Below are 72,089 nucleotides of genomic sequence, written 5' to 3' on the forward strand. Positions count from 1 at the left end.
AGAAACTGAATGTATGGGTCTGTTTAATAAACATGCAATCAGGACCTTGGGACATACTGTGAGTGTAGCTGTGTTAGCTGAAAGAGCTAGGGAAGTGTGGAGGATGTTGTCTGTCTTGTCTTTTCTCTCTGTCTCCCTTATGTTGATAGGAACTATCAGAAGCTGACTGAGGCCAGGCGTGAGAGGGGGTCAGACATGAGGTGATGGCGCATGGACTCCAGCCAATGACCATGCATTTACATCATACATTAACAGCCTGACAGGGACAGAGGAGGATATCAGACTTCGTGGACTGATGCTTCTGTTGTGTGTTTGTCAGGGAACTAGTCTGGTTCGGAGCTCTGTAGACAATCTCTTTTTTTCCATATTTGATTACTGCTGTTAGAATAAAATCTGGATAATTGAATAGAAGCGTCTCCTGCATAATTAATCTAATGAACATGCAAGTGCATGGTTTGAGAACACTTGAAAAGCATTTCTTCTGTTCACTGAATATTTCTTAGTTGTAGTTGTTAGTTTCATGAATATCCCAGGATAAAGTGCGCCCACCTGAGCTCAGCTATCTCACTTTTTTTTATTTATATAGAAAATTTTCCTATTCCAAACCTGAAAAGACCTAACAAATGTGTGCTGTATTTATTTATCATATTATTAATGAACAACAAAAATATCAAAAATTAATAAGTTTTATTATTGTATAATAACACAAGAAACACAAATGTATTTTTTTTCCCCTTTTTTTCCCTATGTACAGTTGTACAAGAACAACAACCTACTGCATATGATAGAAAACAATAGTATACAGTATAAATAACAATATGGCCTGTGAAACAAATAACAACAGTTATTGGCTCTCTTCTAAAGCCTCGTAGAGCACCTTGTGGATATTAAACTTGACTCGCTCCCTCTTCTCTTCAGGCACCTTTTTCATTAAAGGCAAAAGCCCGATCAAAAACATCTCGTCTAAGTCCCTGGCTTCTGTGGGGGTGGGGGGGCTGAATCACCCTCCTCTCAAATGGGGTCATCACATCATATCTGACCCTCTTCCGTTCCGCGGTGGTGGGACAGCTGGCTGGACTGGGGGCTGGACTGGCTGCAGTGGTGGGACAGCTGGCTGCTCTTGGGGGTTAAGGGGCTGTTCAGCTGGCCCTGCGAGGTGGACTGCAGCAGGGGGGGGGCCTCCTAATATTTGAACTTGTGCCACGGTAGTCTAGAAATGGAGTTAGAAACTCCATTATTGTGGAGAACTTCCATGGCCTTTGCGTTGAGGCCCCAGCCCCACTTCTCTGTGTTTCCCTCTCTTTTTTTCTCTCTCTTTTAAAGGTGTCTCTGAGGCTCCTCCACCTCGATCTGCAGATGTCCTCTAGTGTAAACAAGATTTAAATAACATTAAGTTAACTACTGAACAGTGGTGCAAGTACACATTTCCTTTAGTGAATAATAGTGTACTAAACTTAACTTTTTAACAGTAAAGATGTGATTGTAAAGCATCCTATAGGCTATAATGTGGACCACACAAAGTTTGAATTGTGAAGATATAGTCTAAAATACAGCTAATGTTAGCATGTTTTTGGAGGGAAACAGAAGGAAATTGCGATTCTATTAAACTATTAATAATTCTATACACATTCAATTAAACCAACCCGAAACTCCGACAACTTCAGCAACTGCTCGCCATGCAGCATTTCTCAAATTGTTGTCTCTGTAGGTTGCCAGAGAGGCGTCGTACAAGACCGGGTAGCCGGACCAGAGCCGGCCCTCCCTATAAGCGAACTAAGCAGCTGCTTAGGGCCCCGCAGCCACTAGGGGGCCCCCAAACTTTGCTCAATCATTTGTCTAACCGTCTCTGTAACTCTTGACCCAACTGGCAACAATGACCGTGACACGCATACGTAAACGTAACGCAGACTGTGGCCGTTGTCCGGTAACGAGCGCGCACCACCCCTTCCCCCCTCTCCCCCCTGGCCCCCTCCCTCCCTCACTCACTGAGATCGCGATTTGCGAGGAGGTGATTAGCTTTTGAACAGCGACGATGTCCAAAAGGATATATCCGTCAGGTGCGGAAAATAGGAAAAAGAAGAAGGTCGAGGATGAAAAAAAACAAGGACAAGGTAAGGCAAATTAATGTTATGTTTACCAGATGTACGTTTAGCCGAAAAACATGTCGGTGCTTGTGTTAGCTCACTTAGCTGGCTAGCTGCTACATGTACCAGCCTGCTGCAGTTAACATGTCCTGGCTGATATTAAGGTCTGTTTACAGTGAAAAGATAACAGCTGTTTTCCTGTGAGGGGATAAAGGATCAATCACCCATTTATTAATGGCTGATTAGATATGCTGTTAGGCTATGTCATGTTGCCACATCCTCATTCCCCTGTGGCTGGTTCCAGTCATACAGTTGGTATGTTTCATGTTTGTTGCCACAATATGTTTATCTCTGTTGGAAAATTAAATTGTGTGTACACAAGTGGCTAAAAAAATTCTACTAATCTTCTCCACAGCTCCAATGGTTACTGCCAGAGATGGGGACTCGAGTTTGCGACTCGAACTCGAGTCGCACTTAAGTCGCACCCACAGAGACTTCAGACTTGACTTGGACTCGTGCCCTAAAGACTTCAGACTCGACTCGGACTCGTGTTTTGAGACTCGTGAACAATCTTTATTTTTTTTGGCTCGTGCCTCCCTCCTGACAGGACGACCGGCGATCTTTTTTTTTTTTGCCGTTAACACCACTAGCGGAGCAGCGCCACATGGCCGGTAACGTTATTCAGATGGAGGTTAGATCTTCATATTGAACTCCTACAGAGTGCAGCCAAACACCAGTGTCTAAAGAGAGAGGAACAGCAGAGCTCCTCTGACAGCGCAGTCAGCTGCTGCGGGTGAGTGACAGGCGACTGTGAACCGGCTTTTTTTTTTTTTTTTAATAGCGGCACCGTCCATAGCCTACATGTGAGGCACAATGTCCGTTTGTTGTCAGACCTTCCTTCACGGGGACTAGCTGCTGCATAACTGGCACATATCAGGCTATTGTAGGCTAAATCCTCCTGTTTATTTATGTTTTTGCTGCGAAATATGACTGAAGCCCCGTATGGAAGTCTGGACGTGTCGACACGCCCCCATGAGTTGACGGAGCTAATTAAAAAAAACATGCGGTTCCAGAAAGGTTTTGCTGCACATAAAGATGTGAGCTATAGGTACCATACCATACAGATCATATGACCTATAATTGACAGCCTAAATCATGTTCCATGTTGTTCATCTGGGTTTTCTGAATTCAACAAAGCAAAAAAAGAGAGAAAAGGCCAGTGCAGAGGGGCAGAGCAGCTTTGATTCTTTCTTGACTCAGAATACAGTTTCCTTTAAAGGAAAGCTTTCATTCTGTGTTTTCTTCATATTGCATTGCAATATCCTGTTTAAAGTGATCATATAATAAACAACTAATCAATACTGTATAGATAAAGGAGTGATAATAACCTACAGTAAATCTCTTAGATATAGCTGTGCAGTATCTTTAGTAGACCGGGTAGCAGCAGATGATAGAAGGGTCATTACAACCAGAAGAGACAGGAGACTTTTATTTTTTAGAGACTTGAGACTTGACTTGGACTCGTGACCAAAGACTTGAGACTTGATGAAGTCTCACCCCTCAAAGACTTGAGACTTGACTTGGACTCGTGACCAAAGACTTGAGACTTGACTTGGACTTGCAAAAAAAGACTTGTGGACATCTCTGGTTACTGCTGATGATGATGCTGACCAACCAACATCCTCTATCTTCTTCTCAACTGAAGTTTGTTTTAAGGGTTCTAGAATTTAGCTGTACAGATCATTTAAAGAAAATAAATCTGTTCAAACTGTAATCTTTTGTAGAATCTTTTATCTGTCTGCTACATCAAAAATAGTGATTTAATACTGCAGGTTTGGAGCCACCTATTGCCATTCACAATATTAACATTAACATTCAGACAAAAACAAAGTAGAAGAAAAAATGACAAGTGCAATTAGACAGCTTTAAGTGTTTCAGTGACTCTAATTAGTAATAAAATATCTGCTCGCCATCATGTTGATAGAGGTACAATAAAATATGCAAGGGTTGCATACGGTAGCTGGTTTTATGAATATTTGATGGTACATAAATACACTGTGAGGCAGGGCCCCCAATTTTATCCTGCTTAGGGCCCCCAGATGTACAGGGCCGGCCCTGAGCCGGACACTGCTGTCACAAGTCTCTCCTCCATGTTTACTATGCCCCCTCTCCCCCCATCCTCCCCTCCTACCCCCTCCTCCTCTGTACACACAATTCATTGGCTAGAAGTCCTGCGAAGTGGGTGGGACTTGGTTTTCGCTCCGCCGTTTCCAACATGGCGGCCGGGTCACAAACGATCTCATTTTACAGTTAAACAACACACTAAAGTATGTTTCTGAAAACATTTGAGGCGGGAAATGTGTAGTGCAGTAACAGAATCTGGATTTATATTTGATCAACACCGCCTAGTTTGATAGTTTGAACGAAGTTTCTGGAGCCGGCCGCATTGCGTTGGACGGACCTCATTTGCATAAAGTTCAATCCATCGAACTTTATGCAAATTCACATACAGGGCCGGCCCTGTACATCTGGGGGCCCTAAGCAGGATAAAATTGGGGGCCCTGCCTCACAGTGTATATAGCCTATGTACCATCAAATATTCATAAAACCAGCTACCGTATGCAACCCTTGCATATTTTATTGTACCTCTATCAACATGATGGCAAGCAGATAGTTCACATTACTAATTGGAGTGTAAACTCTTAAAGCTGTCTAATTGCACTTGTCATTTTTTCTTCTACTTTGTTTTTGTCTGAATGTTAATGTTAATATTGTGAATGGCAATAGGTGGCTCCAAACCGGCAGTATTAAATCACTACTTTTGATGTAGCAGAAAGATAAAGGATTCTACAAAAGATTACAGTTTGAACAGATTTATTTTCTTTAAATTATCTGTACAGCTAAATTCTAGAACCCTTAAAACAAAACTTCAGTTGAGAAGAAGATAGAGGATGTTGGTTGGTCAGCAGCATCATCAGCAGTAACCATTGGAGCTGTGGAGAAGATTAGTAGAATTTTTTTAGCCACTTGTGTACACACAATTTCATTTTCCAACAGAGATCAACATATTGTGGCAACAAACAAGAAACTTACCAACTGTATGACTGGAACCAGCCACAGGGGAATGAGGATGTGGCAACATGACATATCCAATCAGCCATTAATAAATGGGTGATTGATCCTTTATCCCCTCACAGGAAAACAGCTGTTATCTTTTCACTGTAAACAGACCTTAAAATCAGCCAGGACATGTGAACTGCAGCAGGCTGGTACATGTAGCAGCTTGCCAGCTAAGTGAGCTAACACAAGCACCGACATGTTTTTCGGCTAAACGTACATCTGGTAAACATAACATTAATTAGCCTTACCTTGTCCTTGTTTTTTTTTCATCCTCGACCTTCTTCTTTTTCCTATTTTCTGCACCTGACGGATATATCCTTTTGGACATCGTCACTGTCCAAAAGCTAATCACCTCCTCGCAAATCGCGATCTCAGTGAGTGAGGGAGGGAGGGGGTGGTGCGCGCTCGTTACCGGACAACGGCCACAGTCTGCGTTACGTTTACGTCAGAGCGATAGATATATCTGGTGTCACGGTCATTGTTGCCAGTTGGGTCAAGGGTTACACTTTGTCAGAGAGGGTTAGACAAATGATTGAGCAAAGTTTGGGGGCCCCCTAGTGGCTGCGGGGCCCTAAGCAGCTGCTTAGTTCGCTTATAGGGAGGGCCGGCTCTGTTCACATACGGCGACGGGGCCGTCAAATTGACGTGCTGTATCCATCTGCAACGCGTGGCCGGAGCTCCTGCTCCACATAGACATGAATGGAATCCGTTGACTGAACGTCGGTTGACGGAGTTGGTGTGTCTGTACCATTAGACGTCAGGGGAGCATTGCATTGTGGGATACAGTAGGCGATGTAGACTGGTCAGATGCATACTGGAGATATTTTCCGAATCAGTACGACATCCGGGAACTTTTCGCATACTGCAGATTTTGCTTTTGTTCGCATACTACATACTGCATACTACATTTTGGCCAAATCAGTACTACTAGCAGTATAGTATGCGGTTTCGAATACAGCCACTGATCTCGACAAGAACGTCTCAGAAATACGTAATTGAGGAAAGAGATGCGTGTTGATGATCCACAAATGCTGAATCACACCTCACAAACAGAATTTTCAGTTTTACAAATGGCTCTTTTGTACCTACAAATTGAAAAATATACATTTACAATTTGTAAAAACCAAAATACAAGTTACAAATTTTTAATTTGTATTTGTGGATAGCAAAACACGTGTGCAAACCAAGGAATATTTCCAACCCTCTGTGCGTCTGAGACAACTTGCTGCTGCTGGTCCCTGAAGGGGCGGAGTGGTGGCGACACCCACGTGACACGGATACAGGAAACGGACTCGTCGTGGAGCTTCTTGCTTCTCGCTGCTGTCTCACGGGGAGTGAGTGTGTGTCTGTGTGTGTCTGAGTGAACATGGCTAAAGTCCAGGTGCTGAGAGCGCTGGTGGAGCAGCGACTGAGTTCGGCCGTCGAAGAGATCTTTGTTCTGATTGAAAGAACCGTGGCGGAGTACGAGGAGGAGCTATGTCGGTCAGAGCAGGAGAAGCAGCGACAGAGGAAACAACTGGACGCTTTGTTAAACCCTCGGGTTTTGTTACAGAGAGCAGGTCAGTTATTAACGGAGAATCAGTTTGTCTCGGTTTGATGTAACGGGGAAACGTTGGTGGCGTTGACGACGGACCAACTGACCGTTATAAACGTTATAAGCCGTTAAAGAAAAACAACTCCAGTTGCAAAACGTGATTAGACGTTTAAGATACTAGTGGTTAAGATTTTTTATTTATTTATTGTGTAGTTTAGTTATATGGTTTCAGTTATTACATTTAAGATGTTAAAAAAGGAAACCAGATCGATGTAAATAAATCTGCGGTAAAGTATTCTGATATTCTGACGGTTGCTAGGGGACTGTCCGTGGTGCTGATCACCATGGAAACCGTTAGCACTTGCAGCAGTTTGGGAACTTGTTACTTGCAAACTTCATATGCAAACAGTTTCATTATCTTATTTACTGTACTGTTAAATGGTAACTTACAACAAAGAGGTTTTAAGATACAGTAAAAAGATTAATAACAAAAGGCAATAAATTATTAATAAATAATAAATTATACATCCATTCAAGCACTGATCTCCTTTTGTTGGTTGTTAGCTTAAGCTCAATAATGTATCAGTGTTACTATTTATTTATAGATTTAATTTCTTTCACGTTTTACAAAATAAATATACAGGGTAGAATGTGGATAACCATTTATCCAGAAGGTTTTCTCTGAGAAATGGGACGTTTTCAATAATATGAAACAATATGTTTCTGATGAGTGAACTGATAAACCATAAAACCAAACATGCATTATTAAAGGCCATAAAGTCAAACTGAGAACACTGCAGTCATGTTTGTGCTCTCAAAGTGTATTAGAAAAGCAGTCTCTTCTCAAATGATGTGAGTTGTTTTAAGTTGTGTGTAATGTTTGTATTTCAGAGTGTGTGAGGGCACAGGAAGTTCCCACAGAGCAGCAGGAGTGGAGCTCCAGTCAGGACCAGAGGGACTCTGAGCCTCCTCGTGTAAAAGAAGAGCTGTTGAACGATTGGACCACTCATGGAGGAGAGCAGCTTCAAGGACCAGAGGAGTTCAAATTCATTCCTTTACCTGTGAAAAGTGAACATGAAGATAATGAAGAGAAACCTCCGCTCTCACAGCTTCAACAGGGTCAGACTGAGGAGGACGGAGGAGCAGAGCCTCCAGCCAGCAGCTCCCCTAAACACATGGAAACAGACACTGATGGAGGACCAGAACCAGACAGAAACACATGTTCAGACAGACATTTACAACCAGATACTAATGACAAGACCTCAGAATCATCTGAGACTGAAGACAGTGAAGATGAGGAGAGGGAGAAAAAAGAACCTCAGTCTGGGTTGAACTCTGAAAATAATGGCTGTGATACTAACAGGAAACGACATAGCTGCTCTGAGTGTGGTAAAACATTTGGCATCAAGACAGAAGTGAAGAGGCACATGATAATTCACACAGGAGAGAAACCATTTAGCTGCTGAGTGTGAGAAAACATTTCGCATGAAGACGGACCTGACGAGACACATGAGAATTCACATTGGAGAGAAACCATTTAGCTGCTCTGAGTGTGGTAAAACATTTGGCATCAAGACAAACCTGATGAAACACACGATAATTCACACAGGAGAGAAACCATTTAGCTGCTCTGAGTGTGGTAAAACATTTGGCAGAAGTCACATCTGACAGGACACATGACAACTCACACAGGAGAGAAACCATTTAGCTGCTCTGAGTGTGATATGACATTTAGCATCAAGACAGGCCTGGCGAGACACATGAGAATTCACAGTGGAGAGAAACCATTTAGCTGCTCTGAGTGTGGTAAAACATTTTGCACAAAGCCACAGCTGACACAACACATGATAACTCACACAGGACAGAAACCATTCAGCTGCTCTGAGTGTGGTAAAACATTTTGCTCCAAGGTAGACCTGACGAGGCACATGAGAACTCACACAGGAGAGAAACCATTTAGCTGCTCTGAGTGTGATAAAACATTTTCCCAGAGGTCAAATCTGACAGGACACATGACAACTCACACAGGAGAGAAACCATTTAGCTGCTCTGAGTGTGATAAAACATTTGGCAGGAAGACAAACCTGACGAGGCACATGATAATTCACACAGGAGAGAAACCATTTAGCTGCTCTGAGTGTGGTAAAACATTTGGCATCAAGAAAAACCTGATTACACACATGAGAACTCACACGAGAAAGAGACCATTTAGCTGCTCTGATTGTGATAAAACATTTGCCCAGTAGTCACAATTGACAATACACATGATAACTCACACAGGACAGAAACCATTTAGCTGCTCTGAGTGTGATAAAACATTTGCCCAGAAGTCACATCTGACACAACACATGAGAAAACGGGGGGCAACCGCCATTCCGACATGCCGCCACTCCGACATTAGGCCCTAATTGTCGGAATGGCAACACTTTACCCTTTAATAAACGTCCCACCATTCCGACAATTTTTGTCTCCTAAGGTCGGAATGGCGGTATTTTTTTCTCTTTGAAACGTGTTGCCATTCCGACAAATCTTTTAAAAGCCTACCCCCCCCCCCCCCCCCCCCCCCCCCCCCCAAAAAAAAAAAAAAGAAAATAGGCCTAACACTATTTTGCACTAATGATATGCCGGCGCAAAATAGCAGTTTGCCCACGTTTGTCCAGTGCATCTCATTAAAGCACACAGATTGGTCAGACAATTCAAACGGCAGACGATTTCAAAGCCTCAGATTTTAAGCAGAGGGACTCCACAACCTCGTAAACCAACGAAGGAGGAGATAGGCCTTGAACGGGAAGCAGACCGTGCTTTCAATCACACACTCCGAACCCACTTGTTGCACTTAAGAAAATATAATTCAGGGGGGAAAAGGCTTACAAACATGGACCAAAACGGCTCCAAAATACGCACAAAAATCCAAAAGAAACGAAAATTAACTAAAAGATTAACTAAACAGGTCGGTGTTTTACGCATGCCTCTGTGCGTCTGGCACACGCGTCTTGGAGCTCTCCCACATTGGTTTGTGAATGAAAACTATATGTTCAGCTCCCCTTACATGTGAAATGTATTACTTATTATTATCTAACTATATGGACAGTGCCATGGATTTATCAGTGAATTGAACTGCTGATATTTTGTAGTGCTGAAAGACAGCGGAAGCGCTGTCCGCTGTCTCGGTGCTGGAGAGAGAGAGAGAGAGAGAGAGAGAGGGAGAGAGAGAGACTCTGTACGCAACGAAATGTCATTTTACATGTAAGCGGAGCTGAACAGGCAGATGCGTAAAACACATATTTTGACTACTTCATGCTGTTGCTATTTTTTTTTCAAGTTACCTTTCGTTTCCTTTGCATTTTTGTGCGTATTATGAAGCTGTTTGTAAGCCTTTTTACCAGGAGTAAATTCCCCAAAGTTGCAACAACTTGTAGTGATCCACTGGGTTTTGCCTGGCCAGCTGGGGTAGCTGATTTGCAGTTTTTTTTTCATTGTGTATTAGGTCAGGGAAATGATCAATTATCCTTGTGGTTTGCGCAAGGGGACGTGCGGACCTTTAATGAATGAATGAATGTTTCTTTTTTGCTGTAAGTTGTGTGCGTAATGCGTAAAAGTGCATTAGTGGGACCGAGGGTTTAAATGGGGAAGTGACGTGGTGAGAGGGGAGGAGAATGAGAGACACGGTCGGCGTTTGGACGGCTGGCGTGGCGGCAATTCCAAAGCGGCATAGTGGATTATTTTTCCTTTTGGACACTGCACGGCCGGGCCCGTTTTCAGCCAAGCGGGACGAGGAAGAGGACTGGTGGTCACCTGGCGGAGCCGCGGCGTCTCTCCCGTGTGGACAGTAGGACAAACAAACTCTCTCTCACTCACCCTCACCACGCGCAAACACACACACACACACACACACACACACGGACAGTGACAGTGGGAGGGAGTCTGTGATCAACAGAACACTTTCTGTTGATCTGTGTGTAATTGTTTATTATATACACACACCCTAACCACCGCTCGGAGTAACGCACATTTCCTTATGGAAATTAAAGCCTTGTCGGAATGGCGGGACGAAACTGTCGGAATGGCAGGACGTTTACATGTCGGAATGGTGGTATGTCGGAGTGGCAGCATGTAACCTGAGAAAACATGCCAAAGACAACACGTTCAGCTGCCAAGCGTCAACGCCAGTTTCAGATGGAAAGGACGTTTTGAGGCACACATGAGAGCCCATGGATGCAAGGACGCGTTCAGAAATGTTCGTAGACGACCAATAGGCAAACAGCATCAGAGGCGTCGTCTTGGCAGCGACAGTAAACCAGTCTGAAGAATTCAATGCTCTGCTGTTGTCAGGACATGGGTTAAAGTTCACTGTGGTAATACTAGTACTAACACAAATCTGTGAATTGGTTCTAGAAAACATTGTAGACCTTTTTGGGTGTGGTGTTCGTAAGTTTGGTCATTTTGTTAAATTGTTGCTAGGAAGTAAATATATATTGTTGAAATGATTAGAGTCTTGCCACAGATTTAATTAGTCTTAAGTTTTGTCCTCTTGCAGTTGAAAAGTCAGTTTCATTCCTTATTATCTCATTAAAGATACTACCACAGAGATATTTCGAGATCTTGCGTGAGTTTGCTGCTGAGTGAAACTGGTCACAAACAAGTTACTTCCTGATCAGTAATTCTAAAAAAATTAAAAGATTTTAATGTATCAAACTGTTTGCTGGATCTGTGGCTTGTTAATATTGGCCCAACGGTTATTCTGTTGAATATGTGGAGAGGGAATCTGTGATAATTTGTGATCGTGGTAAATAGACGCATCTCCCGCTGTGGTGAACCTTGTGTGACACAGATACAGGAAGTTACTATATGAAATGCAGGTGCCTTCTTTAGCTTTATATATATTTTTTATGCACCACCTTTCTCTACTGTCAAAGATACTCTTCTGTGACAAGATATCTACAAGCTGCACCAATGACGGCAGCGGCACAACAAAGCCAGTTTTGCTAACGTATACAAAACGGTGTATACGTGAGGGATAATCAACGAGTAGGTTCTCGACGGGAGGTAAAGAAACACACGATGATAATTTTAATGTCGTTCCTTTTATGATTTTAGTTGAGGATGCAAAGAGACTGTGGAAAAACCTGAGGGCTTTCAGAAGGTAACATTAGCAATGGTATTTATTAGTTTATACGTAGTTCATAGTCAAGCAGGGTGTCTACAGGTACTTAAATTTTCTTTCTTTTTTCTTTTTTTTAAGTTTTCAAATAGTCTTTCTCCTATGGTCTGTTGATTAGTACACATTATTTTTCATTCGTATCATGTGGGTAAATGTACTGTACATCATTTGTACATAATTGCCACGTTTACATGAGAGCTTTAATTCCGAATTAAAATCATTTAATTAAAGTAATTAAATTAAAAAATTAAAGTTAAATTAAAGTTAATTCCGCTTTAAAAAGATCATGTAAACACTTAATTCCGAGTGAAAATTTAATTCGGAATTAAACTTAATTCCGAATTAAGTGGGTGGTTTATTCCTATTTTAAAGCGGAATTAATTAATTCCTCTATCATGTAAACGTTTATTCTTTTTAAAATTAATTCCGGTAGTTCTGCGCATGCGTATTAACTGACTCTGACTATGTGTGTGTCGCGGTGATAATTTAACCGTGAAAAGTAGGCTACAACACACACAACATAACGTTACAGCCGCAGTGTTGTGAGTGAATCATGTCGGGACAACCAGGCAGGCCGCGGCAGCCAAGCACCGGGGTCTGTGAAGAGGGTTCATGAAGCCTGGTTGTCCCGACATGACTCACTCACAACACTGTGGCTGTAACGTTATGTTATAGCCTACTTTTCGGCTACAACACACACAACATAACGTTACAGCCGCAGTGTTGTGAGTGAGTCAGGGACAACCAGGCTTCATGAACCCGCTCCACAGACCCCGGTGCCCAGCCGCCGGTGGCTCACACACCGGGGAAGGCGATCCGGGCAGTGAGGGTGTGTGAGCCCCGGTGCCGCCGCCGATGGGGGCGGCCAGGCGGGGAAGGCGATCAGTGAGCTTCGCCTTCCCCGCCGTAGCAGTAGCGGCAGCGGCGGCGGGGGCGGCCAGGCTCACACACCCAGGGAAGGCCATCCTGGCAGTTAAGAGGAGAAACTTTCTGCTTCTAAGTTGTTGTTAAGTTTAGGAGCAGCGGAGCGGCTCGCGGCTGCAGCTCTGTTCACTTCACACCAGCTTCACACACTGGGAATGGAGTTTGTTTTCTTCGGGTAGACGTAAATACGTAAACCATACTTGCCAACCCTCCCGATTTTCCCGGGAGAGTCCCGAATTTCAGTGCCCCTCCCGAAAATCTCCCGGGGCCACAATTGACCCTTTGTCAAGGCCCCGCCCCCCACGGTTACTGTTGCTAGGTTGGACAAACACAGCTACAAGCTAACGCTTAATCTCCGCCGATCTCCCGTTTCTCCTCGTAAAACTTCACAAAGTTCAAAAGACATTAGCAGCGGTAATGTTACGTTTGCTAGATAACTTTGAAGTGAAGGTATTAGATCTTCTCTGTCTATGAACATGACCAGAGAGTGGACTGGAGAATGAATGAGCTTCAATAGCACTTCAGTACAGCCAGGGAAAAACAGGCTCACTTCTCATGAGGACTGCACACAACAACAACAAACAAAACTAGAAAATTTCCTCTCGGGAAATTTTGAATGGGCCACGGGGCTACTGCCGGTTGTGCCATCTCTGTCAACATGGGAATCAAACCCACGATCTTAAGGTCAAGAGAGAGCTAATCAGACAGACACATTATCATCTTTCTATAAGCACTGATATGGAGGAGCTGTAACCACATTAGGTTAACTGTATGTGTGTGTGTGTGTGTGTGTGTGTGTGTGTGTGTGTGTGTGTGTGTGTGTGTGTGTGTGTGTGTGTGTGTGTGTGTTTATCTTGTGTAATAGGGCCAGGACTCAATTAAAACAATTAATCTAATTAATTAGAGGCTTTGTAATTAATTAATCGCAATTAATTGCATTTTAATCGCATATAAATATTTGACATGAGAACAGTGAGAAGCATTTTTTTCACCTGGATTTTAGTATACCATTGAATGACTGAATAGCTTAAGCAACAAAACATTGTTTTTTTTTTCAAGGTGGTACTTAACCAAGACCAACATGCAAATTATCGATTAATTCATTAATCGATATTTGATACAGATTTAAATGGTCTTTCCTGCCAATACACTATGATGATTACTGTAGTATTTAACTAGGCTACATAAATCACAGTAGCATAAACTGATTTGTTGAACGGACCAGGTGATGGGCTGACTGGTCGTGTCTAACTTCTGTGTACTGGGTGCCATTGTGCAGGGTGTTAAGGCAGCCTTCCTCCACTGCAGTCCCTATGGTCCTGGACCCTCTGGCTGGTGGGGTGGGCTGCTTTCAGCTGGGGGGGACTCTATCAGCTGCTCCCACCAGAGGCATTTGACGCATTTGACACCAACAAGGTTTAACTTTAAAACCAGATTAAATCATGGTTTAAGTTTAAATTCTGTTGCACGTTAACTGTGTTTTAATCACATGAAGGTGTGTGTGTGTGTGTGTGTGTTTGTGTGTGTGTGTGTGTGTGTGTGTGTGTGTGTGTGTGTGTGTGTGTGTGTGTGTGTGTGTGTGTGTGTGTGTGACTGTAATCACATGAAGCTGGCTCTAGAGTCTGTGTGTGTGTGTGTGACTGACTTGACACATAGTTAGTTAGTAGCTGCATCCTGTGTCAGTCTGATTTAGCTGTGTCTGTGTTTATAAACATTTAAACGAGCGCCAGGTGGATTGTTTATGAAGTTAACGAGCTCTGGCCTGAGGATCAAAGAGGTTACCACGGCGATAGGGGCCCCCGCAGGCTGAGACAGACAGAAACATGGAGAAAAAGAGCCATTTTCTGCCTCTGCACCGGTCTCACATTTAGGCTTAGGGTGAGAAAACGGTAACTCCTATCAGAACAAAACACAGATCAACGTTGCTCTAAGGACATACTGAAACTTTTGGTACGATTTGGTGTTTCTACAGTAAATATTTTGGCGACGCTGGCAGTTTTAAAACATCAGGCCGTTCTGCTTCTCTCAGAAAATATTTATATTGGAGTCAATGAGGAGCAGAGACAGACGTGGCCGCACTTAGAGGCTCAGAGTTTAAATTCTGTAAGTCTCTCTGATATTTTGAGCAGATGATGAGTGACAGGACAAGTTTGTCTACAAATTCTGAAAAAATTATGTGTGTAGAGTGTAAATTGTGGCTGGGCCGAGTTTGGAAAGAGAAAAAATCTGGAGTTTTTCTGGCATCTCTCCCACTCTAACCGATGATGTCACGCACTCTGACACGAACATTCCGTCCAATACACAACCATTATAATCTCATAATTTCTCCAAAAATGATCATGGTCATTGATCAGGGATTGATCAAAAACTATATGACCTATCAAAACGTGGAGTAATACGCCAATACACAAGACTTGTGTCTACTGTTTAAAGTTTAAATGGAGTCTCTAGGTGAAAGTATGCCTGAGCAGTAGACGTTTGTTAAACTCCAATGATTGGTCTTTTTCGCTCTTTTTTTTTCGCCCGTCCCATTGACTTACATGCAAAATTTTGCGTAGTTTTTCGCGACTTACGTCGCGAAAAATTCGTACACTGTTGAGAAAAGTAATAGCACACCGATCCCGATCAGGACACACGTTTTGATATATAATTTGGCCTGCAACTCTTCGAGTTGCAGGACTAGTAGCGAACCGAAAGTCGGCCGGAAGATGAAGAAAGAAAACTAGGAAAAAATCCACACAATAACAGTAGTGCCCGGGCTTCGCCCGGGCACTGGTCCCTGCAGCTATTTCATAGCTGTTGGGACCAGTGCCCGGTGCGATTGCCCGTGGCCCTAACTATGCAGTTAACCCCTGACCTATGCCTACAGCTCCCCCTAGTGGACCAAACCCTATTATTAAGCTCAACTAAATACATAACAGAAGGTTAAAGTAATATGTATACAGTGGGAGTAGCCTACATAGGCTAAGTAGGCTATGTTTATTGATGTCTTAGGTTTGGGGAATGGGATAAAAATGACTCCAATACGTTCCAGATATCCTGAGTCGCTATTGCAGGAACCCCAGGCACATTTTAACCATATTGAAAAATTATAAAGTAGTTTTTGCCGAAAAACTTGCTGTCTACCTATCTCGTTTAATAGGGTTTCATTCCAGGGTTGTCCAACCTTAGAATGTTGCACAACACGTGACATGGGGAGAAGCGCTCTGATTGGTGGAACAGCAGACCAATCAGAAGGCCAACAAAGGGTCAATTCTCACGGATTCGGAGATCGGCCGCCAGTACCAAAATGGCAGAACAAAGGCCACTCAAATAGTGAAAGGTGAGTGTATATAAAATAATATTGTTTTCTTAAGAGTTAGGGTTGCCACCCGTTCTTTATAATACGGAGTCTTCCCCGTATTTTAAGATACAAGGAAAGTTTTCTCCTTGGCTTACAGCAGAGCAGAGTGACTGACAGACCCGTGTTTCAGACCAAACACTCTATAGAAGTGATTGCTGTCGGAAGATATAACTATTTAAGACTTATATTAACACAAACATTCCGCTTACTTCTGCTTTAAATTGTTAAATATTATTATTATTATTTTAAGTAAGAAGCAAGTACAGTACAGTTAGTAGAAAAACTGTGTATTCATTACTGTGTACTTTGATAGGTGCCATTGCCCCCGAATTGGACAAGGAGGTGATAAAAATGTGCCAAAATCAACCCTTTGGTCTGATGTGTGATGAAAGCACAAGCAGAAACACGGATAAAGTATGTATTTAGTTTTTACACTTCTCATATAAAGTAATTTGTGGCTGCTGTCAGTGAAAATTTCTCTCTAAATATATATATATATATATATATATATATTTTTTTTTTTTTTTTTTTAAAGGAGTTTGTGATATTGGCCAGGGTTTGTGAGGCTCAGGAGGTTGTGACAAGGTTTCTGCACATGCCAGTGTGCAACATTGGCACAGCACAGAACCTCTTTGAGTCACTGAACACAGTGCTAAGGTAAGTGTAAAGTCACTAATGTCCATGTAAATACGTTATAATATGCTAGCTAGGAGACAGACCACTAATAAGTAATGTTGTACTTTGTTTATTCCTAGTGACAGTAAAATTGCCTGGGGAAATGTTGTGGCATTTAATAGTGATAATGCCCGTGTCATGAAGGGGAAGCACAATTCTGTTGTCAGCAGAATCAAAGACATGCAGCCATCCCTAATTGACATGGGATGCATCTGTCATCTGGTCCAGCTGGCCACAGGATGTGGCATTAGGGCTCTACGCCAGCCTATTGAAGACATCCTCAGCAGCATATATGCTCACTTTGACATCAGGTAAGCATATTGATATGCCGCATGTCATGTTACACTTGCACATAAGTTAAAAGAGAGCCTCTGTGCCACAATTTGACAGTTATTGGATGTCATTTTGATTCCCTGGCTTTTCATTATTTAACAATTTCTTTCCTGTTTTTTGTTGTTATTGTTTTTTAACCTTTCCCAACTTTAGTGCCAAACGTTGTGAGATCTTCAGAGAGTTTGTGGAATTCACAGACTCTGAGACTCTGAAGATACTCCAGTATTGTGCAACCAGGTGGCTCAGCTTGCTGACGTGCATAAACCGGGTGCTCAACCAGTGGGATGCACTGCAAGCATATTTTGCGAGCCATGAGGATGTGGAGAAGCCTGGCAAGGTGAAGATGCTGGCAGAGCATCTAACCAGCAAAAAGACCAAGTTCTTCTTCCTCTTCCTCTCCCAGGCTCTGAAACCACTGGCTGAGTTCAATGTTATGTTTCAGGTCAGCCAGCCTATCAAAAGATAAACTTAAATAATTATAATAAATAATGCAGTTATCATCATTTTTCATAACTGATAATCCATAATGTGTTTCTAGGCTGAAGGAGTGATGGTTCATAGGCTGCACCAGGAGATGACCAGCCTGGTGAGGAGATTCATGGGGAGATTTCTCCCTGCCAGCCTTATTGCTGACGTCCCACTGAAGGACATCAAATTCAAGGATGCCAGCCTACAGTTGCCAGACAGCGAACTCTTTCTTGGAGCAGCTGCACAAAGCCTCTTGGAGGACAACATGGATGAACTTTCCTCTTCTGCCCCAATGATGATCAAGTAAACATTATCCAAATCAGCTTACCTCCTAAGAGCTAACTAACTGACATCCCATCATACAATGCCTGTAATTTTTGATCTGATCATGTGTCACAGGGCAGCGAGAGACTTCTTTGTAGCTGTGACCACAAAGATGATGACTGCATTCCCCCTCGACAACATCATCCTCCAAAACCTGACCGTGTTGGACCCAGAGTCACGGCATCAATTTTCCCCAAACTCAGGTGCATCCCCTTTTTTTAATTGATGGTGGTAGTTGTTTAATAATCAACTTCAGAAGTTATAGAGGATAGTAACAGAGAAAGCAATTATATCCCCAGCTCACTTGTGCTTAATTTACTCATTTTCATTTGCAGTTATAGAGCTAGGGAAAAGTCTGCCGCAGCTACGGTTGGACCTGGATAGCCTTAGGGAAGAAGTAGTGGAGTACCAGGTGCTTGGCAGGGAAGATCTTCCTCAGGAAGCAAGGATCGACAGGTTTTGGGCCATGCTAGGGAGAGATGGAAGATTCCAGAATCTGGTACATTTGATGAAGGCACTTTTGTGCGTGCCACACAGCAATGCATCATCAGAGAGGGTGTTCAGTGTAAATGACCTTTAATATGAGCATAGTATTTTTATAAATGTGTTTTTATGTTTACTTAGTAACATTCTTTAAAGCCAGGCTTTTATTTTTTATACATTAAGCAGACGGATATTCAGTGCTTTTATTTTGAAAGCGTCTCGCCGAGACCTCGTACACATCCGGTGCTTCGGACTTTACCGGCAGAAGGAAAAGTGTGTCTGCAAGGCTGAAAGAGTGTCTTCAATGCTAAAAGCAAGCAAAGTGTGTCTAACCCACATGAAACGCCCTAGCACCTGGCTAATAAGGGGCACAAGGTTTGTTTTGTTACCATTTCATGCTATATTTATGTCCGGCTCGAGTTTGGTTGCCGTGGATATTTTCATGCATAAAGTGTATTGTGGTTAGCGGTAGCTACTATTAGCATCGGCGAGCTGCCGTGTCGGTCTGTATTGAAGTGAGATGAAGCTATAAGCTAACTTGTTGGTTGTTTTATTAATGCAACAGAACGTATTTTGTCTGTTTTATATAAGGTCTGCTAAGGTTAAAAACTGTGGTTAAAAACGAACGGTTAAAAATGCTAGTTTCATGTCAAATATTGTTTTATATTGCACTCTATGGGAGGTTGTCTTTCAGTTGAGGTGTGAATTTTCCCTCATGACTGTAACATCAATCGTAGCAGTTAAAACATATATTTAAATTCATGGAGTAAAACCATAGACTGTAAAAAGAATGGACGTAGCGTCCGTGACGTCACCCATTGGTTTGGGGGAGTCTGTTTTGTGCCGCTACTACGGGGGTTTGAGCCGCGCCATGTTGGATTCTACTTGCCATATTTGGAGCGGTGCGGCCGTTGGCCGGCCGAGAACCCGCCCACTGGCCTCGTAGCAGCGGTCGCCGGACCTGTCACTCAACGGTTCTGCGCCCTGATTGGCCAGAACTTTAACCCTAATAATAGTAAAACGGTAGAGTTTAAAAAAAATTCACCCCCCTCAGAGTGTGTGCGGGGGTAGAAACTATCGATTGAGACCAAAAAAATAAAATGTACCAGGCTGTAAATATGTTTTTTTAAGCTGTAAAATCGGCTATTTTAACATGGGGCTCGATTGGAGTTGCTCCCTTCTGGAGCCAGCCCCCAGCGACAGCCGAGGGGATTGCAGCTTTTTGAACGCGGAAGTGAGCTTCACTTCTCAGACCGACAACTGCCCCCTTGAGTAAAACCTGTGAGTCTACAATAAGTTTATTAGATAAAAAGAGAGTCAACTTACATGAGTGTTTGTGATAAAGGCAGTTAAAGGTAATTTCAAGTAAGAGTAAAGGTAACTGTATTTTGTTTTCTTCTTTTCATAGCTCTTACGGTGTGTTTGCATTGAATACGGTCCAAGGAATAAACCATTGTGAACCATCAGTTTGAGAGTCCGACCATCATTTAGCCGGGGATGCTACATTCAGCATGGTTAGAAAGATAGTGACAGAGAATAGAACGAGGATGGACAATTCAACCCCTTAACTCACTCCTTTCCTGCAAATTAAATTTCACAGGTGCTGCCCATACCTACGCTCCTTCAAGGGCTGTGCTACAGGCTGCGAAGCATTGCACCTTCAAATACAACCATGTGTAGAGGAGTGTTGTTGTTATGTATATTGTTATGGTTAGGGAAGAGTATCCCTGGTTCTCTGTCTATGTATGTACCCGTATCTGTTGTATAGGCTGTTTTAATTTCCTTTTGATGATTACTTTTATTTCTAGCATACATTGCATAGATTGATGGTTAATCTATGCAATGTATGCCTTTTTTGTTTTTATTTATTGAGCATACATTGCATAGATTGCTGGTTAATCTATGCAATGCATGCCTTTTTTGTTTTTATTTTTATTTATTGAGCATACATTGCATAGATTGCTGGTTAATCTATGCAATGTATGCCTTTTTTGTTTTTATTTATTGAGCATACATTGCATAGATTGCTGGTTAATGTATGCAATGTGTGCTTTTTTTTGTTTTATTTATTTAATTAATAATTTTATTTTTTTACCATCTTTTGCACGGGTACTGTGGACAGCTATTAAATTTGTTACTTGACTTTGTTACTGTGGACTGTTATTTTCTTTGTCCAATAAATGAGCTCTGTGGAATTCAAGTATTTCATTTTTCTTATTGTGTGTGTGTGTGTGTATATATATATATATATATATATATATATATATATATATATATATATATATATATATATATATACACCCCCCCCCCCCCCCCCGGCCCTTTTGAAAATCTCCCTAATTCTGAGGTCTCAAGGTTGGCAAGTATGACGTAAACACGTGTACCCCTTGTCCAATCAGACCTCCAGACGTTGAGCGGAATTAAATAAAGGCGATTTAACGTGTTTTCCATGTAAACCCTAATTCGGAATTATTATGTCCATGTAAACTCGAAGGAAAATATTTTAATTCCGAACTATTTAATTCGGAATTAATTAATTCCGCTTTAAAAACATCATGTAAACGTGGTAAATGTTTCAACTTCTGTATCGAAAACTCGGAGCAGCATGACAATAGACATGAGCATGACAACAATACTAACTCAAGAGGACCCCAAAAGATAAACTGACCCAACTGTCAAACAGATGCCTGACCAAATTATTTAGACTCAAATGCTGAAATAAACCATATATTAAAATGAAGTAAAATGAGTTAACATATTACTAATATGTACTTATTCCAACCTAGGAGAGAATTTATAACAGATAAAATGAATTCTCTTCAGTGTCTGTTAACACCGAATTTTGTCTGCATTCTGGTTCCCAGCTAGCCTATCCGGAAATCACCAAAGTAAAAGTGTTCACCAACATAAAACTTGTAAAATAGACATTAACTTGTAATGCAATAAAAGCAAAAGGTTAATTTAATGGGTCGGGGACTTTCTTGTAAATTACATTTACTTAAATTAAAGAGTTTCACCGCATTTTATTAGCCTGGTGCTTTTATTTTGACGGGAAGGCCCGTCTCTCTCGCCCTGCATCCGGTTGCTGACCAGAACAGCGAGTCAACGGCCCCGGACTAAACGGATTCCTCGTGGAGCTTCTTGCTTCTCGCTGCTGTCTCACGGGGAGTGAGTGTGTGTCTGTGTGTGTCTGAGTGAACATGGCTAAAGTCCAGGTGCTGAGAGCGCTGGTGGAGCAGCGACTGAGTTCGGCCGTCGAAGAGATCTTTGTCCTGATTGAAAGAACCGTGGCGGAGTACGAGGAGGAGCTATGTCGGTCAGAGCAGGAGAAGCAGCGACAGAGGAAACAACTGGACGCTTTGTTAAACCCTCGGGTTTTGTTACAGAGAGCAGGTCAGTTATTAACGGAGAATCAGTTTGTCTCGGTTTGATGTAACGGAAAAATGTTGGTGGCGTTGACGGACCAACTGACCGTTATAAACATGAAGAGTAGACGCCGCATCGGCTGCTGGGGAGCAAGAAATGCGGCCGCCATCTTGAACAGTTGAGCAGCAGAAGTAACAGGACGCCAGAGCACTGTTCGTCCAGGCAAAATAGCGTTTTCCGACAGAATAATTGTAACAGAATGTTTTTCACCAGACACCATTACTATGAGGTGTCCAGAACAACATACTAAAAGTCCTAAGAAATCCCAGTTGGGGAAATATGTTTAATTCTCATCAATCCAAGATTGATTTACTGTACAAGTCTATGATGCCAATGAGGCCAGACAAGTTACAATACACCCCAATTGGGCTATTTTTTCCCTTTACTGCTATCACAATAAAAGTTTACACATTGAAAGTATCGATGAAATGTAACATTTTTTGTATTACAAGTTTCTTTGAATATGCAAATGAGCAATACACTGAATATGTCCAAAATGCACCCAAAGAGGCCTTTTTCCCCCCTTTACTCCTACCACAATGAAACTTTACAAAATGTAATAAAAAGTAACATTTCTGTATTTCAAGTTTCTTGGAAAATTTATTTTAAATATGCAAATTAGCTCAATACTAATCGACTTATGGTCAAGAAGCCATAAAGCCGCAAACAGCAAAAACAGGGGCCAAATAACTTAACACATTCATTTCCATTCAGTAAATTAACCCATGCATACACACAATGTGAAGTCACTTGCCACACTTGACCAATGCATACACACAATTTGATGTCACTTGCCACACTTACCTGGGTCACTAGTTGCCACAAAAAGACTTGACCTTAAGAATTGATTGCACAGTCTTGTCTCCAGTTTCTTTCTAAATCCATTTTTTATTAGCAAACAAGCCTTACCTAATGACTTTCCCCTCAATTTGCAGAGAACATCAGAAGAAAGTCAGAATACATTAAAGTTGTTTCAATGACTGTGTGTGATGTTATGTTAAATATGCTGTTATGTTCAACAACATATGAGCGGAACTAAGAACTTAGGCCCCATCCACACGAAAACGCGGCTTCACTGAATCCGATCTTTTTCTTAATCGTTTTGAAAAAAATCTCCGTAAACACGGCATCGTTTTCAGAAATATCTGCGTCCACACTGATCCAGTGAAAACGACCCAAAACGCTGTAGTACCTGCATACTGCAGGCGTGTGTGGAGTGTGTGTGTGTCGCTGCAGCGCTGCCTGCCACACATAAACACTTAAAACAGCTGAAGAAGACGGGAAGTCCCCGCTGTAATTCAATAGAAGAAGAAGTCCCCCGCTGTATTCAAACTCAAACATGGGATTAAATGTTGACAGGGAGTCGTGTCAGAGTAAATATGATGATCAGTGATGATTAAACAGGCGCGATTCAGCCGCAGCGTCTGAGCGACGCGACGGTAGTCGGCCGTTGTTGTTGTTACGTTACGTCCATAGACTGTCAGTGTGCAGCAGCTGCTGCAGCGGTGTGTGTGTGTGTGTGTGTGTGTGTGTGTGTGTGTGTGTGTGTGTGTGTGTGTGTGTCTCAGGTTACAGGTAGAGCGGCGGGGGGCATGACATCATCGTTTCTGAAAAAGTCCGTATTGGCCGTCCAGACGGATACGCTGGGGCGGCGTTTTCAAATTTTCCCACTCTGGGACCCGTTTTCAAAAAATACCGTTTTCACCCCCTGAAAACGCCGGATCCGTGTGGACGCGAGGCCAATCCGATGAAGTATTTATCCGGATTCGAAAAAAACGACTTCGTCTGGACGGGGCCTTAGATATTTGGCCCCTGTTTTTGCTGTTTTGGCTTCTTGACCATAACTCAATTAGTGTTGAACTCATTTGCATATTCAAATTTATTTCCCAAGAAACTTGTAATACAAAAAATGTTACTTTTCACATACTTTCATTGTGTGAAGTTTAGTTGTGGTAGGGGTAAAGGAAAAAAATAAGCCTATTCGGGTGTATTTTGGGCATATTCTATTAGTGAATTGCTCATTTCCATTCAAATTCATTTTAAAAGAAACTTGTAATACAAGATTTTTTACTTTTGATGGGGGTCATTCCTATGTTCCCTCAGCCCTATGTTCCCACATTTCTAACCTTTGTTGTCACTGAAAATTAGGCCCTATGTTCCCTCAGCTCTTTGGTCCCACCATTGGTCGGGTTTAGGCAATGAAGAAAGGAGTTGGTTAAGTTTAGTAAAAAGACCAGGTAGAGGCTAGACAGGCCAGATAGATAGAGTCCAGATTAGGGGTGGGCGATAAGGCAAAAATATCATATCACGATTGTTTTAAAAATGAAGTCACGATTTCGATTTCATCACGATCTTAAATCGAAAAAAGAAAAACAGACAATTTAGGTCAAAGAACCTTTCTGAATAGATTTTGATCTAAATAGTTGCAGTTTTGACAACATGTGCAAACAACGTAAACATAGTAAAAGGTAAACAACAGCACTCTGATAAAGTGCACTCTTGCAACATAAAAGGTAGCTTTCAATAAACATGAAAGTAAAATATTAATTAAGACATTACTGTTTGTTTTATTCAACACAGTCATTTTAACAGGATTTTAAGTGTATCAAAACACTAAATAGCTGATTGAAAAGGGTCAAATAAAGTAACTGTTGTTATCTCTTTTAGCAAACTTTGCAAATCCTTTGTTTGCGCTTTGCAGCATAGAACTGCAATTTATAGAATGAGCCCCAGACGATCCTACGATCTCTGCACTTTGGCAGATCGTCTACACACTCTAATCCTTCACGATCTAATATCGCCATATCGCCCACCCCTAAATCCAGATTAGGGCTGTCACTTTTTATTCGACATTCGAATATTCGTTCGAATGTGGGGGGAAAAGTTCGTATTCGAGCAGTAATGACCTGCTCGATATGCAGGCTGCAGCAAAGATACTCTATTTACCGTCTTTGGCTGCAGTGCCCGGTGCCTGCATAGCGCCGCGGAACGTCCACCGGACGCGGAAGGGCCGCGAACAGCCGAGAAACGGAGCCAGTTTACTTTCTGTGCCCATATTAACCGCTGGTGTGGTGTCGCGGCGTGCACCTCCGCGGCCGGCTCGCGGTGCAGCGTCTGGTCTATTTTGTGTGAGAGCCGCGAGCAATCGCGTCAAGCTGGGCAGGAAGTCAAACATGAAACAACGAGAGTATCCGGTCAATTTTCAAAATAAAACACCGCGACTGTGTGTGCTGCGGCTGCGGCGGGGGGGGGGTCATTCAATAATCGTTCAAACCTCATTTTTCTAAAAACTGACAGCCCTAGTCCAGATAGATAGAGTCCTTAATTTAATAGAGTCATTAATTTTTCCATTTTGTAAAGTTTCATTGTATTGTATTGTATTGTATTGTATTGGGGGGAAAAAATAGCCCCATTGGGGTGTATTGTTTTCTGGCCGTATTGGCACCATAGACTTTATACAATAAATCAATCTTGGATTGATGAGAATTAAACATATTTCCTCAACTAGGATTTCCTAGGACTTTTAGTATGTTGTTCTGGACACCTCAAAGAAATGATATATAGTGAAACACTGTTTCCGTTACAATTAGTTCTGTTTTTGGGTCCAAAATGTGGCAGCTCGCGTACGCGTAGTTTACAGCAAGTATATCTCGGCCCTTAATGGTGACGGTGTCTATTGGTCCACGGCTCCAGCGCTTCACCCGGACTGTGTTTTTTTTTTTTGGAGTGGACTGCTGCTGCTGCTGCTGCTATCATGGACAGGAGGCTAACGCTTAGCCCCAAGGGAGGGGCCAAGTTTGAATGTTTAGGTTAAAAGATGAAACGAACAAAACTATACATTCAAAAATTGCTCTGGCAACGCAGGTGATTGGCTGCTGGTGAAAAGCGTTGCAGCTTTTCCCATTCAAAACGGGCAGAGTGGTCTGTCTCCTCAATATTAGAACGTCTCTGGTAAAGAGCAGACAGCAGTATGTCTCGAACACAAAGTGGAGGCAGGAATATTGTGGAGCAGGCTAGAAAATATTTAAGTCGTTACCCGGTGTACATACATATAACCAGCGTAGAACAGCAGGAACGGGTGCCGCCGTGTCTGAATGATTATTAAACCATAGCCTGCTAATGCAGCAGCTAATGCTGTTGTTTTTTATTGGTAAAATAAATAACTTAATACGATACAACCACATATTCATCAAGTCTGTGTTGAAAACGTCACTTGACTTTTATTTTGAGCTACTGAGGCGATGCTCATTAATCAGCTGTGTAAACAGAAACAGTCTCTTTGTCTGAACCGCCTCGGTGTGATACCTGTCGCAGCAGTATTTTGTCTGTGTGTGTCACCGGGACCCGTCAGTGGGAGAGTGGTCGGTGTTTCACATCCCTCCATCAGGCGCACCGCCGCATCACCTCAGTGCTGGCGATTATAAAGTCACGTTCACGGCAGTAGGCTCCGATTTCTCAAACACTTTATGTTTAATAAACTGCAAGCGCATTTCATAAGATCGCTATTTCCTAACGTGATCGTTGATATCGATTAGGGGTGTCAACATATCTACATGTGTAAACGGATAACAAATCATAACCGTTAAGAAAAAATCAATAATCGTTTACACGCCTTTTTCCCTCCTCCTCCTTCATTTCTCACCAATATAGTATTTTTAGGGGTGATAACGTTGCCCGAAAGCTTCAGATAATAATGGAACTGCGTGTCAATCCTCCCTCACTTTATCTCCGCGTAGCCTAGGCTACCCGTCTCTCTCCAGCTGACCTTTCAAAATAAAAAAACAAAAAACACAGACTCATCCGGCCTGTCCTGCGACGAGGCTCAGCATAGCCAGGCTTTGTGTTCATGTTCCAGCTCAACAAAACCTCTAGCCCCGCGGCCCCCCCGGAGTTAACGCGGTAGGCTACTACGAAGCTGGTTATCAACTTGCTCCTGACGCTCGGCTCAACAGCTGATTCTAAGCATAAGTTACCATGGTGATCTAGCCGGGAGCCACCTTTGTAGTACAGGAGAGCCTGGCTTTAGACTCAACATACCTCCCTTGGCAGCCACATTGGTTGGTCTTGAATGAAAAGTGAAGCTTCAGGTGTGTGTTGCTGAACGAAAGAGCTACCTCGGGGTAGGGCTGCCCCCAAATAGTCGACCAAGCACTGGTCGACCAAAAAATCATTAGCCGACCAAAATTTCATTGGTCGATTGGTCGCAGGAAAAAAAAAAAAACATTTGGAGCCGTGTCTTGTCAAAATTAAGCCAACATCAATGACTGAACTGTATAGGAAAGGTTATGGGGCTTTTATTTTGAAGGGCCAGATACAGGAAGTCGTGACGTGACACTTTTTTTTTTTTTTTTTTTACACGGCACGGCAGTCTCTCTCGTATCACCGCTGTCACCATTAGCGGTGCTGTCTGAGCCCCGGTCCCGTCCCACAGCGCTCACCGGCGGTCAGTCTCAGTGTCACGGAGCGGATCGATGATGGTCCCCGCTGCAGTCAGAGACCTCTATGTCAGAGACCATGCCCGCACCGCTCCACGCCGCGGACCCCCACCCCCGCACCCCCGTCACACAGCCTGAGCTCAGTAACTTTTTACCCTCCTCATCTACTGTGTTTATTGGTGATAAACGGGCATTCTGCCGGTAATAACGGTGAAACCCGACCGGCTTGTTGTTGAATCTCGTACCCAACACGGCCGGAGTCACGAGCATTAATTAATTAATTCTCAACCTGACCGCGGGCAAAAAAAAATTAAAAAAAATTAAAAAAAAAAAAAAAATTTTTTTTTTTTTTTTTTTTAAATTTTTTTTTCCCCTCAAGGTGGGGGGTCGATTAGTCGACTAATCGCCATAAGTGACGACTACTGGTCGACCAACAAAATCTTTGGTCGGGGGCAGCCCTACCTCGGGGCTACGTAGAATTCACCACATTCACATCAATAAGTGTTTTACAATGAACCGATCAGTCCACATTTTCTTTAATTTAATTTTTGAATGTATAGTTTTGTTAGTTTCATTTTTTAACCTAAGTCTAGCGTTTATTTTTGAGCAAAAATCTCCAGACTCAAGCCGATATGTCTCCAGGTAGAGCAGGGCAGACCGGTGTATGCTCGGGCTGCTGCTAGATCACGGACTCAGCCGTTACAACCGTACAGTGACGGCGGTGTCGTAAATCCGCGTGCATGCGCAGATGAGTACTCCCTGTGGAAAAATAGCAATTTAAACGTCATTCTGCGGTAAAGTCTATGTTTTTTTGGTTTTTATTTGTATCTTATTTCACTGGCTAGCATGTCTGTACAGCACTGATCTCCTTTTGTTGGTTGTTGGCTTAAGCTCAATAATGCATCAGTGTGGTTTATTTATCTATTTAATTTATTTTACATTTTATGAAATAAATATACAGGGTAGAACCGAACATGCATTATTAAAGGCTGTAATTACAAGTCGGACTGAGAACACTGCAGTCATGTTTGTGCTCTCAAAGCGTATTAGAAAAGCAGTCCCTTGCTTCTCAAGTGATGTGAGTTGTTTTAAGTTGTGTGTAATGTTTGTATTTCAGAGTGTGTGAGGGCACAGGAAGTTCCCACAGAGCAGCAGGAGTGGAGCTCCAGTCAGGACCAGAGGAACTCTGAGCCTCCTCGTGTAAAAGAAGAGCTGGAGAACACTTGGACCACTCATGGAGGAGAGCAGCTTCAAGGACCAGAGGAGTTGAAATTCATTCCTTTACCTGTGAAAAGTGAACATGATGATAATGAAGAGAAACCTCCGCTCTCACAGCTTCAACAGGGTCAGGAGGACGGAGGAGCAGAGCCTCCAGCCAGCAGCTCCCCTAAACACATGGAAACAGACACTGATGGAGGACCTGAACCAGACAGAAACACATGTTCAGACAGACATTTACAACCAGATACTAATGACAAGACCTCCGATTCATCTGAGACTGAAGACAGTGAAGATGAGGAGAGGGAGAGAAAAGAATTGGATGCTTGGACCACTCATGGAGGAGAGCAGCTTCAAGGACCAGAGGAGTTGAAAGTCATAATTTTACTTGTGAAAAGTGAACATGAAGATAATGAAGAGAAACCTCCGCTCTCACAGCTTCAACAGGGTCAGACTGAGGAGGACGGAGGAGCAGAGCCTCCAGCCAGCAGCTCCCCTAAACACATGGAAACAGACACTGATGGAGGACCAGAACCAGACAGAAACACATATTCAGACAGACATTTACAACCAGATACTAATGACAAGACCTCCGAATCATCTGAGACTGAAGAGAGTGAAGATGAGGAGAGGGAGAAAAAAGAACCTCAGTCTGGGTTGAACTATGAAAATAATGGCTGTAATACTAACAGGAAACGACATAGCTGCTCTGAGTGTGGTAAAACATTTGGCAACAAGACAGACCTGACGAGGCACATGAGAATTCACACAGGAGAGAAACCATTTAGCTGCTCTGAGTGTGATAAAACATTTTGCATCAAGGCAAACCTGATGAAACACATGATAACTCACACAGGAGAGAAACCATTTAGCTGCTCTGAGTGTGGTAAAACATTTGGCATCAAAACAGAAGTGAAGAGGCACATGGTAATTCACACAGGAGAGAAACCATTTAGCTGCTCTGAGTGTGGTAAAAAATTTGGCCTCAAAACAAACCTGATGACACACATGAGAATTCACACAGGAAAGAAACCATTTAGCTGCTCTGAGTGTGATAAAACATTTGGCACTAAGCCACAGCTGACAGTACACATGAGAACTCACACAGGAGAGAAACCATTTAGCTGCTCTAAGTGTGATAAAACATTTGGCACTAAGCCACAGCTGACACGACACATGATAACTCACACAGGACAGAAACCATTTAGCTGCTCTGAGTGTGGTAAAACATGTGGCATCAAGACAAACCTGATTGCACACATGAGAACTCACACAGGAAAGAAACCATTTAGCTGCTCTGAGTGTGATAAAACATTTGGCACAAAGTCAGAGCTGACACAACACATGAGAATTCACACAGGAGAGAAACCATTTAGCTGCTCTGAGTGTGATAAAGCATTTGTCACCAGGCCACAGCTGACAGTACACATGAGAACTCACACAGGAGAGAAACCATTTAGCTGCTCTGCGTGTGATAAAACATTCAGCAGTAAGTCAGTTCTGACACGACACATGAGAGCTCACACGGGAAAGAAACCATTTAGCTGCTCTGAGTGTGATAAAGCATTTAGCTTCAAGGCAAACCTGATGAGACACATTAGAACTCACAGAGGACAGAAACCATTTAGCTGCTCTGAGTGTGGTAAAACATTTGGCACAAAGTCAGAGCTGACAGGACACATGAGAATTCACACAGGAGAGAAACCATTTAGCTGCTCTGAGTGTGGTAAAACATTTAGCTTCAAGTCAAACCTGATACCACACATGAGAACTCACACAGGAGAGAAACCATTTAGCTGCTCTGAGTGTGGTAAAACATTTCGTGAGAAGGAAGAACTGATTAGGCACATGACAACTCACACGGGAGAGAAACCATTTAGCTGCTCTGAGTGTGGTAAAACATTTGGCGTCAAGACAAACCTGATGAGACACATTAGAACTCACAGAGGACAGAAACCATTTAGCTGCTCTGACTGTGGTAAAACATTTGGCAGGAAGTCACATCTGACAGGACACATGACAACTCACACAGGAGAGAAACCATTTAGCTGCTCTGAGTGTGATAAAACATTTCGCATGAAGACGGACCTGACGAGACACATGAGAATTCACAGTGGAGAGAAACTATAAAGATGTCCAGTTTGTAAGGAACCTTTTAGATTTGAGTCGAACTTGAAACAACATGACAACGCACAGTGGAGAAAAACCATAAGAGTGTTCAGTTTGTGGTCGACGCTTCACTTGGAGTAACAGTTTAGCTGCACACATGAGAAAACATGCCAAAGACAACACGGTTCATCTGCCAAGTGTGCGAGGCCAGTTTCAGATGGAAAGGATACAAGGACCAGTTCAGAAAGGTTTATAGACGACCAATAGGCAAACGGCGTCAGAGGCAATGTCTTGGCAGCGACAGTAAACCAGTCTGAAGGATTCAATGCTCTGCTGTTGTCTGGACATGGGTTAAAGTTCACTGTGGTAATACTAGTACTAACACCAATCTGTGAATTGGTTCAAGAAAACATCGCAGACGTTTTTAGGTGTGGTGTTTATAAGTTTGGTCATTCTGATAACTTGATTGTTGTGTGTTGCATAAGGACCGATCTTATGTGTCCAAATATGAAGATGTTTATGTTTCATTCTGATCTGATTGAAGTACAGAAAACCTAATATGTTCTTGGGGAGTTTCATTCTGTACAAGTTTGTAAAAAATATCTGTATGTAATGTGTGTGTGTGTGTGTGTTTTGTGTTGCTCTGTGTTGTATTTATTCAGTTTGGGGGAATCACGGTGTCTTGAAAGCATCAGTGGCTGCAGCTGACAGGGACAGCTAACAGTAGCTAAGCTAACGGCAGTAGCAACTAGTAGTGGTAACATTGTAATTTCCTGCAAAGGATTAATAAAGTATCTTTAACTTTAACTTAACTAACACTAACAGTAGTAGCAAAGCTAACATCTAACATCAGAAACCCTCCCGTTGTCGGACACGACATGAAACTACTCCAGTTAGCTCAGTCATGTTGTAACTCAGATATCCAAAATTTCATGGACTGTTTATTGAGTCACTGAGTTATTAGGGTTAAACAGCCAACGGTTACCCCGGCTAATCTATGATAACCATGACTAATTACAAAAACGTGCACACAAATAGTAATGTTTGTCCAATCATTGGTTTTATAGACTTTACAAACATAAGATTAGTCTAAACGGTGATATAGTGACGTGAAAAATGAGATGTAGCGAAACTCTCGTCCGTCACTGTTGTTCTCATGCTGGTTTTCTACCCAGCAGTAGTTGTAAACAACGAGGCGATTCGTTCTCAGTGCCGTATTTACCCAGAATGTGTCGGGGTTTGTGCTGTCTAGAGCACTGGAAAAGAGAGTAACGACTTTGTAATACAAAAAATGTTACATTTCATCGATACTTTCAATGTGTAAACTTTCATTGTGATAGCAGTAAAGGAAAAAAATAGCCCCATTGGTATTGTATTGTTGCCTTTGCCTTTGTTTTTTTTACAGTTCAATGGAAGCGCCTCCTAATGGCGGAATATGGGTATTGCAAAAAATGACATCTGACAATGACAATGACATTTTTTAAAAGTATATTTTTTTGGCTTTTTTGCCTTTATTTGATAGCACAGTGAGATAGACAGGAAAGGGGGAGGCAGAGAGAGGGGGAATGACATGCAGGAAAGGTCTGCCCGACGCGGGATTCGAACCGGGGACGCCAGCGTTGATGATTGTAGCCTCCACATGGGGCGGCCGCCTTAACCACTGCGCCATGCACCGCCGTATTTTCAATAATTTAAGGACATTTATAGATCACCCATGTTAATAGCATCATCGAGGATCCTTTACAGATAAATATTAACAGAGGCGAGTAAAAAAAAAAAAAGTTCTCTACATTAATGTTTCAATCTACATTTTGTAATAAACAAATTGTAAGTATAATTTGATATGACCAAGACACCTAAAAACAAAAACACTGCCGTTTTCATCAATTTACAAGTAAGTGGGCAACACGCATTGGAGTGAATGAGTTTTCTGGGCGCTTTTGCAATACCCATGTCCTGATTCCTGCCACTCGGGGCGCAAAACCCTTACCACCGGAGTCAATGGTGGTGTCGTTACTCTCTTTTCCAGTGCTCTAGTGCTGTCAAAGTCACGTGTGCCAGCCAAGGGGGCAGTTGGCGGTCTGAGAAGTGAAGCTCACTTCCGCGTTCAAAAAACTGCAATCCCCTCGGCTTCCTCTGGGGGCTGGTGTCAGAAGGGAGCATTCTCCATAGACCCCCATGTTAAAATCGCCGACTTCACATCCTCAGTAAACATGTTAAAAGCCTGGTGTCAGAACGTTTTTTCGTCTCAATCGATAGTTTCTATCCCCGCACACACTCTGAGGGGGGTGAATTTTTTTTCAACTCCACCGTTTTACTGTTATAAGGTTAAAACTCTGACCAATTAGGGCGTGGAAACGTTGAGTGACAGGTCCGAGCAGCTCCGTGGACAGCTGCTTCGAGGCCAGTGGGCGGGTTCTCGGCCGGCCAATCCAACATGGCGCTGTTCAGGCCGCCATATTTGAGTCACAAAAACGACTCCCCAAAACCAATGAGTGACGTCACGGACGCGAACACCTAAAAACGGACGCTACGTCCATTCTTTTTACAGTCTATGGTGCCAGCAAGGTCTATTGAGAGCTCCAGCAGCAGCAGCTTCCACCAGGCCAGGCCCAGGCTCCAGCAGCAGCAGCTTCCACCAGGCCAGGCCCAGGCTCCAGCAGCAGCAGCGTCCGCCAGGCTTAGGCGCAGGCTCCAGCAGCAGCAGCTTCCACCAGGCCAGGCTTAGGCCCAGGCTCCAGCAGCAGCAGCTTCCACCAGGCCAGGCCAGGCCCAGGCTCCAGCAGCAGCAGCTTCCACCAGGCCAGGCTTAGGCCCAGGCTCCAGCAGCAGCAGCTTCCACCAGGCCAGGCCAGGCCCAGGCTCCAGCAGCAGCAGCTTCAAACAGGCCAGGCCAGGCCCAGGCTCCAGCAGCAGCAGCTTCCAACAGGCCAGGCCAGGCCCAGGCTCCAGCAGCAGCAGCTTCCAACAGGCCAGGCCCAGGCTCCAGCAACAGCCAGACCCCACCAGACCAGGGTTAGTGCAGGTTCCAGCAGAAAATGGGACCAAAGCAGCAAAAAAACACTGTGGAGGAGGAGTATGTATCGCTCACGCTGGTAAATGACTTGCTGAATCAGCAGAAAGACATGTTCACTGCTCTATTACAACAACAACAAGATATATTCAAACGTTTTGTCAAAGTCATTATGCACTCAACAAACACCAGAGTGGATGCAATAACTAAAGAAGTGCAGGATCTGAAATCTAGCATACAATACACACACAAAGATGTTGATGAACTGAAAATCACTCAAGCCAAACAGTCTGATCACTGCAACACAATTCAAATGGACATCATGAGGTTATGTGAGAGTTTGCAGGTCATCCTGGACAAGCATGAGTACCTCGAGGGTCAATCAAGGCGGAATAACATCGTGATTGATGGAATACCTGAAACCCCAGGGGAATCCTGGGCGGACTCAGAGGAAAAAGTAAAGGACATGCTGAAGCAGAAGTTGCAGCTACAGAGGGAGACTGAGGTGGAGCGTGCACACCGCACAGGTAAACCTGAAGCGACCAGAGAAAGACTGTGGTATAGTAGGGAAATTATTATTTGTTCCTTACAAGAGAATGTTAGGATAAATTCAATTTAGACCCTGATGATCACCACTGATATACATATATATTTTAGACATTGATTACTACTTCTGATCTATCCTCTAGTTAGACACTGATGATTACCTCTACCTCTGATCTATCTTTTAGTTAGACACTGATGATTACCTCTACCTCTGATCTATCTTTTATTTAGACACTGATGATTACCTCTGACATATGATTTAGACATTGATCAATACCTCTGATCTATTTGCTGTTCTGACAAACACATACTACCTTATTGATTAAGAAACACGCACTATTAGAAACGCACTGAAGAACACAGAGATTACACAACACTTAACCCTGATCTATGTGAACACAGAAGAAATTGTGCATCACATGTACCTCTTTTATCCCTCTCATATAGGCTAACCCTTTATTGAACTGTGGAAACTTTAACTGAAAAACACCAACTGAGTTACAACGTCCTGTGGAGCACAACCAGGGAAGAGTATGAGGCTAGGTCAGAAGGTCAGGACGTCAGGAGTGCTTCCATATGTTAAGTGTTTTCACAGATTCACGTATTAACCATCCTAGTTGATTTTACTTTATTAGACTAATTAACTTCTTTATTAAGCATATTAAAGGAATATGTCCTCTATGTTGATCATTTATTAGGCAGAAAAACCAAAGTTGTTAAAGCAAGCCTTACAGCTTTAGTCATTGCTCTGTCTCCCAGAACACTAACGTCCACATGTTGTTTTTGTGAGAAACTGTTAAGCTTAGACACTCTCAAGGTTAAAAGGGTAACTTCAGAATGTTCTTCATTAGTAGAGCCATTCATTCTGGTCTCCCTTTGTAACAGATTTATGAGCATCCAGTCTTAGAAAATGATACAAGCAGGGAACAAGACGTATAGGTAGGTGTTCTTGGAGAGATAGGAGAGCAGGATGCTCTTGCTCATGGGAGACCAGAGGCAGAGTAGGGAGGATTCCTCTCTCTTGCAGGTTGCTGGCTCCAGGAAGATGGATGGTTCGTGTGCCAAGAGGTTGGGACCAACCTGTGCACCAACGAAGGGAGGAACTAAGTCTAAAACCGCGGTTCCTCCCCATCAGTTTTAACCAATAGAAATGAATTAACACACACATAGTGCGAACAATATTAAGAGCTGTGTAACGTTTTTTCGTCATTCTTCTCTGGGCGGGTGGTTGCAGCTAACTGCTTGCAGACTGCGATTTCCTTAACAGTGAAGATCCTTGTACAAGTCTTTTGATGATCCAACTTTAATAAATGGTCAACTAGAACGTCGTTGTTTGTCCTCTCTCAAATCAACGAACACGCATTTGTTGTTTTCCTCTTTTTTACTACAACAAGAACCAGTTGCAGTCACAGGTAGTTTACATGTTTATATGCAGTTGACGCTTTTTGAGGCTGTAGTACCTGAGAGTCCAGTAGAGGGCGTATGTGGATTAGCATAGGTCAAGGTTGGTGTTAAGTAGAAGAAGTGACTCCGGAAGTGAAGCCCATGTTGTGTACTGCCATGCTGTTGATGGTCAAGTAAAGAAACCGCTAAACTGCATTCCTGCTGTGTGGACATTCATTCTTTTTTATTGAAGATGCAACAAAGACCAAGATCTATAGTTGTTAAATTCCTGCGTTTTAAGGATAAGGCTGCAGTCTTGCAAAGGGCCAAGAACCTCAAGGGCACGAAGATATTCATCAATGAGGACTACACGGACACTGTAAGACAAAAAAGGAAAGAACTGATGCCAAAGATGAAAGCAGCACGTGAAAGAGGAGAGATAGCCTATCTCAGACATGACAGGCTGATCATCCATCCTCGCACCAGCACCCCATGTTAAGTGGGGTATGAATGAAGGTATGCCTACATAAAATACACTTTTAACACATTTAGGACTAACACAATCATGTCACAACACAAACAACCAAAGAGAGGCCTAAGTAATTGCACATATTAACATAAACAGTCTTAGGAACAAAATAAATGAAGTCACTGAAATGTTATTTGAACATAAATTGCACATTCTGGCCATCTCGGAAACTCACCTGGACTCTTCCTTTGAAGATACGGAGCTAGAGATTAAAGGTTACAACATTTACAGAAATGATAGAAATAAATATGGTGAGGGAGTAGCTTTTTATGTTCGGGATCACGTGCCTGTGAAAATATGTACTGATATGATGCAATACAACATTGAAATATTATGGTTACAAGCATATCTACCTCATCGAAAGCCTATACTGTTAGGATGCTGCTACAGACCACCCAGCGCTAAGAGTGAATATCTTGATACAATCTGTGATATGTTAGATAATAATGCTGTTGTGGGTCAGGATATTTACTTCATGGGAGATTTTAACATTGACTGGTTTGCTAATAACTGCCCTTTGAAGAACAAGATGCAAACTGCCACAAATTCATGTGGACTTACTCAAGTTATAAATAAACCTACGAGAATATGTGTAAAGCAGGATGGCACGAAAACCTCAACGTGCATAGACCATTTTTTTTACAAATTGTCCAGACCTGTGTAATAATATATTGTCTGTGCCCATCGGCAGCAGTGATCACAACCTGGTCATAGTTGGAAGAAACATTAAAGTAAGTAATCCTGGACCCAAAATTATTTTTAAAAGGTCATATAAACGGTTCAATCAAGATGTATTTGTTAATGATGTGAAAGAAATCTGTTGGTCTGAAGTCTTAGCAGCCAATAATCCTGAAATTGCTCTATTGAAGTTTAACAATTTATTTTTGCCTCTAGTGGAGAAACATGCACCACTACAGAAGTCTACTGTCAGGAATGCCAAAACACCCTGGTTAGATAAAGAAATTAAAGATGCTATGAGAATGAGAGATCAAATGAAAAAAACTGCAAGTATAACAGGAAATATATGTGACTGGGACCTCTATAAGAAAATGAGAAACTCTGTTACCAAACTTAACAGGAAAAAAAAGAAAATTTACTTTGAAAAATGAGTTAACGAGGTAGGAATTGATAGTAAAAAACTATGGAACATTTTAAATGATCCGACAGGGAGAAAAAACAAAACGAATCCATCCTTTATGGAGGCAAATGGCAAGTTCATCACCAAGCCCAATGAAATTGCAAACTATTTAAATGATTATTTTATTAGCAAACTAGAAAAAATAAGAGGAAACATGTCTAATCTAAGTAATGATATATCTCACCTATTAATAAGAAATAAAATCAATGAATGGAAAAAACCCCAAGTTTAAACTGGAGAATATAAGCACTAACAAGGTAAAGGATTTCCTAATAAATTGCAAAGACAAACCATCGGGTGTTGATGGCCTTGACAGCAGGCTTCTCAAAATAGCTGTTGATCAGATAGCTCCTGCATTAACCCATATAATTAATTTAAGTTTTATGTGTGCTACATGTCCACAAGCATGGAAGCAGGCGAAAATAATATCACTGCCAAAAAACAAGAGAATGTCCTTTTCCAGCTCAAATAGCCGTCCTATAAGTTTATTACCAGTATTAGGAAAAATAATGGAAACGATTGTTTTTGAACAAATTAATAATTATTTATCTGCGAATAACATTATCTGTAACTCTCAACATGCTTACAGAAGGGCTCACTCCACGGCAACGGCGCTGACTAGCATGTCTGATGATTGGCTTAGAGAAATTGATAACAAAAATATGGTTGGTGTTGTATTTCTGGATTTCTCAGCTGCTTTTGATGTAATTGATCATCACTTACTACTAACAAAACTGTCCTGCTATGAGCAATCTGCACTTAATTGGTTTTATAGCTATCTATCAAACAGGACACAAACTGTATTTTTTAACGGCAGCTACTCAGAAACCAAAACCACGACATGTGGAGTACCTCAAGGGAGCTGCCTTGGTCCTTTATTATTCAGTATTTTCACAAATGATTTACCGTATGTATTAGAGAAAGCTAACACAGTTATGCATAGGCGGCGCTATCAATAGGCTAGGGGAAGCTTAGCTTCCCCTAGATTGTCACAGAAAATAAAATAAAAATCATCACAAATAATAAAATGGAAAATTTAGATTTAGATTTAGAATTTTCGGTCGTATTTGACTGGTTACCTGCGTCATTACGTAGGTTTAAATGTGTCAGCATGTGTCAGGCAGCGGCCGAAGAAACCACTGGCCGTCTCGTTGTATTTCAGAGGAGAGGCAGCGAGTGTGGTGCTTTACCTCTGTACGCCGAGGGAGGCTGAGGCTACGCTGCCTCACTGCCTCAGTGTGAGCCGCACGTACGTTCACGTTGTTTTCGTGAATTGTAAACAAACAGTCGCCCCCTCGGTTTTAGCTTCCAGCAGTCTAGCGGCTAATTCAACAGCAGTGATGGATAACTGTACCGGAGAGGCTGAATAACTGCATGAGCTTCATTTGAGGAATAAACGGCAGCTTTTACCTGATGGACCGACGCCTGAGCTACGGTAGCTAACAGCTAGCAGGTTACGTACTTTCTCTTCCCTCCCTCTCTTTCTTTATACACGCACACACACAGTCTGTCATATCTGTTGTAAACCTTGTAATAACAGCTTGAGTACAGTTAACACTATTGTTGCTTCGGTTTGAGTGTGGATTAATTGTTAACGGTTTGTTGTGTAATGTGAGCGGTGGTCATGGGGTCCTGATGAGTTGGGTTTTAATAACAGCTGAGCTGATAGATGGTGTGGATTGTGATGAGAAGGTATTGCACATATTTTAAGACTTATCTGTGCAAACCATTGTGCAAAACCTGTTTGTTGTGACTTTTTGCGTGATAAGATGATTTGCCGAATTCTTCTTCCATTCCTGCAGCCTTTTGTCTCAATGTTAACGACGGCAAAATGTCGAGATATTTTATTACTTTATGAAAATAAATGTCTGTGAGTTAAAAAGATGTGGGCTACGCATTTCTGATTTGATTTGGCTTTTCGTGCATTTGGTTAAACACATAAGTAACAGGAGAGAGAGAGAGAGAGAGAGAGAGAGAGAGAGAGGTCCACTGGGTGAGCTAGATTAACTTTTAACGGGAGAGAGAGCGGCGCACCGCGCTGTCAAAGCTCGTCTCAGCAGAAATTATGTGTGCTTTCAATATAGACACGAACGAGTCATTCAGGAATAATTTCCAACTCTATGTATGTTAGTGTTATTTTTTCCTAAGTAGTGGCCTATCCAAACTTACTGTGGCCCGTCCAAAATTGAAATCATGTCACCTGACACCTGTGTGAGCGCACATTCTCAGCGATGCAGCGGGTGCGCAACTGGATGAGGACAACTATGGCACAGCAGATACTGTCAACTGTGTCGCTTCTGTACATCGAGAGCAATAACTACGGTAAAAGGATTTAACCCTGAAGAAATAGTTGAGAAATACGACACAAACGCCCCGTGGTGTATGCTAAGAACATTGATTAATTGATTATGGGCTACTACACCAGCAAAAAAAAAAAAAACAAGTAGAGAATGAAAGAAATCATTCTACTGCATCTCATTTTGATGAATATAATCAAAATTTATATATCTGCCTAGTGCCTATGGGTAAAAACTTTCTCTTTTTTTTTGTCCCGTAGCTTCCCCATTCCTACTGTCCTAGCGCCGCCTATGCAGTTATGTATGCGGATGACGCAACCATATATACATCAGCATCTACTGATAATGTATTAGAAACTATTATGAATAAGGAACTAGAAAGTGTGGCTGAATGGGTTAAAGAAAACAAGCTGGTCCTGAACATATCTAAAACCAAGTGCATGATTGTAGGCTCAAATCATAATATTGATAGAAATCCTGTATTAAATATTAAAATCAAAGATATCACTATAGACCAGGTACATGAGACCAAATTGCTGGGAGTGACAGTTGACAACAAATTATCATGGAAAAAACACATTAATAATATGATTGCAAAGATGGGTAGAGGTATATCAATTCTAATATGCAACTTTTATAAATATAAACATCTTGAAAACAGCAATCCAATCGATAATATTATCACATCTCGACTATTGCCCAGCAGTTTGGTCAAATGCCACTGGAGACATTGTTGAGTGGTGCTCTCAATTATTCTCACTTATTGATTGTTTATTGATTTATGTTTATTTGTCAGAACATTGATGTGATTATGATTTGATTGTGAAGGTGAAGCCACCTGTCTGGTGGGTGTGGTTTAATAAAAGCGCCCTCCTGCACGCAGCTGAGAGCAGTTGCTGTGCTGAGTGCCATGTGAGGCAAACTGAGCGTCTCTCGTCCTCCTTCCTTCTCCTCCGCGTTCGGTGCCGACAAAGTGGGTTTTTACACCAGTAGCCGTTGTATGGCTGCTCTGCCAACAGGTTATGGGCCCAGAGAACCCAGGTGAATCAAGAGAAAGTTTTGCAGCATGTTCCCACCGACGTACAGGTGATGATAGCATGCTGTGAGCACCATGAGCAGACGGGCTGCAGAGAAGAAAAGCAGTCTCGGTAGCCGCTGGTCGCGGCTCCTGTTTGACGGAGAAGAAAAGAATTATGAATTATGGGAGGCGAAGTTTTTGGGCCACCTCCGGTTGCAGGGGTTGAAAGACATTATCTTAACAGAGCCCACAACCGAAGACGCAGACGAGTTACTTGAAGACGCGGAAAAGAATGCGGAAGCATATGCGGAGCTCATCCAGTTTCTCGATGATAAGAGCTTGTCGCTGGTGATGCGCGATGCTGCAGACGACGGGCGGGAGGCCCTGCAGATCCTGAGGAACTACTATCAAGGCCGAGGAAAGCCACGCATCATAAGCCTCTACACAGAGCTGACTTCACTGCAGATCTCAGACAGTGAAACTGTGACTGAGTACGTGATCCGGGCAGAGACCGCAATCACAGCGCTAAGAAATGCCAGTGAGACATTAAGTGACGGACTATTGGTTGCAATGGTATTGAAAGGGTTGCCGGAGTCCTTTAAACCATTTGCAATCCATGTCACACAACGAGATGAGACGATGCAATTCTCTGAATTCAAAACAAAGCTACGAAGCTACGAGGACACAGAGAAGATGCGGGCTGCAGATGACAACGTGATGAACGTGCGGCAGCGGAAAGCGAGACCCGCCGGAGCAGGTGACCGGGGAGCTGAGAGAACCGCCGAGGAAGTGGTGTGCTTCAGATGCGGCCTGAAGGGACACCTGGCCAGAGGCTGCCAGCGCAGACTGTGGTGCAGCCACTGCAAGAGCACCACACACCGGGACACGACCTGCAGGCGGAAACAGCGTGGGAACCGAGACGACGCACGAAAGGTCTCCGGGGAGACCGAGGACCAGGACAAAGAGTACTTCTTCCGAGTGAGCGAGGGAGCAGCAGACGTTGACGTGAGGGGCCTGATGGTTGACTGCGGGGCAACCTCGCACATCGTCACAGACCTGGCGAAGTTCGTGAGGTTTGACGACGGGTTCCAGGCCAAGTCACACTGCGTGGAGCTGGCTGACGGCACGCGGTGCAAGGGCGTCGCGGAGCGCCGAGGTGATGCAGAAGTCTGTCTGATCGACAGCAAAGGAAGACACCTGAACACAACACTGAGGCAGGCGCTGTACATCCCATCTTACCCACAAGACATTCTGTCTGTGAAAGCAGCCACTGCCAATGGAGCCACCGTGGTGTTCAAGAAGGGGAAGGACGTTCTGATCCACAGAGACGGTACCAAATTTCACATACACGTACACGATAGACTTTATTATTTGCACACATTGAACAATGATGATGATGATGAAGGTGATGATGATCAATGTAAGGGGTGTCATGATATGCAGACCTGGCATGAAATTTTGGGGCACTGTAATTATAATGACATTCAGAAGTTACAAGATGTTGTGGATGGTATGAAAATCAAGGGTTCCACACACAAACCTCCACATTGTGAAGTGTGCACTCAAGGGAAGTTTTTCCAAACCAGAAACAGAGACCCTGATGTAAGAGCTAAGACCCCTCTAGAACTAGTACACACAGACTTGGCAGGGCCAATTCACCCAGAGTCTAGAGATGGTTACAGATATGCACTTTCATTCACTGATGATTTTTCCAGTACTGTATTTGTGTATTTCTTGAAGAACAAAAGTGACACTGTTCTAGCTACAGAGAAGTTTTTGGCCGATACTGCCCCATATGGTAAAGTGAAATGTTTCAGATCTGATAATGGTACAGAATTTACAGGTAAAGATTACCAGACATTGCTCATTAAAAATGTGATCAAACATCAGACATCAGCACCTTACTCTCCTCACCAAAATGGTACTGCTGAGCGCAATTGGCGCACACTTTTTGACATGGCAAGGTGCATGCTAATTGAAAGTGGTCTGCCGAAACAACTATGGACCTATGCAGTCCAAACTGCTGCTGTGGTCAGGAATAGGTGTTTCAACAGACGCACAGGGCAGACACCAGTCCAGATGTTGACAGGAAGACGACCCAATTTGTCTAGAATGCAGAGGTTCGGGTCAGAGTGTTTTGCCTATAAACAAGACAAGAGAAAACTTGATCCAAGGTGTGAAAAATGTGTTTTCATTGGGTATGATAAAAACAGTCCTGCATACATGGTCTACTTACCTGTCAGTAAGAAAGTGCAGAAGCACAGGTTGGTAAAGTTTGTGGCTAAATCAGGTGTAGAGCAACAGACACAGACTCATTTTACACCTGAAGATGATGACTTCATAAAACCTAGATCTAGAAGTCCAGATCATGTGATAGAACAGAAACCTGAAGTCAGCCATCACCAACCACAAAGAGTTGAAGTCAAGTGTGAACCTGAGTCAAGCCGTTATCCTTCCAGAGAGAGAAGGAGGCCAGACAGATACACAGATCTAGCCCAGAGTAACATTGATTATTGTTACCGTGTGATATGTAACCTACCTGTGTCATTTACAGAAGCTGTAACCTCAGACAAATCAAAAGAGTGGGTGAAAGCCATGGATGAGGAAATGCATTCACTTAAAGAGAACAACACATTTACACTGACCAATTTGCCTGAGGGTAAGAAAGCGGTGGGGGGTAGATGGGTGTATGCTATTAAAACTGATGTTGATGGATCTGAGAAATACAAGGCCCGATATGTTGCTAAAGGGTACAGTCAAAAGATGGGTGTGGATTATGAGAGGACATTTTCTCCTACAGCTAACATGACTAGTGTTAGAGTTTTGATGCAGAAGGCAGCACAAGAAAATTTAATCTTACACCAGATGGATGTGAAAACTGCCTATTTAAATGCACCCATAGACTGTGAGATCTACATGGAACAGCCAGAAGGGTACGAGGTGGGATCTCACACAGACAAGAAGTTAGTCTGCAAACTAGAGAGGTCATTGTATGGGCTCAAACAATCGGGCAGAAATTGGAATAAGTTGTTACATGACCATTTGACACAGAATGAGTTTCTCCAAAACCAAGCTGACCACTGCGTTTACACGAGAAAGAGAACATGAGAAGGTCATTATGGTAATTTGGGTTGATGACTTGTTAATTGCAGCAAGTGATGAGAATGCTATGAAGGTTAAAAAAGACATGCTTGCAGCAAGCTTCAAAATGAAGGACCTAGGCAAACTGAGAAGTTTTTTGGGTATTGATTTCGAACAATGTAATAACTGTGTAACAATGTCTCAATCAAAATATGTTGAGAAGATTCTGGTAAGGTTTAACATGCAAGATTGCAAACCTAGGTCAACACCTTGTGAACAGAAACTGAACTACACAGATGATGCTGCTTTACTGAGTGATGTTTCAATGTACAGAGAAGCAGTGGGTAGTCTGATCTATTTAACTGTATGTACAAGACCTGATTTAAGCTTTGTTGTAAGTAAACTGTCACAGTATTTCAATGAACCTACTGTTGAACATTTTTGTACAGTAAAACATGTGCTAAGATATCTAAAAGGTACAAGTGATAGGAAGTTGTGTTAAGAGTAATGAAAACCTAGGTATACAAGCCTACAGTGATGCAAACTGGGCTGGTGATGTAAAAGATCGTTGTAGTACAACTGGGTATTGTGTAACTCTATCTCAAGGTGGCACGTTAGTGTCATGGAAGACCAAAAAGCAGCCCACTGTAGCACTGTCCACTTGTGAAGCGGAGTATATTGCTCTTGCTACTACCATCCAAGAGTGTCTGTACCTCACACAACTGTTAGATGGCATTGATAAACATGTGTATATGCTACCTATAGTTTTTGAGGATAACCAAGGCACAATTGCTTTAGCTAAGAATCCTGTTAAAAGACAGCGATGTAAACATGTGGATATTAAATACCACTTCATTCGGTCCACTGTAACTGATGGTAAACTGTCATTAGAGTACTGTCCAACTGAGCAGATGGTTGCAGATCTTATGACCAAGCCTGCAACAAAATTTAAAGCAGATATCAGTGGAATGTTTTTGTTAATATAAGTCCTAAATAGTCCTATTTTCCGTCAGCAATCACTTACATGAAGTATTTCAGCCTAAACACGAGTCTCTCCGTCACTCTGCTCTGCTGTAACCCGAGGAGAAAATTTTCCTTGTGGGATACAAGTGTTATCCAATGAGGAGAGAGAACGGCATGAAGGGCTGTGTGTGCAGCCAAGGGATGCGCGTGAATGTGGTGACGTAGCACGAGGACCAATTGATGCCTGACAAGGGCGGGGGCTGCTAACTCATGGTGCGTTCAAAGAAACTCGTACTTTGTGTTTTTCCTTCCTGTGAAGTCATACCAGTTCGATCTGGTACGAGTTCACGGGTCGGAAGTTACGAGTGGCCGTTATAGGGAACTTTCACAGACAACAGGATGGTAAAAACACGAGCTACGGGTTACCTGGAACGCTACCAAGTCGTAGTTGTGACTTGAAGCTGTAACTTACGGTTTCAAAAGCCTGCCTTGAACGCAGCATTAGCCGAAACGGCCGTGAAGCTGATATCTGCTTTAAGTTAGCAAGATTTGCTGAATTTATGTTTGGGTATAACTGGAAGAAAAATAGACCGTATTGATGATTTCTGACTGAATGTAAATGAAATGTTTTTTTTGTAATGTGAGAGCAAGTGGGGGTGTTGAGTGGTGCTCTCAATTATTCTCACTTATTGATTGTTTATTGATTTATTGATTTATGTTTATTTGTCAGAACATTGATGTGATTATGATTTGATTGTGAAGGTGAAGCCACCTGTCTGGTGGGCGTGGTTTAATAAAAGCGCCCTCCTGCACGTAGCTGAGAGCAGTTGCTGTGCTGAGTGCCATGTGAGGCAAACTGAGCGTCTCTCGTCCTCCTTCCTTCTCCTCCGCGTTCGGTGCCGACAAAGTGGGTTTTTACACCAGTAGCCGTTGTATGGCTGCTCTGCCAACAGACATGTTAAATAAACTACAATGTAATGTATACAAAATAGAGCTGCCCGGACAATACTGAAGTGTGACTACAGGACAAGTATCATTTCTATGCACAAGAAACTTAACTGGTTACTGGTCAAAGACAGACTATTGTACTCACTGTTTGTTGTTATTAGAAATATATCTGTCCTAAAAACACCTGTTATCTTGTTTAAAAACCTCGCTTTTAGTGCAGAGAGTCATAAGTATATCACCAGACATGCAGCTGTAGGAAACTTTACATTACCTAAAGCAAGATCTAACACCATCAAGCGTACGGTTTTGTATAGAGGTATGAAAGAATGGAATTCACTGCCGAAAAATATCAAACTCACCACGAACACAAAGAAATTCAAAATATTAATAAAACAGCATTTATCAAAGTAAGACAACATGGTATACTTATATATGGAGTATATTTCGATGGATATAGGATATGTGTTATTATAATGTATATTCTGTAGAATGAATGTATATACGAGTATGATGTGTGATGTGTAATGATGTACACATGATATGTAGAAATGTGGGTAATAGGATTAGTATGTGAACAATTAATATAACGAAGAATGAATGAAGCACAGTTAAGAAATGTAAACACTTATTCTGTTTTTGTTTTGTTAGGTTAAGCATATCGCTCACTTGTTTTTTTTTTTGTTTTAAATTTTTATAATGTTTATGTTTTGTGTTTTCAACTGTATATTTGATACTGTTGGACCCCAGGAAGAATAGCTGTGGCTTTGCTGCAGCTAATGGGGATCTTAATAAACAAATAAATAAACAAATAAATATAGAATGGACCAACTTATCAGAAAGCATATATGATAAAAGAAAGTACATAAATAAAGACATGAAATGTTTCGTTCTGTGTGTAATGGTATGGTATATTAGTTTCACCCTTTGAATTGAATTACTGACATAAGTAAACTTTTCCTTAATAGGCTATTCTAATTCATTGAGAGCCAGGTGGAGCTTCCCCATATTGGGGATCTAAACAGTTACTTTCTCGCATTAAGTGGGAATTAAAATAACTTCTCGAGATAATCCAGTAGCAATCTTCTCCATAATTTTAATTCAGATACTTGCCAACACTGCCCCCTACTGGTGACGAGGGTGGGCCATTTGTGAATCACCAGCTGTTTGTTTGTGGATCTGACCACAGACTGCATAACAAAGATCTCGACAAGAACGTCTCAGAAATACGTCATTGAGGAAAGAGATGCGTGTGTGATTGGTGATCCATGCTGAATCACCACAAACAGAATTTTTATAAGAAGTTTTATGAATGTCTTTTTTGTTTTTACAAATGAAAAATACATATTTATTTATTTATTTATAAGTATGTACTATTTGTGGATAACAAAACACGTGTGCAAACCAAGGAATATTTCCAACCCTCTGTGCGTCTGAGACAACTTGCTGCTGCTGGTCCCTGAAGGGGCGGAGTGGTGGCGACACCCACGTGACACGGATACAGGAAACGGACTCCTCGTGGATCTTCTTCCTTCTCGCTGCTGTCTCACGGGGAGTGAGTGTGTGTCTGTGTGTGTCTGAGTGAACATGGCTAAAGTCCAGGTGCTGAGAGCGCTGGTGGAGCAGCGACTGAGTTCGGCCGTCGAAGAGATCTTTGTTCTGATTGAAAGAACCGTGGAGGAGTACGAGGAGGAGCTATGTCGGTCAGAGCAGGAGAAGCAGCGACAGAGGAAACAACTGGACGCTTTGTTAAACCCTCGGGTTTTGTTACAGAGAGCAGGTCAGTTATTAACGGAGAACCAGTTTGTCTCGGTTTGATGTAACGGGGAAATGTTGGTGGCGTTGAGGACGGACCAACTGATCGTTATAAACATAAAGAGTAGACGCCGCATCGGCTGCTGGGGCAAAGAAATGCGGCCGCCATCTTGAACAGTTGAGCAGCAGAAGTAACAGGACGCCAGAGCACTGTTCGTCATGGCAAAATAGCGTTTTCCGACAGAATAATTGTAACACAATGTTTTTCACCAGACACCATTACTATGAGGTGTCCAGAACAACATACTAAAAGTCCTAAGAAATCCTAGTTGGGGAAATATGTTTAATTCTCATCAATCCAAGATTGATTTACTGTATAAAAGTCTATGATGCCAATGAGGCCAGGCAACAATACACCCCAATGGGGCTATTTTTTCCTTTACTGCTATCACAATGAAAGTTTACACATTGAAAGTATCGATGAAATGTAACATTTTTTGTATTACAAGTTTCTTTGAATATGGACATGAATATGCAAATGAGCAATACACTAATGGAACCCGAAGAGGCTTATTTTTTTCCTTTACTCCTACCACAATGAAACTTTACAAAATGAAAGTATAGTTGTGTGGACAGACTGTGTGCTGTCTATATTGTCTGTCTATGTTTTCTTGTTTGTGTCAATTGTTGGACTTGGAGTCTGTGAAGTAAAGCTATATAAATATATGGAGAAGATTGCTACTGGATTATCTCGGTATATCGATATATATATATATATATATATATATATATATATATATATATATATATATATATATATATATATATATATATATATATATATAGTAACATTTCTGTATTTCAAGTTTCTTGGACATTTTATTTTAAATATGCAAATTAGCTCAACACTAATTGACTTAGGATCCCTGTTTTTGCTGCTTGCGGCTTTATGGCTTCTTGACCATAACTCAATTAGTGTTTAACTCATTTGCATATTCGAATTTATTTCCCAAGAAACTTGTAATACAAAAAATGTTACTTTTCATGTATACTTTCATTGTGGTAGGAGTAAAGGGGGAAAAAAACAAGCCTATTCGGATGTATTTTGGGCATGTTCTATTAGTGTATTGCTCATTTCCATTCAAATTAATTTTAAAAGAAACTTGTAATACAACATTTTTTACTTTTCATGTACTTTCATTGTGTAAAGTTTAATTGTGGTAGGGGAAAGGAAAAAAAATAAGCCTATTCGGGTGTATTTTGGGCACATATATATACGTGTATGGCTCATTTGCATATTCAAATTCATTTTCTTATAATACAAAAAATGTTACATTTCATAAATTTTTTCATTTTGTAAAGTTTCGTTGTATTGCATTGTATTGTATTGGGGAAAAGAATAGCCCCATTGGGGTGTATTGTTTTCTGGCCTTATTGGCACCATAGACTTTATACAGTAAATCAATCTTGGATTGATGAGAATTAAACATATTTCCCCAACTTCACAGCTCAAGCCAGTAAAATAATCGGTTCACCACAAACCCCACTGTCCCATCTGTATGAGCGCTCTGTGATCAGGAAAGCCATCTTGATCACAGAGGAACCTTCACACCCTCTCCATTCCTCATTCACCCTCCTCCCTTCAGGCAGGAGGTACAAAGTCCCCCTGGCCAGAAAATCAATCTACAAAAATTCATTCATTCCATCTGCAGTCACAGCCCTCAACAGTAGAAGAACTCCAACCTAAACAACCCAAAATGACTTGCTGCTATTGTGCTCTATCTATCTATCTATCTATCTATCTATCTATCTATCTATCTATCTATCTATGATTTCCTAGGACTTTTAGTACCGTATTTTTCGGACTATAAGTCGCGGTTTTTTTCTAGTTTGGCTGGCCATGCGACCTATATTCAGAAGCGACAAATATATTTAAAAAAAACCTACGCTATGACCACAAGAGGGAAGCAAGGCTTTTATTTCTAAATCCCTCCTCATTCAGTAGCTCATCTTCATCTTCCTCACGTGCTGTTCTCCTCGCTGCGCTGTCTGACTTGTCTCCGTTGCACCGTAGCGCTTCACTCCCAGTCAATTCAGAGTATTTTCACAGCGTATTCTGCGGCCCGTCTTTGGTCTCTGCTCCGGTCCCGACTGTGCTCTGGACACGGAGCAGAGAACCAGGTCCGACAGTGCAGGCCTGTCCCTCTCTGAAGCAGAGGAGAGGTCGGCTTCACTCCCGTCCGTCTTCACAGACAGTCCACAAAGGATTTCTGATCACAGGGTTTCCCGCAGCGCTTTCCTAAGAAAGAAAGAGCTGCCGCCTAAACTAACGTGTTAAAAAAAAAAAAAGTAGCGATATTCGCCGCCGCCGCCCCCCGTCGGACGATCGCCTTCATTCATCTCCGCATCCTCTCCGCATCCTCACACACACATACGTAGTACACACCACAGAGAAGTGCGCATGCATAACAGGAGCGCGCTATAGGTGCCGGCCTTTCGTGTAAACAAAGCCCCGGCCATTATATGAGACCCAGCTATTAATTAAATGTTTGAAAAATAAATGCGACTTATAGTCTGGTGCGACTTATATATGTTTTTTTCCTCTTCATGACATATTTTTTGACTGATGCGACTAATACTCAGGTGCGACATATAGTCCGGAAAATACGGTATGTTGTTCTGGACACCTCAAAGAAATGATATATAGTGAAACACTGTTTCTGTTACAATTAGTTCTATTTTGGGGTCCAAAATGAGCTAGATTGCCTGGACTATGTGCAGCATATTATTTCTGTCCTAATCAGCGGACCATTGGAAACAGCTGGCTCTGGGGATTACTTTTCACAAATAAGATTGAACATTACTATTTACTTTGTTAAAGGAGCATTATCGCAAATCCAAATTCTTAATTCGGCCACTAGATGGAGCCAGGCGGAGCATATCAGATATAAACAAGTGGGCAGCTGTCAGAGAGAGAGAGCAGCCTCGTTTAGTGCCCCCCCCCCCCCCCCCTCCTCCTCCACCTCCTCCCACCTCCTCCTCCCTCACCAGGCTGAATGAACGTGCAATCGCGGGAAAGGAAAAAGAAAACTCGCTAGTGGAAGCGGCAGGTCTACTCGCGCACAACCACAACAACGGCAACAACAGCAACTGCAACTTCCTCCTACAAATGTATGATAGTTGGTGTGACGTGCAGACCGCAGTGGGACGATTCAGTGACTGTAAGCAGCCTAACACTGCTACATTACAATTTACTGTTGCATTTTTCCGGTTCGGAGGTCGGATTTGCGAGTTCCGAGTGCAATCGAACGCAGCAAGCGCCGGGCCGGCTTGGATCATAACAAAGACAAATACTGCTGTATTTGCGATAATGCTCCTTTAAAGGAGCATTTTTGTAAATACAGCAGTAATGACATTAAATAAGCTGAAATATGCAAAAGATATGTCGGAGGGATCCATAACTAAATTTACAAAGAAAATTGCCAACAGTGTAGTGTCTGTGGGGCAAATGCAAAATTTGTTATGACACAACCCGGCCCGGCGCCTGCTGCGTTCGATTGCACTCGGAACTTGGAAAGATCCGACCTCTGAATCGAAAAAATGTCGTAAATTGTAATGTAGCAGTGTTGGGCTGCTTACTATGGAAAGCCATTTTAGTCATAATGAAATAAATTAATAAATAAATAAATATAGCCATGAAATGAGTCCCGAATTAAATAAATAGGATGATAAATAGATATAAATGAAATATAAATACATATATTTTTATTTTAAAAACAACATTTTTATTTTTTCAGGGGACTTTTATTTTCTAACGCCTCATTTATTTATTTCCAGATACTTTTATTTCCTAATGTCAGATTTATTTATTTCCGGCGACTTTTATTTCATAACGTGACATCATGTATTTATTTCTGGGGACTTTTATTTCATAACGTCACATTTATTTCACTGCTCTTTTATTTTTATTTATTTTTTATCTAATTATGTGCCATGGGACCGCGGATGGAAATTAGCTTCCAGCTAAATCCGACATATTTACAGCAATTAATTGTTTTTTTTTTGTATGTTCATGAATATGTGAGGTCCCATTCCAAATAAACCTTTAAATAAATAAAATTTCATGCTGCAATATTCAAATGAGGGGGCGGTGTTATCTGGACCCTTTCAGAGTAAAACATCACATGCGGAAGTGCTGTTGTTGTGAATTGTTGATCGCTACTCAGCAACTTGATCAATAACTTGGGGAGGAGAATAGTGTTTTAAACATATTTAGTTTTTTCTAGTTTCTGTTGTTTTTTATACAGTCTATGGTTGTTACATGTCGTCTTTCTGCCTTATGAGGTCATGTCGTTTAACGGCTAATGTTATGTGCTGCGTAGCTAACCAGCTAGCTATGTCTAGCATCATGTCCCTGCCACAGCAACTGGGTAAAGACAAAGTCCTTCTAGGCAAGTCATGCCACTCGGCGGCCATCTTGGCGACACCACGAAAAGCCCAAAGAGACCAGACCCCTATCTAAATGAATGGAAGGATGGTCAAATCCACCCTTTAACGTGATAGCAGGACGGAAAAAACATACAGACATGCTAGCCAGTGAAATGAGATACAAATAAAAACCAAAAAAACATAGACTTAACCGCAGAATGACGTTTAAATCGCTATTTTTCACTGAACGGCTGAGTCCGTGATCTAGCAGCAGCCCGAGCATACACCGGTCTGCCCTGCTCTACCTGGAGGCATATCGGCTTGAGTCTGGAGATTTTTGCCCAAAAATAAACGCTAGACTTACATGAAATCCGTCTTAATCATCACCTATGGGCTCCTAGTTCTGTGTGTGGTGACTGTCTGCTCCCCCCTCCCACGATCCCCACTAACGTTAGCTGTCTCGGATGCTATCGAATGCTAGCATGGATCTATTAGTGCTAGCATGTCGTCTCAGCAGCAGCAGTCAGTTAAAATAAATAAATACAGTCCGAGTGTACCGCTGGAGCCACGGACTGATTACCGACCATCACTGACAACTAAGGGCCGAGATATACTCGCTGTAAACTACGCGTACGCGAGCTGCCACGCGTATTCTGCGTCGCGTCACCTCGCGTCTATATGTGCGTTCGGTTGCAGCCGACGCATCAAACGGACGCAGATTACGCGTGGCAGCCATGATGCGCTCGCGTACGCGTAGTTTACAGCAAGTATAATGAGGGCTTAAAGCCTCGACCGGTAACAAGTATGAGGGGCGGTGTGCTGAGCTAGCTCGATGCTAACTTAGACTAGCGGTTAGCATCCGCCGCTAACTTCGGTTAGCATCCGCCGCTAACAGCCACTTCTCAGCTCACAACAAGCCTCTTGTACTCGGTACAATAAAACAATAGAGGCTCTCGTTATACTTGCTGTAAACTACGCGTACGCGAGCGCATCATGGCTGCCACGCGTAATCTGCGTCTGTTTGATGCGTCAGCTGCAACCGAACGCACATATCGAAACGAACAAAACCATACATTCAAAAATTAAATTGAAGAAAATGTGGACTGATCGGTTCATTGTAAAACACTTATTGATGTGAATGTGGTGAATTCTGTATACGTAGCCCCAAGATAGCTCTTTTGTTCAGCAGCACACACCTGAAGCTTTTCATTAAGACCAGGTTTCCCCCCTTTTCCACTGAGCTGGTTCCAGTGCTGGTTCGGAGCCAGTGCCTGACTAGCACCGGTTCTTTGCTTTTCCACCAACTGGTTATTGGTCCTTAAAACTGGTTCCAAGCACCAACTCCTTGCTGGGCTAGCTACCAGCCATTGAAGAAAAACAACTCCAGTTTCAAAACACGATTAGACGTCAAAATATAGGTTAAGATTTGTTATTTTCTGGGAGCGTAGAGTTTTATTATATGGTTTCAGTTATTTCATTGAAGAACATACAAAAGAGAAAACCAGATCGATGTAAACAAATACCCGGGAACTTGTTACTTGAAAACTTAATGCAAACAGTTTAATTATCTTATTTACTGTACCACAAAATGGTACAACAAAGACGTTTTAAGATACAGTAAAAGATTTAAAAACAAAAAGCAATAAATTATAAATAATTGATAATAAATTAAACATCTATTCAAGCACTGATCTCCTTTTGTTGGTTGTTGGCTTAAGCTCAATAATGCATCAGTGTGATTTATTTATCTATTTAATTTATTTTATATTTTATGAAATAAATATACAGGGTAGAACCGAACATGCATTATTAAAGGCCGTAATTACAAGTCGGACTGAGAACACTGCAGTCATGTTTGTGCTCTCAAAGCGTATTAGAAAAGCAGTCCCTTGCTTCTCAAGTGATGTGAGTTGTTTTAAGTTGTGTGTTATGTTTGTATTTCAGAGTGTGTGAGGGCACAGGAAGTTCCCACAGAGCATCAGGAGTGGAGCTCCAGTCAGGACCAGAGGGACTCTGAGCCTCCTCGTGTAAAAGAAGAGCTGGACGATTGGACCACTCATGGAGGAGAGCAGCTTCAAGGACCAGAGGAGTTCAAAGTCATTCCTTTACCTGTGAAAAGTGAACATGAAGATAATGAAGAGAAACCTCCGCTCTTACAGCTTCAACAGGATCAGGAGGACGGAGGAGCAGAGCCTCCAGCCAGCAGCTCCCCTAAACACATGGAAACAGACACTGATGGAGGACCAGAACCAGACAGAAACACATATTCAGACAGACATTTACAACCAGATACTAATGACAAGACCTCCGATTCATCTGAGACGGAAGACAGTGAAGATGAGGAGAGGGAGAAAAAAGAATTGGATGCTTGGACCACTCATGGAGGAGAGCAGCTTCAAGGACCAGAGGAGTTGAAAGTCATTATTTTACTTGTGAAAAGTGAATATGAAGATAATGAAGAGAAACCTCCGCTCTCACAGCTTCAACAGGGTCAGACTGAGGAGAACGGAGGAGCAGAGCCTCCAGCCAGCAGCTCCCCTAAACACATGGAAACAGACACTGATGGAGGACCAGAACCAGACAGAAACACATATTCAGACAGACATTTACAACCAGATACTAATGACAAGACCCCCGATTCATCTGAGACTGAAGACAGTGAAGATGAGGAGAGGGAGAAAAAAGAATTGGATACTTGGACCACTCATGGAGGAGAGCAGCTTCAAGGACCAGAGGAGTCCAAATTCATTCCTTTACCTGTGAAAAGTGAACATGAAGATAATGAAGAGAAACCTCCGCTCTCACAGCTTCAACAGGGTCAGACTGAGGAGGACGGAGGAGCAGAGCCTCCAGCCAGCAGCTCCCCTAAACACATGGAAACAGACACTGATGGAGGACCAGAACCAGACAGAAACACATATTCAGACAGACATTTACAACCAGATACTAATGACAAGACCTCAGAATCATCTGACACTGAAGACAGTGAAGATGAGGAGAGGGAGAAAAAACAACCTCAGTCTGGGTTGAACTCTGAAAATAATGGCTGTAATACTAACAGGAAACGACATAGCTGCTCTGAGTGTGGTAAAACATTTGGCTACAAGAAAGACCTGACGAGGCACATGAGAATTCACACAGGAGAGAAACCATTTAGCTGCTCTGAGTGTGATAAAACATTTTGCATCAAGGCAAACCTGATGAAACACATGATAACTCACACAGGAGAGAAACCATTTAGCTGCTCTGAGTGTGGTAAAACATTTGGCATCAAAACAGAAGTGAAGAGGCACATGAGAATTCACACAGGAGAGAAACCATTTAGCTGCTCTGAGTGTGGTAAAACATTTAGCTTCAAGGCAAACCTGATGAGGCACATGATAATTCACACAGGAGAGAAACCATTTAGCTGCTCTAAGTGTGGTAAAACATTTGGCACGAAGCCACAGCTGACACGACACATTAGAATTCACACAGGAAACAAACCATTTAGCTGCTCTAAATGTGGTAAAACATTTGGCACGAAGCCACAGCTGACACGACACATGAGAATTCACACAGGAAACAAACCATTTAGCTGCTCTGAGTGTGATAAAACATTTGGCACGAAGCCACAGCTGATTACACACATGATAACTCACACAGGAAAGAAACCATTTAGCTGCTCTGAGTGTGATAAAACATTTAGCATCAAGACAAACCTGAATACACACATGATAACTCACACAGGAAAGAAAGCATTTAGCTGCTCTGAGTGTGATAAAACATTTGGCACGAAGCCACAGCTGAAACAGCACATGAGAACTCACACAGGAGAGAAACCATTTAGCTGCTCTGAGTGTGATAAAACATTTGGCTTCAGGACAAACCAGATGAGACACATTAGAACTCACAGAGGACAGAAACCATTTAGCTGCTCTGAGTGTGGTAAAACATTTGGCACAAAGTCAGAGCTGACACAACACATGAGAATTCACACAGGAAAGAAACCATTTAGCTGCTCTGAGTGTGATAAAACATTTAGCTTCAAGTCAAACCTGATTACACACATGACAACTCACACAGGAGAGAAACCATTTAGCTGCTCTGAGTGTGATAAAACATTTCGCAGGAAGGGAGACCTGATGAGACACATGATAATTCACACAGGAGAGAAACCATTTAGCTGCTCTGAGTGTGGTAAAACATTTGGCATCAAGACACACCTGATGAAACACATGATGATTCACAGAGGAGATAAACCATTTAGCTGCTCTGAGTGTGATAAAACATTTAGCAGAAAGTCACATCTGACAGGACACATGGCAACTCACACAGGAGAGAAACCATTTAGCTGCTCCCAGTGTGATAAAACATTTAGCATCAAGGCAGGCCTGGCGAGACACATGAGAATTCACAGTGGAGAGAAACTGTAAAGATGTCCAGTTTGTAAGGAACCTTTTAGATTTGAGTCGAACTTGAAACAACATGACAACCCACAGTGGAGAAAAACCATACCAGTGTTCAGATTGTGGCGGACTCTTCACTCGGAGTAACAGTTTAGCTGCACACATGAGAAAACATGCAAATGACAACACGGTTCAACTGCCAAGTGTGCGAGGCCATTTTCAGATGGAAAGGACGTCTTGAGGCACACATGAGAGTCCATGGATGCAAGGACCCGTTCAAAAAGGTTTATAGACGACCAATAGTCGGAGGCGTCGTCTTGGCAGCGACAGTAAACCAGTCTGAAGGATTCAATTCTCTGCTGTTGTCTGGACATGGGTTATAGTTCACTGTAGTAATACTAGTACTAACACCAATCTGTGAATTGGTTCAAGAAAACATCGCAGACGTTTTTAGGTGTGGTGTTTATAAGTTTGGTCATTTTGATAACTTGATTGTTGTGTGTTGCATAAGGACCGATCTTATGTGTTAGTCTACTTGCCATCCCATAGGGCCCCACTGTGAACCCGGAAATGTTGAGTACCCCAAAGTTTTATGTTAGAAATAGATAGTATGGGTCCTCAGTATTCAGAAACTGCCGGATGCTAACTTATATATATATTGGGCAATTATCATAACGGACTTAATTAGCATAAATTAGCATAATTGCCTATATGGGCAACATTTCAACAAAATTGACTTGGCTGATCTGTGCAATATTGGAGTGGTTTTAGGGGTTATTGTTGATGCTGAATCCATTTCTGACATTTTCTAAATTCAAAATGGCTGTCTGAACCGGAAGTGACCAGATTTTAACTGCCAGTGGGCCAATTGTGATGGATTTCAAAATCTGGTCACTTCCGGTTTAGACAGCCATTTTGAATTTTAAAATGTCAGAAATGGATTCAGCATCAACAATAACCCCTAAAACCACTTCAATATTGCACAGATCAGCCAAGTCAATTTTGTTGAAATGTTGCCCATATAGGCAATGATGCTAATTTATGCTAATTATGTCAATTATGCTAATTGCCCAATATTTATAAGTTAGCATCCGGCAGTTTCTGAATACTGGGGGCCCATACTATCTATTTCTAACATAAAACTTTGGGGTACTCAACATTTCCGGGTACTCATTGTTGGCAAGTAGACTATGTCCAAAAGTGAAGATGTTTATGTTTCATTCTGATCTGATTGAAGAACAAAAACCTATGTGCTTGAGGAGTTTCATTTTGTAAAAATTTGGAAAATACCTGTATATTCATGTGAGTTGTCTCTGAAACGTTCTTCCCTAATGGAGAAATAAATATGGAGGAACTGAGCCTTTGATTAGAAGACTTTGCATCATGTTAGTTACACCAATTAGTGTCACTTGAGGTACAGTCACACTGAACCTCAACAAATAGGAGCAGATTCCCAGATTTGAAAGAGTCCGAGGTCAAGTCCACTCGACTACATGAAAAGAGGTGAAACACACTGTTTAAATGTATTTATTTAGTTGTTGATACAGTTCTGCTGCAGCAGCAGATGAAGACTATAATGAAATAGATCACACAGACAGTTTAAAGGTTTTAGATTGTAACCTCAGATTCATGATTTTGGTTTTTAAAAAGTTTAAAAATATTTCAGTATTTTCCGCCTCACTCAGAAACCACATGACATGTCTGTTTTGACATCATTAATTAAACATTTCACAAAGCAAACTAGTTTGTGAGGATGCAGGTGGCTTTCATGATGCTGTCTGCAGCGTCAGGAGAGACTTGCAGCTGAGCCGGTGTTGATCCGCTCTCCAACTCTGGCAGAAGATAACAAAGGCATTTTCAACGGTGCGCCGGGGAGAGAAAGGTCTTTGTAGAAGCTAAAATATATTTTTGCCTGCCATTTTGCTTTAGGTTTGACGTCATTGCGTTGATGGTGTCATTTGCGTTCACACACTGAGGGGGTGTGGTTACTTTCTTTACTTAGTGTGTGTGTGTGGTGGCGGGAGTTTCAAACACAAAGAGAGAGAGAGAGAGAGCTAAGTTCATATATTTTTTGTTGAAAAATATAATTTTTCAACCACCAATTCACCATCTTTTTCACTTTATCATCTCACCATAGTATCATTATTATTATTTATTGAAAGGGCACGTATTAATTTCCCTTTTGATATAACTGCTTGTTGGTTCTTTTTGATTTTTGTCACAATAAACACTTTAAACTGATCGTGGACCCATGGAGCTTTAAGTTCCTCAGCGGCTGAAGTTTGTTGAAAGACAGCCACAACAGTCTTCATTGGGAAAGCCTCATCTGCTACGACCACAAATGTCACCTGCCCCAACTCGGGTGCTGAGGGGAGTGGGCATGTTGCTGGTACATTTAATCCCAGACGGGAGTTGGCAAAGATGCCACCGTCACTATTGCTACCAAAGAGTAAAATTTGAATCCACATTACTGTCAGTAATTTTTTTTTTACACAATATATCAAGGTGTGTTCTGGTAGTAGAAATAGGAATGCACATGTATCCAAACTCAAAAAGGCTGGTGCTGAGACAAAAAGAAGCAGATATAAAACAAAATACCTCACATACTGCAGGGCTCTGACTGACTGACTGACTGACTGACAGACTGTCAAATAGATAGATTGACAGACAGATAAGGATGTGAAAGATGACAGGCTGTAACGCCAGTATTTTACACGTGCCAATCAGAATATAGCAAATTAATATAATACTGTGGTGACTCACAATAGGGAAGCTAGGAGAGATGTTCACCTGATGGCTCCCCCGGAATGACGACGTAGGTTAACCGGCCGACCACCTCAGCAGCCCGGCTGCTGCCTCTGTGATGATCCACTCGTCTGGCGGTAACGTTAGCCAGGTGGAGCTTCACGGCAGAGCAAGGCGTCATTTGGATATAAACAGTTACTTTCTTGCATGAGAACACATTAAAACTTAATAAAGTGATGTAGTGGGATTAAAATAACTTCTCGAGATTATCCAGCAGCTTCGTCATAATTTTAATTCAGCTACATGCCAACACTGCCCCCTACTGGTGACGAGGGCGGGCCATTTGTGAATCACCAGCTGTTTGTTTGTGGATCTGAGTGGATCTCGACAAGAACGTCTCAGAAATAGAAATACGTCATTGAGGAAAGAGATGTGTGTTGGTGATCCACAAATGCTGAATACACCTCACAAAGTTTTACAAATGGCTCTTTTGTATCTACAAATGGAAATATATATATTTATACATGTATTTCTAAAAAACAAAATACAAGTTACAAATTAGAAATTTGTATTTGTGGATAACAAAACACGTTTGCAAACCAAGGAATATTTCCAACCCTCTGTGCGTTTGAGACAACTTGCTGCTGCTGGTCCCTGAAGGGGCGGAGTGGTGGCGACACCCACGTGACACGGATACAGGAAACGGACTCCTCGTGGAGCTTCTTCCTTCTCGCTGCTGTCTCACGGGGAGTGAGTGTGTGTCTGTGTGTGTCTGAGTGAACATGGCTAAAGTCCAGGTGCTGAGAGCGCTGGTGGAGCAGCGACTGAGTTCGGCCGTCGAAGAGATCTTTGTTCTGATTGAAAGAACCGTGGCGGAGTACGAGGAGGACATAGGCGGCGCTAGGACAGTAGGAATGGGGAAGCTACGGGACAAAAAAAAAGAGAAAGTTTTTACCCATAGGCAGATATAGCCTATACATTTTGATTATATTCATCAAAATTAGATGCAGTAGAATGATTCCTTTCATTCTCTACTTGTTTTTTTTGTTTTTGTTTTTTGCTGGTGTAGTAGCCCATAATCAATTAATCAATGTTCTTAGCATACGCCACGGGGCGTTTGTGTCATATTTCTCAACTATTTCTTCAGGGTTAAATCCTTTTACCGTAGTTATTGCTCTCGATGTACAGAAGCGACACAGTTGACAGTATCTGCTGTGCCATAGTTGTCCTCATCCAGTTGCGCACCCGCTGCATCGCTGAGAATGTGCGCTCACACAGGTGTCAGTGACAGGATTTCAATTTTGGACGGGCCACAGTAATTTTGGATGGGCCGCTACTTAGGAAAAAATAACACTAACATACATAGAGTTGGAAATTATTCCTGAATGACTCGTTCGTGTCTATATTGAAAGCACACATAATTTCTGCTGAGACGTGACAGCGCGGTGCGCCGCTCTCTCTCCCGTTAAAAGTTAATCTAGCTCACCCAGTGGACCTCTCTCTCTCTCTCTCTCTCTCTCTCTCTCTCTCTCTCTCTCTCTCTCTCTCTCCTCGTCTCTCTCTCTCTCTCCTGTTACTCATATGTGTTTAACCAAATGCACGAAAAGCCAAATCAAGTCAGAAATGCGTAGCCCACATCTTTTTAACTCACAGACATTTATTTTCATAAAGTAGGCTAATAAAATATCTGGACATTTTGCCATCGTTAACATTGAGACAAAAGGCTGCAGGAATGGAAGAAGAATTCGGCAAATCATCTTATCACGCAAAAAGGCACAACAAACAGGTTTTGCACAATGGTTTGCACAGATAAGTCTTAAAATATGTGCAACACCTTCTCATCACAATCCACGCCATCTATACAGTTATCAGCTGTTATTAAAGCCCAACTCATCAGGACGCGATGACCACCACTCACATTAAACAAACCATTAACAATTAATCCACACTCAAACCGAAGCAACAATAGTGTTAACTGTACTCAACAAGCTGTTATTACAAGGTTTACAACATGACAGGCTGTGTGTGTGCGTGTATAAAGAAAGAGAGGGAGGGAAGAGAAAGTACGTAACCTGTTAGCTGTTAGCTACCGTAGCTCAGGCGTCGGTCCGTCAGGTAAAAGCTGCCGTTTATTCCTCAAATGAAGCTCATGCAGTTATTCGGCCTCTCCGGTACAGTTATCCATCACTGCTGTTGAATTAGCCGCTAGACTGCTGGAAGCTAAAACCGAGGGGGCGACTGTTTGTTTACAATTCACGAAAGCAACGTGAACGTACGTGTCGCTCACACTCAGTAGAGTGAGGCAGTGAGGCAGCGTAGCCTCAGCCTCCCTCGGCGTACAGAGGCAAAGCACCACACTCGCTGCCTCTCCTCTGAAATACAACGAGACGGCGAGTGGTTTCTACGGCCGCTGCCTGACACATGCTGACACATGCTGACACATGCTGACACATTTAAACCTACGTAATGACGCAGGTAACCAGTCAAATACGACCGAAAATTCTAAATCTAAATCTAAATTTTCCATTTTATTATTTGTGATGATTTTTATTTTATTTTCTGTGACAATCTAGGGGAAGCTAAGCTTCCCCTAGCCTATTGATAGCGCCGCCTATGGAGGAGGAGCTATGTCGGTCAGAGCAGGAGAAGCAGCGACAGAGGAAACAACTGGACGCTTTGTTAAACCCTCGGGTTTTGTTACAGAGAGCAGGTCAGTTATTAACGGAGAACCAGTTTGTCTCGGTTTGATGTAACGGGGAAATGTTGGTGGCGTTGAGGACGGACCAACTGATGGTTATAAACATAAAGAGTAGACGCCGCATCGGCTGCTGGGGAGCAAGAAATGCGGCCGCCATCTTGAACAGTTGAGCAGCAGAAGTAACAGGACGCCAGAGCACTGTTCGTCCAGGCAAAATAGCGTTTTCCGACAGAATAATTGTAACAGAATGTTTTTCACCAGACACCATTACTATGAGGTGTCCAGAACAACATACTAAAAGTCCTAAGAAATCCTAGTTGGGGAAATACGTTTAATTCTCATCAATCTAAGATTGATTTACTGTATAAAAGTCTATGATGCCAATGAAGCCAGACAACAATACACCCCAATAGGGCTATTTTCCCCCTTTACTGCTATCACAATGAAACTTTGCACAATGAAAGTATACATGAAAAGTAAATGTTTTTGTATCACAATTTTCTTTGAAAATGGATAGATATGCAAATGAGCAATACACTAATATGCCCAAAATACACCCGAAGAGGCTTATTTTTTTCCTTTACTCCTACCACAATGAAACTTTACAAAATGAAAATATAAAAAGTATCATTTCTGTATTTCAAGTTTCTTGGAAAATTTATTTTAAAGCAGTACTAAATAACTGTCAGTTTTGGTTGAGTTTGGCGGCGCCAGTGGCCCGAAGTGGTAGTGATTTGCCTGAGGGAAGACTCCATCTCCCATGAGCACCAGTGAATAGCGCCGTAAACATTCTGATCTCCTGGGGCATGGAAATGAACAGAAGAAGTCCAAACTAAGTTTCTGTTACCAGCGGATCATTTCACAGTAAACACACATGCACAATCCGACAGGAATGTGCCGCATTTCCTGCTCCCTCCTCGTCGTGACTCTCAAAAGTGAAAGTGAAACTTTAGTGAGAGCCGGGTTCCTACCATGCTCCTCAAAGCTGCTTAGTGCCAGTGAAGGCGATACAGACCATAATGATACAGACCCCCTCAGGCCATGACAGAGGTGTCATTCAACCCTTTGTAAGTCGATGTACCATCACAAAAGTTATGAAAATATTATATGAAGTTTGAAAAGTTACTTAGTGTTGGTTTAAATATGCAAATGAACTCAACACTAATTGACTTATGGTCAAGAAGCCATAAAGCTGCAAACAGCAATAACAGGGGCGCTGTTTTCCTCCATGTTTTTTCTCCTCATGTCCTACACTAGAGAACTTGTTCTTATCACCAAACGAGGCTGCGCTCTCTCTGACAGCTGATTTTTAAATACCATAAAGCATAACATGTATAGAGAGCCTAAGCGGAAGCAGGAAGTAACGTCGCCATGGGACCTCAACTCTGAAAAACTATCCATGCAAGTGAACGGGACTGCAAGTTTTATTTCGTGATCCGATTGAATTGTGCCATGAGAAAAAAATATGACCTCTACCTGTTTAAAACATCACGTTTCATCCGGACGGCAACGGAAGAATGTATTTTGTGTAAAGACTGCTCCACGGACTACAGATCTGGTGTCCCACAAAAAATACGTCACCAACTGACACGGGAAAGGGCGGCATTTGGTGTGTGACGTCACCTACGCGACTTGTAGGTTACAGATTCTTCTGAATTGTATTCTACAATAGTTTTACGATAAACTGCTGATTTCTCTTCATGAAACGTGATTTAAACAGGTAGAGGTCATATTTTTTTCTCATGGCTCAATTCAATCGGATCACGAAATAAAACTTGCAGTCCCGTTCACTTGCATGGATAGTTTTTCAGAGTTGAGGTCCCATGGCGACCGTTATTTCCTCTATCTCTATTGTGGAGAGACGCCCCCTTGTTTATATCTGATATGCTTCGCCACTGGCTCCAACTAGTGGCCGAATTAAGAATTTGGATTTGCGTTAATGCTCCTTTAAACCCTCGGGTTTTGTTACAGAGAGCGGGGGCCTGTACTGTGAAGGAGGCTCAACATACCTAGGCTTTGTGCTCAAGATGCAGCTCAACAAACCCTCAAGTCCGCAATCAGAGCTAAACGGTACTGTGACGGTGGTTATCAACTTAATTAGTCAAGTCCGGTTCTCAGCTTTGTGCTCTGCGCGCGTTCACATAAAAGGGGGCGTTTGACGTCATATTATTCTACTTCCGCACGAAATGGATCCACAACGGGCTGATTTCAGCCAAGACGAGTGCAATTGTTTTAATGGAGAGAGTATGAGCGATATTTAAAAAAAGCACGATCACAGCCTGAAGCAACAGTGTTGCTGCAAATATGACAAGAGAGGAGGCTGCTTTTCATTTTCCTGACAGCTCTTGCGCTACTTTTAAATATGAAGCTTTATCCATATAAACTAGAGCAACATCAACTGTCATTTTAAATTGTGTTTTATATTGTTATATATTTCACTGATCGCAATTATAACGCGAGTGTGTGTTTTATTGGAAGCGAGGCTGGATAGGTTACAGTGAGGTTTTTTTAGGTGCTGTAGCTACAAGCAAATCTCATAAACAAAGACCTTTTTAAATGTGAAAACAGCGGAGACTTATTCAAGATTTGCGTTTGGGCAACACTGAAATATAACAGGCGACACATCGGAATTAATTTATTCACGGTCACATTAAGTGAAATTATTAACTTTACCGATTATCCATCTGATTATCTGTCCTGCTGCGAGCGAACAACTTCTATCAGTGGTGACTGACTGTATATAAAAGTAAAATATAGGCTATAGTCTAATAGGCTATATAATGAGCTCCTGACGCTCAGCTCAACGAGTGAGGAGGCGGAGACTCAGCGGAGACGCTCAGAGAGAAAGTCAGCAGCGATCAGCTGATCTCTCCCTCCGTACAAACGCTCCGTTCTGATCCAGCTCCACTGGACTTTCAAAGTAAAGGTGAAGCAGCTGTAAATGAGTTAAAATAGTGAAACAGCAGCGCTTTTATAGCCGGTTTTATGATTAAACTCGGAACATAACCTGGTCGGGACCAGGTTATGAGCTAAGCATAAGTTACCATGGTGATCTAGCCTCGTTAAAAGAGAGACACCTTGGCAGTACAGGAGAGGCTGGCTTTACACTCAACATACCTCGCTAACCCACTAAACTGGCTTCGCAGTACAGGCCTCAGGTCAGTTATTAACGAAGAATCTGTTTGTTTCTGTAACGGAAAAATGTTGGTGGCGTTGAGGACGGACCAACTGACCGTTATTGACCCTTTGCACGTGATGAACGTTCCACTTGCACGAGATACGGACGCCATGATGGAAGATAAAAAGCGGAGGGCAAAAGAGCAGTGGAGTTAATTTAATTCAATGGGGCGCGTTATAGTTTTGTGACATGCCGTGGTTGTAGGGTTTCCCCCCTTTTCCACTGAGCTGGTTCCAGTGCTGGTTCGGAGCCAGTGCCCGACTAGCAGCAGTTCTTTGCTTTTCCACCAACTGGTTATTGGCTCTTAAAACTGGTTCCAAGCACCAACTCCTTGCTGGGCTAGCTACCAGCCATTGAAGAAAACCAACTCCAGTTTCAAAACACGATTAGACGTCAAAATAGAGGTTAAGATTTGTTATTTTCTGGGAGCGTAGAGTTTAGTAGGTTTCAATTATTTCATTGAAGAACATACAAAAGAGAAAACCAGATCGATGTAAAAAAAAATACCCGGGAACTTGTTACTTGAAAACTTAATGCAAACAGTTTAATTATCTTATTTACTGTACCACAAAATGGTACAACAAAGACATTTTAAGATACAGTGAAAGGTTTAAAAACAAAAAGCAATAAATTATAAATAGATAATTGATAATAAATTATACATCTATTCAAGCACTGATCTCCTTTTGTTGGTTGTTAGCTTAAGCTCAATAATGCATCAGTGTGGTTTATTTATCTATTTAATATTTTACATTTTATAAAATAAGTATACAAGGTAGAACCGAACATGCATTATTAAAGGCCATAATTTTCAAGTCGGACTGAGAACACTGCAGTCATGTTTGTGCTCTCAAAGCGTATTAGAAAAGCAGTTCCTTCTCCTCAAGTGATGTGAGTTGTTTTAAGTTGTGTGTAATGTTTGTATTTCAGAGTGTGTGAGGGCACAGGAAGTTCCCACAGAGCAGCAGGAGCGGAGCTCCAGTCAGGACCAGAGGGACTCTGAGCCTCCTCTTGTAAAAGAAGAGCTGGAGAATGCTTGGACCACTCATGGAGGAGAGCAGCTTCAAGGACCAGAGGAGTTGAAAGTCATTCCTTTACTTGTGAAAAGTGAACATGAAGATGATGAAGAGAAACCTCCGCTCTCACAGCTTCAACAGGGTCAGACTGAGGAGGACGGAGGAGCAGAGCCTCCAGCCAGCAGCTCCCCTAAACACATGGAAACAGACACTGATGGAGGACCAGAACCAGACAGAAACACATGTTCAGACAGACATTTACAACCAGATACTAATGACAAGACCTCCGAATCATCTGACACTGAAGACAGTGAAGATGAGGAGAGAGAGAAAAAAAAACCTCAGTCTGGGTTGAACTCTGAAAATAATGGCTATAATACTAACAGGAAACTACTTAGCTGCTCTGAGTGTGGTAAAACATTTGGCTTCAAGAGAAACCTGACGAAACACATGAGAATTCACACAGGAGAGAAACCATTTAGCTGCTCTGAGTGTGGTAAAACATGTGACAGGAAGTCAAATCTGATTACACACATGAGAACTCACACAGGAGAGAAACCATTTAGCTGCTCTGAGTGTGATAAAACATTTCGCACCAAGGCACATCTGACGAGACACATGATAACTCACACAGGAGAGAAACCATTTAGCTGCTCTGAGTGTGGTAAAATATTTGGCAGCAAGACAGACCTGAAGAGACACATGAGAATTCACAAAAGAGAGAAACCATTTAGCTGCTCTGAGTGTGGTAAAAAAATTGGCTTCAAGATAGACCTGACGAGGCACATGATAGTTCACACAGGAGAGAAACCATTTAGCTGCTCTGACTGTGATAAAACATTTTTCTTCAAGATAGACCTGACAAGGCACATGAGAACTCACACAGGAGAGAAACCATTTAGCTGCTCTAAGTGTCATAAAACATTTGGCAGGAAGTCACATCTGAAGAGACACATGAGAACTCACAGGGGAGACGAACTATACAGATGTTCGATTTGTGATGAGTCAAAATTGAAACAACACATGACAACGCACAGTGGAGAAAAACCATACGAGTGTTTAGTTTGTCGTCAACGCTTCACTCAGAGTGACAGTTTAGCTGCACACATGAGAAAACATGCCAAAGACAACACGTTTAGTTGCCAAGCGTCAACGCCAGTTTCAGATGGAAAGGACGTTTTGAGGCACACATGACAAACCATGTCGTAGTTTCTGGCTCCAGCACATTTCATTTTGGGTTAAAAACTATTATCTTGGGTACAGCATTTTGTTACCTGCGTGAATAAATTAAATGTGATAGTTATCGAGTGATATACATATATTTTGTCGATGTTGTCACCAGTTAAAATATGTTAAAACCTTGCAAGTCTTCAGCTCAAGCCTTCAGCTCAGGCATTTATCTTGAATCAACAGTCAGAGCAATACGCTAGTTTCTTCTTTTATTCACACAATGAGTGAGATAAATAAGGGAACATGTGAGGTCCTGTAAATTTTATATTTCATGGTATTATTTTTAGTAGTTGTGAACTACATAATAACTCGGTTAACTGACTGAATGCGGATATTAATGCAGTTGTCCACTGAACTCAGGATTATTCTTTATGAAGAATGGGTAAATGTGTGTTTTATTTGGAAATAGGAGGTTTATACTGTAACCAGCCTGTATGTACAGAACTTTGGTTTTGTTTCTGATATTATGGATGTCGTACTGTTACTTGACATTTGAGTATGGAAAATATATTTGCAAATTGATAAGTAAAATTTCGACTGAGTGAAGCTGCACTGAACAGAAGCAAACTGTCACCTGTCTCATTCTTTATCCTGTTTTACAGGAACCTTATCTGTGTACAGGTACTCTGCCACCTGTTACACACACACAAGACAACAATACTAACTCAACAAGGACCCCAAAACATAAACAACAACCCAACCCAACTGTCTAACTAACAGATGCCTGACCAAATCATTTAGTCTCAAATACTGAAATAAACCATTAAAATGAAGTAAAATGAGTTATCATATTACTAATATGTACTTATTCCAACCTAGGAGAGAATTTATAACAGATAAAATGAATTCTCTTCAGTGTCTGTTAACACCGAATTTTGTCTGCATTCTTGCATTCTGGTTCCCAGCTAGCCTATCCGGAAATCACCAAAGTAAAAGTGTTCACCGACATAAAACTTATAAAATAGACATTAATTTGTAATACAATAAAAGCAAAAGGTTAACCTAATGGGTCGGAGACTTTCTTGTGAATTATATTCCTTAAATTAAAGAGTTTCACCGCATTTTATTAGCTTGGTGCTTTTATTTTGACGGGAAGGCCTGTCTCTCTCGCCCTGCATCCGGTTGCTGACCAGAACAGCGAGTCAACGGCCCCGGACTAAACGGACTCGTCGTGGAGCTTCTTGCTTCTCGCTGCTGTCTCACGGGGAGTGAGTGTGTGTCTGTGTGTGTCTGAGTGAACATGGCTAAAGTCCAGGTGCTGAGAGCGCTGGTGGAGCAGCGACTGAGTTCGGCCGTCGAAGAGATCTTTGTTCTGATTGAAAGAACCGTGGCGGAGTACGAGGAGGAGCTATGTCGGTCAGAGCAGGAGAAGCAGCGACAGAGGAAACAACTGGACGCTTTGTTAAACCCTCGGGTTTTGTTACAGAGAGCAGGTCAGTTATTAACGGGGAATCAGTTTGTCTCGGTTTGATGTAACGGGGAAATGTTGGTGGCGTTGAGGACGGACCAACTGGTCGTTATAAACGTCACCAGCCGTGTCAAGAAAAACAACTCCAGTTGCAAAACGCAGATTAGACGTTAAAGATACTAGTGGTTAAGATTTTTTATTTATTTATTGGCCTGTAGTATATGGTTTCAGTTATTACATTTAAGACGTTAAAAAAGGAAACTAGATCGATGTAAACAAATCTGCGGTAAAGTATTCTGATATTCTGACGGTTGCTAGGGGACTGTCCGTGGTGCTGATCACCATGGAAACCGTTAGCACTTGCAGCAGTTTGGGAACTTTGCATAGGAACTTTGTTACTTGCAAACAGGGTTTAAAATTAGCACCCGCCACTCGCCAAATGCGGGTAAAAATATGATTTGGCGAGTAAAATTATTAGGCCACTCGCCATTGGCCGGCAGCTGGAATATGCCAACTTCACTATATAATTGTCATCATAAATGCTGAACAGTGAAACGAACACAGTTTACAGCTCCAGGAGATCTACTGACTGTGTTTCGAATGTCGGAGTTGCCCCGTTATCCTCCGTGATTCAACATTTAAGAAAATGTATCAAGTTTTCTCCTGCTGTAACGTTCACGCTCAGTCGGTCATTCAGAGGAGGCGGTCAGAGGCGAGCGACGTTAGTTTGTGGTAACGTGTTTATGTGGCGACACATCGCGATGGTGAGAGGTAGGGTTACCAGGGTTACCACATGTCCCCGACAATATGGAATCATCCCGTATTTGCAGATTAAATAACCCCGTCCTGTTTTGCATCAATACGGGACCGGGTCTCGTATTTCCGAGTTCACTTGAATGCAGCATCACCCCGCTCGCAATCCTGTGAAGAGGTGCCGACTCTGCCCGTGATCAGGTGAAACTCTGAATTTCTGCCACTCTCATCTGTGATCAAAACACAAACACTGGGCTCGACAGTGTCAGTGACACTGGGCCGTATACCCCCGCAGCCCCCGCCCGTAAAGCCTTTCCACCATCAACGGTCTTTTTTTTTTTTTTTTTTTTTTACCGCAACATATGATTCACGTCATGATAACTTATGTATTTAGGCTATTCAAACTTCAACAGTCCATAGTTCTCTTTGTTTGATATTTCAAAAGAAAGTTGCATCCTTCTATAGGCTACTGTAGGATGAACAAATCTACATTTTAAAAAAAACAACAACAAAAAAACCTGTGTTCACACCAGTAGCGTAGCCAGAAAAAAGACATTGGGTGTGCACCTGCAAAGACTGGGTGTGCCAAATTTATTTTCAACAAACTCAGCGTTACACCTCCATAAATATTCAAAAGAATTCCAACATTATACTGTATGTTGTGTGCGTTCTCATCAGTAATAACAAACCATGTGTTATTCGCTCTCAATAAGCCATAGGCCTTTAACAAGCATCAGACATAGACTGCACATAATAGCTTGGGTTTAACAGTGGTATAGTAATCTATATGCAACGCTGAGTAAAAAAAACTGCTTAGTAACTGCTCTTATAGTCAACAGTTCAACAGGTCTAAACATTCACACATATGACGTGCTCAAATAAATCAATAACAAAGTCATAAAAAAACACACTTTTGCGTGTCTGGTTAGCGCACGCACAATAGGTGATCTACTAAGAGTAACACACTAAATGATAACACGTGCAAACCGCAGTATTTAAATGAGGGTTTTGCGCGTAACCGTTTCCGCCATGGAGAGTATGGACAGAGAGCTGGATGGATACAAACGCAGAATAAAAATTTGATCCGACGCATTAATAGAGAGAGGGACAAATAAACATATTGTGGGGCTGCAGCATAAGAAACGTGGGAGATTATCTATGAGAAAGTAAAAATGTGGTTGGTATAACAAGAAGAGAAGAGATGAAGTGAAGAGAAGATGGGGAGATATAGGCCTATGCGGCAAAGAACAAAAGAAGATTTTAGTTTGTAATAAAACCTCAGCAAACGAGGGAGAGCTGCTCTGATCAGTGTTGAGCAGCAGCTGAGCAGGTAACTGGGAGACCTGCTGTCATTCATTGAGCTGGAGCTGCGCGCTATGGCACAGAGCTCAGGTGGGACACTCAGGCCACACTCGGATCTAAACGCGCTGACCAGATGGATCACGGACGGAGTGAAGGCGGCGGTGACGTCTCTCAGTCCCGGTCCCAGAGCTGAGCAGCCAGTTACTGGAGAGGGAGGAGAGGAGCGCACTGGACGAGAGAGGTGCGGCGTGCGTAACGGCGCTTAAATTACTTTGATCGCATGATCAACATCTGAACACAACTACTGGGCTCATCATTCATCACATATGATTATGTAACAGCTTGGCCTGATGGTTTTATATCGCAAAGTAGAAGAGGACAACAATATCGCTGTTTACCTGTGCGCACTGTGCAGCTCTCAATTTAAAGGGCAAGACGGCGTGGCTTGGCCTTGAACTCGTTAATTATTCCACTAGTCCAGTTTCTCCGCGAGCCGGTGCAGGTGTCGCAACGCATCACCTGACGGCAATTTTTACAAATGTATTGACTGATCGATAACATGTTAGTAGCTATAGACTATAACAAAAAATGCATCAAATTTTTGGGTGTGCCAGCTTCCTCTGTGGGTGGCACTGGCACACCCTGGCACACCCGTGGCTACGCCAGTGGTTCACACCACTTATTCAGTCTGAATTAAATGTAGGCTAAGTTTCAAAACTCACATCACTATATCTTCCTCTGAAAGCCTATGTAATGTCTGTTGTCATTCCATCAGCTAATCTAAACCTATTTTTTTTAATATAGCCTACTGTATATATTTATTGCAACAATTTAGTTTAGGAGGCAGGTGTGTGTTGTTAAGGCATCTGCCTAACTATAATGCAATGGGGAAAACACTGCTGATTTTAATGACTTTGTATTGTGAGCAGTTCAGTGGCCGGTGAAAACATATTTTGGCCGGTAACATTTTTGAGCTACCTGCCATTGGCAGGTAGCTCAAAAAGTTAATTTTATACCCTGCTTGCAAACTTCATATACAAACAGTTTCATTATCTTATTTACTGTACTGTTAAATGGTAACTTACAACAAAGAGGTTTTAAGATACAGTAAAAAGATTAATAACAAAAGGCAATCAATTATGTAAGGGATAATGTATAGTTCGGAGGTTGTTATGGAGAAATAAACCCCGACCTGAAGGGGTTTATTTCACCATAACAACCGACCAACTATACATTATCCCGCTTAGAACACGGCCTACAACTAAATCATTCAATAATGTAACACAAAATAATGATAAAAAGAGATTTTATTCATGTAAAATTAGACCGTTGCTCGGGACGCCGCTCTGACCAGCGCAGCACAGAGAAGAGAAAGTATGAAGGATATTACTTTATGTTTCATTTTTACCGTCATTAAATAACTTCGGACTAATTGTGATGTTAGATAAACGACTTGTAACCTGTTACAGGGAGAGTGGAGGCCGGAGGCTCCTTATTTCCACATCGTGGCTGAAAAGTAAACTTGCATCAGAATCTCTGACCCGATGTCACAGCTCCTCTCCTCTCTGTAGCACCGCGACTCCGCGACACAAACGCACCCCATAATCTCTTGTTTATGACAGATACGACTACACAAAA

The 72,089-nt window shown here is 42.2% G+C and overlaps 2 protein-coding genes and 1 long non-coding RNA gene across 3 annotated transcripts; 2 read left to right on the forward strand and 1 right to left on the reverse strand.

Annotated features, from left to right (window-relative positions):
- Positions 1-4,686: 4,686 nt before the first annotated feature.
- On the reverse strand, positions 4,687-5,696 carry LOC310993647. The gene is made up of 3 exons (XR_014595752.1): positions 5,453-5,696; positions 5,178-5,303; positions 4,687-5,077 (listed from the first exon to the last, which is right to left on the reverse strand). It is a non-coding gene; the product is annotated as an uncharacterized lncRNA (long non-coding RNA).
- Positions 5,697-21,649: 15,953 nt separating this feature from the next.
- Positions 21,650-56,777, forward strand: LOC310993933 (uncharacterized protein; the record flags this gene model as incomplete). The annotated part of the gene is made up of 4 exons (XM_083982417.1): positions 21,650-21,842; positions 28,428-28,655; positions 28,776-30,885; positions 56,406-56,777. The coding sequence occupies 3 exons, from the start codon at positions 21,650-21,652 to the stop codon at positions 30,656-30,658; spliced, it is 2,304 nt and encodes a 767-aa protein (XP_083838543.1). The 3' UTR covers positions 30,659-30,885; positions 56,406-56,777.
- On the forward strand, positions 54,857-56,465 carry LOC310993635 (uncharacterized protein). Its single transcript, XM_083982047.1, has one exon. The coding sequence runs from the start codon at positions 54,859-54,861 to the stop codon at positions 56,146-56,148; it is 1,290 nt and encodes a 429-aa protein (XP_083838173.1). The 5' UTR covers positions 54,857-54,858; the 3' UTR covers positions 56,149-56,465.
- Positions 56,778-72,089: the final 15,312 nt, after the last annotated feature.

The sequence above is a fragment of the Trachurus trachurus genome (genome assembly GCF_905171665.1).
Source record: "Trachurus trachurus genome assembly, chromosome: 11".
In the NCBI taxonomy this organism is placed as follows: domain Eukaryota; kingdom Metazoa; phylum Chordata; class Actinopteri; order Carangiformes; family Carangidae; genus Trachurus; species Trachurus trachurus.

Bases quoted from the DNA above. Each gene is read 5' to 3' on its own strand.
- LOC310993635 (XM_083982047.1), top strand. From the start codon at position 54,859: ATGAGAATTCACACAGGAGAGAAACCATTTAGCTGCTCTGAGTGTGAT.